A 72089-nucleotide genomic window follows, 5' to 3' on the forward strand; every position below is an offset into this window, starting at 1 on the left:
TATTTTGAAAATTAAATTTGAAAATTTTGAAAGATGATTAATTGTCATCTTTCACATGTGCATACCTTGATTAAAGGGTTGAACTTTGAAAATATTAAAGATGATTGATTGTCATCTTTCACATGTGCATGTTTTATTTGAATATTTTCAAAAGTAATTGATGTTGTTTTAAACTTATACAAAAGGTATATGATTTTGTTTGAAAATTTTGAAAAATAAAGTGTACTCCTTTTGTTATATACAAAAAGTAAAAGATTAGGTTTAAATTTTTTGAAAAGGAAAGTGTGCTCCTTTTGTCATATACAAAAAGTAAAAGATTAGGTTTGAATTTTTTGAAAAGGAAAGTGTGCTCCTTTTGTCATATGCCAAAAGTAAAAGATTAGGTTTGATTTTTTTTGAAAAAGTGAATGATGTTGTCTTTGACATGTGAATTTTTTTAAATTTGAATATGAAGTCTCATATGCCTATAAATAGATCATTTGATAGCTTAACATTTACAACATCAAGAGCATACAACAGAGCTTCACATTTACAACATTAAGAGCATACAATATTCATTCAAAACTTTCATTCTTTCTTCTCTAAGTATTGAGCCTTAATTCTTGTTCATTTTGAGAGATATAGTTTGTGCTTTATTGTTCATATTTCACTCATTGAGGAGTGCTTTCTGACTACCCACTATCAGCTCTTGTATCAGAAAAAGAGTGTGCATAACCCTTGTGCGTGTAGAAAGTATTCTACACGTGGAATAGTTGAATCATCACGTGTAAGGTGATTGCAAGTGTAGAGGGTGTTCTACACGTTTCCTTTGTAGCGGTGTTGTTCAAATGTGTAATAAGTTTCTATCTCCACCTGAAGGAGGTTGAATAGTGAATTTGGGAATCATCAAGGGGTAGCTTGAGGTAAGGACGTAGGTAGTGGGGCCGAACCTCGTTAATATACTGAGTTTACTTCTCTTTTACCCTTACTCTTTATATTTATTTTTATTTCATATTTTGTTTATATTTTATATTATATATTTGATTTATAATTATTATTTTTTTAATACAACTCAATTAATTCCTCCTCTTGTGTTAGTCATCTGGGCAACAAAGATCAATATCTAAAATCACATTCGACCTCATACTTAATCTTAATTTAAAAAAAAAAAAAAAGTAGTAATAGTCAATTTAACAATTATAATCTATTAAAAAAGTCTCAACTACTACTTCTCTCATCATTTAAATAACATGGAATCCCATTCCCCTATATTTATCATAAGAACAATATTTTATAAGAAAGATATATATATATATATATGTAATATTTTATATATGACGTGGAAATTAAAAGAATTAAAATCACGGCTTGCACTCCGTCCCAGCCAAAGATATATATCACCGCTCGAATAATTAACCTGAATCAAAGAAGGAAAAATGTACTAATTACGTACGTACAACTGTACAAGGATGGGCCGCAGTTTTTCTTAACATTTCATGCCGACACCAGCGTTCTGTATATATGTATGATCAATGTTCTTGTATCTCTCAATACTAGGAATTAAGGGCACCTGTGCCCAATGAAACCGCGGCATAGGCGCGCACCTGGATGCAAGGTTTCGTCCCATGCGCGCATCAATCCCTCGCAGTCGCAGCAAGCTAGTGAAAAATCATACAACTAACACTACAAGAAATTTAGTTTTTTACCATGAAATTTTTTTTCCAAACTCTACATTTGTGGCAAATACTTAGCTTATTACACGAAAACTCTCCGTGGGAAAAAAAAATGCCAGTTTTCACAAGATTACGTTCGACGAGCAAGAACTTATGGTAAAAGTGACTTGTTGTGGTGAAGAAACGACTTTTTGCGGAGACTTCATGTCGCCACAAATAGTTTTAAATACTAAAACCCATTTTTTTCCCCTCATTTCTTTCTCCCCCAACCCGACACTCGCTTTGCATTACGCCGAACCCCCCAGCCAAAACTTCACAGCTTACCTCCCAACCAGGCCACGCCGCCGATGTCGACAGCTCCACCTCCACCGCCGCATCACATAGGTGACCCTCCCATTCCGATCATCCCTCTCTCTATTGTGCTCTGTTTTCTCTCCACCGAAGCTCACTCCCCTAGTTGGACCTCTCCCTTCTCCCTCGGTTTCTCTCCTCACGGCACAACGCCACCAGCGGTGCCATATGCTGCCGGTAAGCTTCTCTCCCTCCGACGGCCTTCTTCCAGCCCTTTTTTTTTCTTAATTAAAGGAGATGAAATTTGTGGTATTTTTTCTTGAGTAATTAAAGTCGATTATTTTCTATGTTATGATTGCTATTATATGTGTGTATAGATGAATATAGAAATTGTGTTGAGTGCTGATTGTAAGAAAGAATAGATGTGCGTATGATTGTTGATGATGAATGCAATGAATTAACAAAATGCACAGCAAGTGTTTGTAAAAATGAAGCAGAGACTTAACTTCATATGGAGTAGGTAAAGACAAAGTAGTGATGTCCCCTACAATGGGAGATGAGATAAATTTTCAGTTCAATGGATAGAAATAGAAGATCTTGTGCATATTGTGGTGGGTTTGATTCAATAAGTATATTCTCCATACATCAAAGCAGAAATCTACTACTTGTACTCCTGTCTATTTGGCTTGCAAGTTTGGCTCTTTTGTGACATTTTTGACGATTTGGTACTTATAAAAAAAAAAAAAGTATATGCATGTATTTATTTGTTGTAAACTTTATACCATGAAAAAATGTTAGACTTCATTTAATTATCTTGTGTGTAGTAAATGGGAAATCGGGCCAACTTGGACTCACTTTAGCTATTGAAAATCTTGGCGCATCTCAAGTAAAATAGACAACCATGTACACACTTTATTTTGCATTCTTCAAAAGAAGTCTATCTTTCATCCCATAAAAAAGAAGAATTTTATACACTTCATTTTCATCGTACTTTCATCTCACTAGTGAGATAATAAATATATCACACCTTATATAGTGAGAAGATTAGTAGATCTCATATGGCTATCCCACTGGATGATTTTTTAATCCACAATTGAGAGTGACGTTCAAGAATCAAGCTGAAAGTTAAGAAATTTAGAACAATCTTTTTCTTGGACTTTGTCAAGATGTTGAGAGGAAAAGAGTATCTTTTATAATATAAAGAAAATCGTAAGATTATTATTTTTTACAATATTTTCTTTGGACTTTGTCAAGTCCGATCCAGAGGTTGAGATGAAAAGTACTGTAAGTATAAACGTTTTGTCCTTTTTCAAATGGAAAGTTTGTATTTAGCTTGTGAGTTAAGTATTTGATAACATGAACTACAAGAAGTTGGAGCGTCGGTTTGAATTTTCGGAAGCAAGAGATCCACAACCTCATGTGATAGCTTTGAAGATATTGCAATTGGGCTTACTCCTAGCCCAAGTCCAAGCTCATTGGGCGTATTGCCATATCATGTACCAAAGTCACTTAGAAGCCTAAAGCCCAATCTAAAGTGTGATGTGTACTCTTTTGGGGTTATGTTTCTTGAGCTACTTATTGGGAAGGTTATAGTTTTAGATGACATGGGCCAAGGGACTGGGCTTATAGTTGAGTATAAGAGTCGGGCTTTGCAGATGGCTGACGCGGCGATTCAAGCTGATTTGGAAGAAAAACTAGAAGTTTTGTTAGCTTGCTTCAAGTTAGGATATAATTGTATATCTCTAATCCTGCACAAGAGACCCTCAATGAACTTAATATGATACAACATATTGACTTTATAATTTATTTATAAATTTATTTTTATAAAATCCTTTTACTTGGGAGGCCCCGAAGTATTAGAAGTCATACATTCTCAAAGCAACAAACTTGGTATATTCAACATCACTCTGAGTAAGTTTCTGAAGTTGATGATTATTTAATATATATATATATATATATGACCGTATATGCTTTCTCTTTCAGGTTCTTTTATGTATTTTGGACACCTAGTATCTTTCGTCGTTGCAATTGTAGCACTTACGATCTACAAAGTTTTACTTCATATTTCATTGGAAGTAGTCTATGGAGTTGCATCTTGTACATGCAGAAATGCAACGACATATACCTAAATACCTATATCTGTATATTCCGCATAATCAACACAAAGATTATATATTATGACTATCATTGAGTGAAAGCAATCTAACTTATTTATAGAGAAGGAAATATTGCAGATCAAGAAAAGAGCATTTCCCCAAAGTTTCAAGATGATTTAAAAGCATTCAAAGACAGCACACCGGTCGGCCGACCCCATAATTGGAGAGGTATATATTGTGTCTAGAGTTTTTAATTTTTTGATTAATGTGTAAACTTGAGAGATTTAATATGTATTATTCATCTGATTATGCAGATTCAAGAAACTGGATTGATTTTTGGAAAGAAGTTTGCAAACAGCAAGACGCCTAATGATCCATTCCCTCCTAATGGGGCAAGTTCCATCTTAATTTTGTTTCTTCAAGGTTACTGTATGAATATATTTATTTATTGGGGAAAAATTGGTTGTTAGATTACCTATAATTTCTTTCTTAAACTATATCAGAACATCTTGTAGACCTAGGTTTTTTCTTCTTAATCTTTTCTATATCTGAATCTTATATTCCTTGCTCCATGTGCTCTATACATATTTGCAGTTATAGACATGTATAACTTGTTTTCCATATGAAAAGCATATTGAAATTTGTGCCTAAGAAATAGTTTGTTGCTCATAATGGCAAAAAAACTTCTTACTTCATGTAAAGCAACATCAATTCTCCTAGTGACTTATGAGACAGATGGTATTAAATAAAAAATCTATGTTATAACTTGTGAAAATCTATATTTAGTTTTATTTCTCTGCATCTTTTCCTAATCTGGTTCTTCAAATTTAGCTAACTAAGTAAGCAACTAGAAAGATCTTGTCCATGGCATGTGGTGTAGGTAGTACCCATAACAAGCAGAGAGAGTTGCTAGGTACTGTTATATGGGCAGCAAGCATGTTGATATGGCTTACAATACAAGATTTTAAGTTACATATATGGGAGTGTGAAGTGGAATGATGTGAAGTGGTACTAAATATTGAAGTGATATGTTCGAACTTGGGATTATTGTTGGTGTGTATGAAGCTTGAAAGAACATTTGTAGATTGATATTAACAGCTGGACAGACTTTGTTGAAAGTGGTTTTATTGCATTTCATTGTTGTGTTGGTTGTTGTGTATTGAATTTTAATGGATGGTGGTTTATTGCTTTTCATGGATGCATTGGTTTGTATATAATTTTTTAGCTTATATTGGACAATTATTTATGATCATTTTTGGCCCAGTCCCATCTGTTTTTGCTTTTACAATTTTTTTTTTCTAAATTCTTTTAGTATTTTCCACGAAGACAACTCGCGGCAAATACCTTCTTTTTTGCTAGTAAAAGTTTTTCTCTACAAATGTTTCTCAATTTGATTTTTTCTACCTCATGAGTCGCCAATTTCCCGCGTGTGATAATCCGTTTTTCGTATGTTTTTATTGAATAAGTATTTTAATTTTATTAAAATATTAGTTTTTTTTATTTAAAATTATCGTATTTTAATTGAGTTTATTTAGTTGTGAAATTTATTTTGTATAATTTTCTAAATATTAATTTTTATTTTGAGTTTAAATTGTTGTTTAATTTATTTTAGTTTGTTTTTGGATTTAAATTATGTTGTTAGTATTTACTAGTTATGTATTATATTTTAACTAGATGTCGTGTTTAAATTATTTTATTCGATTTATAGCTTTTAAAGTTATTTTCGTCGGATCAGTTTCTGGACTCCAGAGGTGAGGACTGAATCTCATTTCTTTCCTCCATCTTTTTTTTTTCTTTTTTTCTTTTTCTCCTTACTCTTTCTTTTCTCTTTTTCTTTCTTTTTTCTTCTCTTTTTCCTTCGGCTTTCTCCCTCCCGTGCGGACGAAGCTTCTCCTTTCCCATTTTTGCCGTTTTCCTTCAGCCTGCCGCCTCCGTGTACAACACCACCCACCCAGATTTCTTCCCCTCCAACCGGTGGTCATCCCCATCAAATTTCACCTCCATCCGAGCCACCGTTAGCCACTACGAGCTTCTCCAAGCTGCGGCGTCTTTTCCCTCCAGCGCCGCCATCGTTCCACTTTCAGCTACCATCTCTTCACAACTTCATCACCGACCTCTTACCGTCCTAAACCACTCATTTTCGGCTTCGATCCATCGCCAGAGCAGCCCCCATGATCATACTTTCCGTTTTGGGCTTGTTGGCCTTTCACCACCGTTTTCGCCGCTACCCACGACCAACTTTCACTTCCACTAGATTCATAAATACCTCTAAGTCATTCCCTATTAATCTCAAGTCTTGGTTCGTCCCCATTCAAAAGTAGGTATTTTACAACCCACGCCCACAGTGTTTTTACACTTTTACGTTGCTTTTCTTCACTCTTTTTCAACTCGTTGATCCTTCAGAAATTGTTATATAGCGATGTAAGTATTTTTCATACTTCATTTTAGATTTAAATATATATATATATATTTTTTAACAATAAATTGTGATTGGTTGGTTGCCCGATTGAGTCCGAGGAGTCGTGGGTCAGATAGATTTGAGGATGGAGTTAATTATTGGTTGATATTGAGATTTATTGGATATTTTGTGTCTTGATATTTGCATTACATAGTACATGCATGTTTATGTTTAAAAAAGAAAAACTGGGTTTTCGTGTAATTGCATGCATGTACATGTGTTGGAACTTAAAAACTGGGCTTTCAAGTGAGAAATGATTTTTGATATATGTGAACGAATGGATTGACTGATTTGAGTTAGAGGCACATGTAGGGATAGTGGTGAACAGGAATGATGGTAGAGTCTCACCTGCGATTCCCGCTTACGGTGCATGTGGCGTATGGATGGTGGTAAGCAGGGATGGTGGTAGAGTCCCGCCTGTGATTCGCACCTACAGTGCACGCATAGAGATGGTGGTGAGCAGGGATGGTGGTAGAGTCCCGCTTGCGATTCCCGCCTATAGTGCTCTTGCTTGGTTAATAGGCCATTTTCTGGAAAAATGGCAAGATTGATTTTTGGGCCATTATCTGGGATGATAGTGAAGATATGTTTAAAGAAAATGTTTTGGGCCAAAATGAAATTTTTGGCGTGCATGGAAAAATGTGAATTTTTGGGACATATGCATATGGCATCACGTTCATACATATTGTTGTGGCATGGATATATTTTTATCTTGAGGTTTGTTTGGTTTGTTACTTACCTGTGACACTATTTTTGGTACTTTAGATTTTGATGCAGAGTTTGAGGAAGATGAGGCTAAGCCTGAGGAGGCGGCTTTGCCAGAGTTTTGACTTGGAGTTGTTTTACATTTGAAAATTATTTTACTTGCTTTTATGTTATATAAATTTGGATTTGAAACGATGTTAAACTTGTAATATTTTTTTTGGTACGCTTATGTTTTAAGCAAATTTTTTTTTAAAATAAAATTCTAGTACTTAGTTGAAAAACTTTATTACTTGCTGTGTTAATTTTATTGTACACTTATTGCTTATATATACACTTGGCGCTAGGCGCTGGGATGTGCGACCCATGTTATCATCATTCCGACGTGTCGATTTTCACGTGTCTATACGTGGGAGTTGGGGGCGCCTGTTAGGGACCCCGGTCAAGTCCCTAGACAATAAGTCCTCCACGCCAATAGTGGTCTTGTGATGACCGGATCCTTGTTCCTCTCTTGCTTGGTTCTTAAACAATGGTGGTCAAGATGACCGCTTGGGTATGGTGTGGTTAAGTGTTTGCTCAAAGATGGGTGTATGGAGTGATGAAAATGGGCAAACACTTTAGTGGTTGGCACTAAGTGCTTGGATGGATCAAATGAGGCAAACGAATAATCACACTAAGAACAACAATGAACACTCAAGAACAATATGAAGAACTTTGAAGAACAACTAAGAACACTCAAGAACAATATGAAGAACACGACGAACACTCAAGAACAGTATGAAGAACACTGAAGAACAATATGAAGAACTCTGAAGGAAACGAAGAACGCTCAAGAACAATGCACACAAAATAACAATATCAATAGAAAGTAGATGGAAGAAACAAGATTGAATGACAAAAACAATATGATTGATAGATTGAATCACACTTATTCACGAATTGCAAAGTGTGATTCTCTCCTTAGGGATTCACGAATTGCACCCCAAAGAGCCCAAGTGCTAAGCACCGAAATAGATGATCTCCAAACCAAAGCTCTCCTAAGCCAATTGTCCAAAGATATCAAATGGAGGAGCTAAGGGTCCTATATATAGGAGTTACAACTTGGAAACCCCCAAAAGGCCCCTTGGAAATAAATACAATAAAAATAACATAAATGAAAGGAAATAACATAGTGGCGGCCCAAGTTGGCCCAGGCATGCATGAGCCCATGGTGGGCTAGGATGGTGCATGGTGGTCTTCGGTCTGGTCCATGGCTAGGTGGCACAACATGGCTTGCGGATGAGCATGGCATGGTGCCATGTAAGGCCTGCTGGTGGTGAGCCATGTGTGCGTGCGGCATGGCCTAGGCTGGTGGCCTAGGCGCTGAGTCTGCAAGGCATGGCTGAAGCCATGCGCCGGATGGCATGTCTGTTGCTGGTGGCCTAGACCCTGAGTCTGCAAGGCATGGCTGGGGCCATGCGTGAGATGGCATGCCTGGTGGGCATGCCATTGACCTGCTTTGCAAGGCACGGGCAGGAGCCGTGCGCTGGATGGCATGCCTGGTGGGCATGCCACTGACCTGCTCTGCAAGGCGCGGGCTAGAGCCGTGCGCTGGATGGCATGCCTGGTGGGCATGCCACTAGCCCTGCTGAAGTGTGGCCGGGTGGGCTGGAAGTGCCGCGCGAGGCCTTGCGATGCATGGGTGCGTGCAAGGGCCACGCGGCCCACCATGGTGTGCATGGGCGTGCGGCGCCAGGTTGTGCACGTAAGCAAGCTCTTACTAGCCCCTCTACCCCGCATGCTGGGAGACCTGTGTGTGCCACCGCGGGGGCCAAGGCGCGCATGCATGCTAGGCGCCCCGTGTGTGTCGCCCCACGAGTCAAGGCATGCTTGTGGGCTAGCCAAGGTGCTCTCCTTGCCTCCCAAGGGCAGTGTCAAGGCTTGTCCCAAGGTGACTTTTATAGGGGTCATAATAGCGCCACACTGCACGTCAAGAAATTGAATCGATCCAGCTTTACAACGTCTTCAATTTGCATTAAATAATAATAATAACAATTTTTACACGGATAACATGAGTCGTTATCATATATTTTTTTAATACTTTTAAATATTTTAAAAAAATTTACAATATTATTTTTTTTAAAAAAATAATTAAATAAATAAATAAGTCCCACTAATAACTCTTGGCAGGAGCCACCAGTGAAAAGAGTAGCATTTTCCAAAATTGAAATCTCAGAGTTTTGTCTTTCATTTGTTGATCATCTCTTCCAACGACTTCTTTTTTCTCTCGATCCCAACTTCATTTTTAACATGGTATCAAATTTTCTACCCTTAAAACCAGTTTCTGAATCTTTGATTTTTTGTGATCAGAGTTATGTCATCACTCTTCACCATAGATTTTATAGTTTTCAGTCAGATCTGTTAATTATGTAATATATTTAATTAAAGCAGTTTTTATATATCAATCACATAATTAAAAAAATAAAAATATTTAAGAAGAAGAATAATATTTTTTAATTTTTATTTCTATCATAAGAAAATAGAGCAAGGATTATCTAAACTTTGGTGCTGCTTGTTTACCTTGATCGGATTCTGCACAAATCACCTTGATCTCCTATTTCATTTAATTAGGACAACAAAATCTTATAAGCTAGGCTGCTTCGTGGATGTTACTAAAAGGGAGTAAGACGTGTAACATGTTACTTGAAGATGGATTTATTTATCTTGTTGGGCTTTCTTCATCAAATTAATTAATCTCTTTCCATTCCCTGTTTTTTTTGCTATTCCATGTAAAGAAACTAGTTCCTATATCATGGCCATTTTAGATAATAAATTATGATTTAACATAGTATATGAGCAGAAGTTGCATGGATTAATACATAGTATACTTAGATCTTTTTCTAAAAGATTGCCTTAATATTTCACTTATCAACAGAAGGTGATGAACGATTATATATATATATATATCATTTTGATCGTACCGTAACGTATAACCAGAACGTTATTATAAGATTTTTATTCCAATTTACTTAATTCAGTAGTACCCCAATTATGCATAGTCAGTACTTGAATCTTTTTACACACACTGTTGGAAGGATGGGCGTCCACGTGGACAGACCCTTCCCCTTCCTATGTGTTACATGCTTGTAATGTATAAACGCATGGCTTTAAAGCCCTGCGTTACCTGCAGTCATACTGCAGAGTAAAGGCTAGCCGTGCAAGGTAGGCAGTTGGTTCTTGGCAGCATTTTAAAATAGTGAAATCTCTCTCTCTCTTATTTTCTCTTAAAATAGTATTTAAGCTGTGAATATATTTAGTGTTATTCTAATCTATACTATGTAGTACACTTTACTACTAAGAGGAGAAGCTTGAGATTTGTTAAACTGGATAAACTTATGGAGCAATTCAATAAATTGGGTTTGAGGTATTTCTGCTGTGTTTTCTAACACTTACACACACAAAGCATGATCAGGACAACAAGATCTGCATTAAAGGATTATGCATAGAGATATCATGCTACTAACATACATGTAATTATCACACCCCTGTGGCATGCATGCATATCATCAATAATATTGAGACTTTGTATATTGCAAATATCTGAGATTTCTCAGGCTAAATTAGAGGTGACACATATATTTTTTTTCTTGTTCTTTTTCCTTTTTTGTTTTTTCTCTTAGATATTATACTATGGACCATCCAGATTCCCCGATATGCATTTTTCGCACTCCATAAATCTATCAATATAACTATCTTCTTATTTAAAAATAAATTTAGACACTCCCAAACATGCGTGAAACTGTTGTTTTTTGGCAGACAATGGTGATTCGTGTTCTGCACCTAAGTATTTCCCATATTCTGGAAATCCTGAGGGCTGCTAGAATTGTCGAAGTAAAATTGCCTTTGGAGAGAGAGTTTGGTATTGCACCAGACAGGATAGACCTGGAGTACAATAAACTATGAGAAAAGATGAGCTGAGTTTGCTGAATTATCAAATTCCTTTCGGAAGGGCACTAATTCTGTTGGAGAAATTCCATGTTTGGGTCAAGATTGGGTCCGACAGTAGGTTTTACATTATCATTAAGGAAAACACTTTAGTCACAAAAAAATTACACAAAAATAAACTTACAAATTGGTGTTGTGCATCGTATTGTAAAATTATTTTTATAATAAAATATATCTAACGGATTCCATGAAATCACATCAGTTTGTGCATGGGTTTATTTTGTGTAATCCTTTTATATTTGTAGCAGTTCTCGTTTATGATTTAACCACTGTGGCCGAGCTGAAATATTTGATCTTTATGAAATCTTTGGCCCTCCAATTTTCTAAAGATGATCTTGATAACGATTGTTTCCTGAGCGATTATGGAATTGACGATGAATCTGAAATATTGCTGTGCCTAGACCTGCCCAGAAAATAAACACAAAATAGATAGAGATAACATTTAAGTGGTTCGGCAATTTGCCTACATCCACTGGAGCGGAAACACTATATTCAAAACAACTCTCCATCTCAAATGGTACCACACACACTTCTGACTTCACTCTCTTCTTCAGGATGATTTAAGTTTCAGACATTCTCTCCTATTTATAGGAGAGGATGAGCTCATCTCCCTCCACATATGCACTAGATCCATTTGAAATGCAATGCTCAATTCACATGGAAGCACATGTGAGGAACATGAACACATGGGCAACACATGGGCAACACATGGGCACATGAACACATGGGCAACATATGGGCAACACATGGGGGGACCTTCAACAAATATATCTTCTTCCAATCAAGGAAGATTTTCAGCACTTCATCTTTATTCTTCATCGTATATACCCACACACGACGAGAATAATCATCTACAAAAGTTACAAACCAATGTTTACCTCCCAAAGATGCATTTTGGGCAGGTCCCTAAACATCGGAGTGTACATAGTCAAGTATTCCCTGTGTATTGTATACAGCGGTTCCAAACTTGATCCGTCTCTGCTTCCCCAATACACAGTGCTCACAGAAAGACAGTTTACCAGTTTTAGCACCTTTGAGTAAGCCTTGCTTCACTAGTGTTTGCAAAACGTTTTCTCCTGCGTGTCCCATACGCATATGTCAAAGACTGGAGGTGTCGGCATCAGTCTCATCTAACTTCTTACAGCATGTGGAAGCTCTTCCATCAACAGTACTTCCTTGCAAGAAGTACAAGTTTTCTCGCCTCAAACCTTTCATAACCACCTGAACTTCCATTAGTACTTTGAGAGTTCTGTCTTCAATGGTGATTCTGAATCTTTTTTAATCCAAAGATCCGAGTGAGATGAGATTCTTCCGCAAGTCCGGAACGTACCGAACTTCTGTCAGAGTCTTGACGCTGCCATCATGCAGCTTTAACTGAATGCTACCCATTCCTTAGGTTTTACAGGCACTGTCATTGCCCATAAGTACTGCTCTACCCTCAATCTTTGTGAAGTCAGTAAACCAGTCTCGATTGGGACACATGTGATAGGTACATCCGGAATCCATAATCCATTCATCAGAATGACAAATAGATGATGAACTTGCCAAGGCAAAATCTGAATCATCATTTAAGTCTACGACATTGGCTGTGGTGGATTGATTCTGCTGTTGTCCCTTCAGTTTGGGACAATCCTTCTTCCAGTGTCCTTTGTTGTGACAAAAGGAACACTCGTCTCTGGCGAGCTTTCTTCCGACTGATGAACCACGTGATGTGGCTGGAGTTTTCGAATGAAAACATTTCTTCTTTTTGGGATACCTTGACTGTGGTCTTCCTCTTGCTGTTAGCGCTTCACTTAATGTATTTAGCTGTACCTGCTTATCTTTTCTACGGTACTCATTGCTAATTAAAGAACTAGATACATCGTCAAAACTAATCTTTTCCTTCCCATACAGTAGAGTAGTAATTAAATGCTAATATGTATCAGACAAGGAATTTAACAAAAGTAAAGCTTTATCTTCATCTTGGATTTCAACATCCAAGTTTAACAAATCAACAAGAATTTGATTATAACTATTCAGATGTTCAGACATAGAATTACCTTCATGAAATTGGAATCTGAAGAGTTTTTTCTTTAAGTGCAAATGACTCTCAATGCTCTTCTTCATGAACTTATCCTCCAATTTCTGTCAAAGTTCCTTTGCATTTGTCTCTCTCATGACAAAATACTTCTGTTCTTTGGTAAGGCATAACCGGATTGTACTACAAGCTTGAGTATTAAGCTTCTTCCAATCCTGTTCAGTTATATCATCTGATTTATTGTCCAACGCAATATCCAACTCTTGTTGGATCAAAACATCTATAACTTCACATTGTCACATGTCAAAGTTGCTAGTTCCATCGAACTTTTCAACTTCAAACTTACCATTTGAAACTGTGGACCTACACCCGGAACTACTGGCATTTCCAGAATTCCTATCTCTTCCACCTTCCATATGAATTTAGAAAAATTTTAACAAAAAAATTTCAAAATTCTAACCATACGGATGAGTCCGGAATAATCCAAATAGTTAGAAAGCACTATTTGATTGTTGAAATCGGACTTCAAATAGCTTAGATCAAGCCCAAAAAGGTTCTAAAAAAACAGACGGTGCAGATCACTGGCACGTGGGATACACGCGCTGAGCAGGGCGTCTGGTCGGCGCGTGGAGTAAACAGGCAACAGCTCCTTTGTGCGCATGGGGGTGCGTGAGGAGAGTGCAGAACACATGCATAAACTCTATAGGGTGCATGGTGGCGTGTTGGCGCGTGTAACTCACGTGTCTTCAACCTCTGATGCGTGTGATGGCGCGTGGGAGCGTGTGTCTCAGTCGTCTTCTTCCTTTGGCCACGACTGAGGCGCGTGAATCACACTCTCCAACTTCTAGAGGCGCGTGCGGGCTCCTCCGGTGTTCGTTTTCGATGCCGTTTGCGGCAACAGATCCGTCTTGACGAGAGGAACGTTGTGGTGTGATCAAAAATTGATTTCGATCAACTGCAATTTTCTGAATAGCACGAACCAAAACTCTGATATCAATTGTTGTGCCTAGAGCTACCTAGAAAATAAACACAAAATAGATAGATCGAAACAACATTTAAGTGGTTCGGCAATTTGTCTACGTCCATTGGAGCGGAAACACTATATTTAAAACAACTCTCTATCTCAAATGACACTACACACACTTCTCACTTCACTCTCTTCTTCAGGATGATTTAAACTTCAGACATCCTCTCCTATTTATAGGAGAGGATGAGCTCCTCTCCCTCCACATATGCGCTGGATCCATCTGAAATGCAATGCTCAATTCACATGAAAGCACATGTGAGGAACATGAACACATGGGCACATGAACACATGGGCAACACATGGGGGACCTTCAACAAATATATCTTCGATCATTGAGCTGCATGCGTTAATATTGCTTGAGCAGTATGTATGGTGATTTTTTCAGCATTCTTTCCTCCTAATTATTAAGTAATGCTAATGTGGCAGCAGCATGTTATTACTGTCATGTTAACTAAAAATTTTAAAAACTCCCAAATCAGAGACGAATGTTTGGTCAGAGAAACTATTGATCACTTATTACTGGGACTGTCTGAGACCTTTTTATTTCACAATCAAAACACAACCCTGCAAAATAAGCAACAACCCACATCAAGAGATCCAAAAAGATTCAAGTTTTTAGCAAAAGTTTGACAACTCCATTCCAAATTTCCCAGATCCTTCGAGGGAATGTGTTTAAAGCAGATTGAAATCTTATTTGAACCAAAGCTTGTACATAGGAATTCAGTTACTCAAAGAGTGAACAACCACAAATATTAGAAAAGACCCCTATTTTCTACAAATCCTAACCGGGGCATATGGTCTCGAAGAGAGTAAAACAGAGCCGCAATTTTTCTAACCATTAAAAAGAAAATGGGTTTCGCAAGAAATGGGAAATACGCTTGTTGAAATGCTTTATTTAGAGAAGAGAAATGACCCAGATGGTAAAAATGCTAAAAACTCATGGGACTTTATATCCAACTCTGCTAAAGGCTGAGCATATATTTCAAGAGCAAGACTTTAGCATTCCACAAAAGTAAATAAAAAAATAAACACTTATAAGATACCTACGTTTGTAAAATTATGCTATTTTTATAAAATGTATATAATGTATCATAAGAAGTTATATCAATTTATATATTTATTTATATAAAATTAACATGAGTTGCACTTCTCATATTTCAATATTCAAAATATATCACTCGCCAAACATGTACGTCTAAAGAAAGTTTTGTTTATACTAATACGAAGGTTCAGTGCTGAATTACCTTAATAATATTATTCCACTAGCCTCGATCGGATGAAACTTCGTCGTGCATGAACAGATAGATCGAGAATCTTCCTTCATTGGAATCTTGGATAAGCAATGTCCAATTTCTATATAATTTATAATTTTATACACCAACCCTTGGGGCCCATGACAACTACTTTTGTCCACTCAAATTTGATTAATATTTATTACATAGATCATGGATTTAATATAGAAATTACCATTTATATTATGATAAAACCAAATTTTTGTATTTAAAAATTATATGTGTAGTCACTTTTATATATTCTTTGTATAGTACTCTATTGAGATGATTGGTTGCGTTACTTTCTTTTTTAGTATAAAATAACTATCCATATCATGATGTGTGTAAATAGTACACAAAAATGATTGTATATAACATTTATTATTAGTATTAGCACATCATTTAAAATCTAACCATTGAGATTGATTAAAAAAAAAATCTAACCAATTTTGATAGTTTTCTACGAGCATTGGAAAAATGATCTATGGTGATTAAATGATATAATTATAGCTCAAAAAAATTAGTGGGTGTTCAAAAAACTAAATTCGTATAATTATTTTCTAAGGAAAATTAAATATTACAATCTTGAATTAGAATCTTTTGTAATATGTATCTTAAGCTATTAAAACTATCAATCAAATATGTATCTATATATATCGAAATTTAAGTCATTTTTATTTTTCATTGAAATATGACCATTAAGATTGTCCCACATTACATATTTTTCGTCAATTAATATAATAATCTTGAGCATGGTCATCAAAATTCTTAATTAATTTTATATGAACATTTTGGACTCACGTTTTCGGTTAGGGGCATAGTGATCGATTGCTCAAGATCAGAGGCGTATCATGTGGAAGGAACTCCAAAAGGTGCATGCTTGCATATTTTTTCACTGCTTGGCCGGCGCGCGCGCGCGCGTTCTTCTTTTTTTTTTTTTTTTTTTTGAAAGAAATCACCATTTCATTAAACCAAGGAAGATGGAGTTACATGATTACAGGGAGGTCCAAAGACCACAACAACCGAATCCTCCTCTAGCCTAAGGGCATCCTTGGCCAGATTGTGTGCCATTTGATTGCCACACCTCCTGACAAAAACCACAGACCATTGGCCTAACCTGGAGAGTACCAAACCAGTGTCATACATGACCATTCCCACCCTATCCCATCTCTCAAGCTGATGATTAATGCCATTCACTATCTGCACAGCGTCCCCTTCCAGGATGACAGGGCTGAACTCCATGTCCCTAGCCAGAGAAGCTGCCTGGAAAGCTCCTAAACCTTCAGCCAATAGAGGGTCAGGAATGCTTGAGATAATGAGCTGCTTTGTAACTAAGATCCTGCCCTCATGGTCTCGGGCCACCAGACCAATGCCAACCTTAGCTTGAGGCACATCCACAGCAGCATCCCAGTTGATCTTAATAGAGCCTGAGGGAGGAGGATACCACCCAGTCATTCGAGTACTAGAAGCTTGAGGAGTACTTTTCCTACTTCCTTGGGCCTCCTTATAAGCTGCAAGTGATAAAGATGCTTGACTCACCACCAGGTTGGGATGCATGAAGGAACCCTCAAAAACCAGTTTATTCCTTCTAAGCCATATGTTCCTGGATATGACTGAAAACAGTTCCATTAGAGGTTGAGTACCCTGCTCTCTGAGGCACTCGAATAGATCCTTAAAACTGTCCACCCTGAAAGAGCTTTTTTGGAAAAATATGTGGCTTTGACTCCATACATCCATGGCAGAAATGCAGTTCCAGAGAGCATGAGTGGTGGTTTCCTCTTCCAAGCAACAGATAGGGCATATAGGAGAGTCCACAATCCTTTTCCTGCAGAGGTTGAGCTTTGTAGGGAGAGCTTCTAAGCATGCACGCCATAAGAAAGATTTGTTAGCATTGGGGATCTGCATCTTCCACAAGTCAGTCCAGTCCCTCTGCCTCGGTAACCCCCTAGAAGATTGTCCCTTGAGCTGTGCATAGAGTTCCTTTTGTAGGTGATAGGCACTCTTAACTGTGAAAGAGCCATCTTTGGATCCCAACCAGATTAGTTTATCCATAAGACCAGATGAGCTTAAGGGAATTCTCTGGATCTCTGCTGCTACCTCAGGGCCAAAAACTTCTGTTATCAAGCCTCTATCCCACTGCTTAGTTTCTTGGTTTATGAGTCTAGCCACTTTCTCATCCTCCAGCAGAATGTTTACAGGTGATTGGATTCTGTAGCTTGTAGGTTGTGGCAGCCACCTATCTTTCCATATTTTGGTGCTTTGACCATCACCAATACGCCATATGGAGCCTTTTTCTATCAGACCCTTTGCAGCACAGAAATTTCTCCATATAAATGAAGGTCTATAACCCACTTTGGCTTGAAAGAAATCAACACTTGGAAAATATTTCAATTTTAGAACCTGTGCAGCAAGGGAATTGGGCTGTTGGATGATTCTCCATCCTTGTTTAGCCAAAAGAGCTAAATTGAAACTCTCAAGGTCCCTAAAACCCAAACCACCTGCGGATTTTGATCTTCCCATTTGACCCCAAGATACCCAGTGCACCCTTTTTTCATTTTGTAGATGGCCCCACCAGTAATGGTGCATAATTTTGTTGATTTCATTCAAAAGGGATTTAGGAAGTTTGAAAACTCCCATGCAATAAGTGGGAAGGGCTTGAATCACAGCCTTGAGAAGTATTTCCTTCCCTGCCTGAGAGAGAAACTTGTTTTTCCAGTTGCTGATTCTTCCTCTGATTCTGTCAGTGATACCCTTAAAAGCAGCATTCTTAGATCTACCAATGAGAGCTGGTAATCCAAGGTACTTCTCATAGCTTGAGGAGGCCCTTGTTCCAGCCAGTTTCAAAATATATTCCCTTGCAGCTGGCTTTGTACTGGAACTGAAGAAAATAGAGGTTTTGGTCTTGTTAAGTTTCTGACCCGAGGCTTCTTCATAAAGGTTCAGCAGAGCCTGGGTAGATGACCACTCTCCTGCATTGGCTCTACAGAAAATCAAGCTATCATCAGCAAAAAAGAGGTGATTGATGCTAAGCTTCCCCCTGGAAATGGGAAAACCATGAATCATCTTGATACTTTCAGCATGGTTCATTAAGCTACTAAGCACCTCAGCCACCAATATGAAAAGATAGGGGGAGAGAGGATCTCCCTGTCTGATTCCTCTAGTTGGGATAAAACTGCATTGAGAGCTACCATTTATAAGGAGAGAATAGGATACTGTAGTTACACACTGCATGACCAAGTTAATCCATCTATTGCTGAAGCCCATCTTACCCATGACCCTTCTCAAGAAGACCCATTCCACTCTATCGTAGGCCTTGCTCATGTCTAGCTTTATGGCCATATATCCTTGCTTCCCTTTGCCTTTGGTTGACATTGCATGAAGAGTTTCAAAGGCCACTATGACGTTGTCCATAATCATTTTGCCAGGGATAAAAGCACTTTGGGACTGTGCAATAATATAAGGGAGAATCAGTTTGAGTCTATTCGAGAGAACTTTGGACACCACCTTATAAACGACATTGCAAAGAGAGATAGGCCTAAAATCCAGGACAGTTTGGGGACATCTGATTTTTGGAATTAGTACTATGAAAGTATCATTAATAGCTGCAATATTACCATTCCCATTTAATATTTCCAGGACAGCATCAGTGAGATCAGCTCCCACAATATCCCAGTGTGATTGGTAGAACAAAGCAGGGTATCCATCTGGTCCTGGTGATCCCATTGGATTCATATGGAATATAGCACACTTTACCTCTTCAGCTGAAAACTGTTTGGTTAAGTTGGCATTCATCTCTCTGTCTACCCGAGGATGGACCTGGTTCAGACATGCCTCAATTCCCCTTGGATTTGATGATGTAAATAGATCTTGGTAGTACTGAGAAAACAAACTAGAAATCTCTCTCAAATCTGTTGTAAAGCTTTCATCAGTCCTCATAAGCTTGAGAATTCCATTGTTCTTCCTCCTCTGGTTGGCACATTTATGGAAGAATTTAGAGTTTCTGTCCCCATCTCTTAACCACAGTTGTTTTGCTCTCTGTTGCCATCTTAGGTTCTCTTCCTCAAGAGATTTATCAATTTCCTTCTGAAGCGCTTTTATGGCTGCTGTGTTAGAGCCCATATTTGAGTCCTGCATCCTCAAAAGAAGCTTTAGTTGTCCTTGTATGTCCCTCTGTTTTTTCCCAAGGCTCGAGCTCCAATGCTTTAAGGACTCCTTGCAACTTTTTAGTTTCCTCATGAATAAATTCATTTTAGGGCCCTGAGCTGAACCCTGTGCAGACCAAGTAGATTTAACAATGTTGTTGCATGCTTCATGTACATTCCAGCTTGCTTCAAATCTGAAGATCTTCTTCCTTCTTGACTCAAAACTTGAATGCCTCATACCTCTCTTTGTAGCAATAACCAGTAATGGGCTGTGATCAGAAGTTTGGGCAGCAAGAGCACTGATGTTGCAATCACAGAACAGGTCAGACCACATCAAATTACCCATAGCACGATCCAGTCTTTCTTTAGTAAACTGATCACCCTCTCTATTGTTGCACCACGTGAATTTTGAGCCTTCAAACCCAAGGTCACTCAGGCCACACCAGTCCATAGACATTCTGAATGCCTCCATCTGTGAATATGGTCTGCTAGCTGCTCCCATCTTTTCATGGTGATGCAATATCTCATTGAAATCCCCCAAACAAAGCCACGGTTTGTCCTCCCTTGGTTTGATCAATCTCAACAGGCTCCAGCTTTCCCCTCTCCTTGATGTTTCAGGGAAACCATAAAAACCAGTAACCAAAATCTGTTGGGGGCTACCCTCTTCAGTGAGTACCATAGAAATATGATTTTGTGAGAAGTTTACTAAAGAGAAGTCCACATTGCTATTCCACAATGTCGCGCGCGTTCTTCTTAATTGGTTTAAGTTGCCTATTTTGACTATATATCATATATATGCATGCAGTATTTTTGTTCTGTAATACGCGAGCACCAGATCAATATTTTCATGAGAGAGTGATTTCGTAGAAGATCATAAAAATTTAATAGATATATATATATCTAAAAGCTGACAGATTCCAATATAAAACGTTTATATATGTGATGATGAGTATTCCAACTTGGCTAGCTTGCACTCTTGAGTATTTTGTTTATATAATTCTAATGTGAAAAGCACATGGGTTCACACATGGATTAGGTTAAAAAAAAAAAAAGTAGTTGATCTATACTTTTAGGGTGAATGAAGTATTGTTATAGCTACAAAAAGATTGTATATATAAAGTAATTTCATAAATTAGTCCCTTACATTTATTTTACAATAAAAATAATTTTATAATCTGACAAATCATATCAAATTACATGAGTTTGTATAATCATTTTTGTAGTTAGAGTATTTTTTTCGAGAATTTTTTTCTTTAATGATCATTTCATTTTTCTTTAAAAGATTGCATGAGATTTGGACAGCCTACGTACAGTTACGCATACACTACAACAGATTTGCCTTTTCCCGGCGTTGTAAAATCGCCGGCAAATAGACATAAATCCCCGCTATAGTTATATTCCAGCGATTACCTAATCGCCGCTAATTCGCCGGTATTATTCTTCCACTTTACCTATATCACGGCGAATAAAGAAAATCGCCGTGAAAAAATGAATATTTAGCAGCGAGTTTTGTATCGCTGGCATATACTGTGAATAGCGTCAAATTCTATTCCAGCGATTACTAAATCGCTGCAAAATTAATTAGCAGCGCTTCCATAGTCGCTGCCATATACTGTCCATGGTTACAAAACATATGGCAGCGATACATACATCGCTGGCAACTGATTTTGCAGCGCTTTTGTAATCGCTGCCAAACACGTAACCATTTCCAAATTCAAACCAAATGCAAATTGAAACACACAATTATTTCCAAGAAAGAGACAGGGCCTAAGCAACCAATTATTAAAACAATATTAGTAGTAAAACATATTATACTGCAGGTGTTTCGCAGTTGTTAAAAGTTAAGAAGTGTTATGACAGGTGATCCCTAATTTCACTAAAAACTGCTGTGGGAAGTTTTACATTAAGTTCATTGCCTGCTTAATATTCTCAAAGAATTAAAAACAGATGATTATATAAGTACAAAAGAAATCAGGACAGAATTTATGGTCACCACACCCCCCCCAAAAAAAAAAAAAAAAAAAAAAAAAAAAAAAAAAAAGGAAACCATAAAAATAACATGCTTGTACTCACTGTTTGTAAATTAGCAATCTTTTGGACAAATCTTTTTTTTTTTTTTTTTTTTTTTGATAAGAGGAAACATAGTAAGGATCTGAAAGAATCTTTTTGTGACCTTCAAAGACATATCATCCTTCCTATGGCAACAGAACTAGTTTTTTTGACTAGTTTGCAGGCAATGGTTGCTCGTGGAGACCTTGGAGCGGAACTGCCAATCGAGGAAGTTCCTTTATTACAGGTGAATTGATGTTAGCGATATGCATCACATCTTTTTTCTCTAAACTTATTCATAAAGTTGGTCAATTTAAATAGCTTTGATGTATGATCTATTCTTTTGGTGTGGGTATAAAATGTTTGGGAATAATAGATTTAACAATCATATGCATGTTCAATTAAACAAGTTAAAGGAAGAACCCCCATACATCTTGATCCAAAAATGGAGTTGTCAGTTTTGCACTTTTACTTTAGTTTATAATAAGTATATAAGAGAATAAAAATTAATCATTTTTAATACTTTATTTAATACATATTTTAATACATGTGCACTAAAATTTAGCAAAGAGATTTACTTTAGCCCGGTAGTTTTTTACTCAAAACTCGTGAAATGTGGATACTGTAACTATTTACAGTATTACAAACGCTTGATAGAGTACTTAAAGCAAGCGATATCTGCAAGTAATAAATGTGTAACCTACTCTTAACAAAAAAACACAAAAAATGCTATGCCATATTCGCCTATTTGAAAAAAACTAAACTGTGGCTTCTAAATGCATGATGCAAAAGTGAGTACTCTTTTGCTGATCTAAGTTCTTATAAATGATTCAAAGACTCTTCTACATTATATTAGTGATCATGAACATAGAGCACTCAAAAGGGTAATTTGTCATCCGTTTTCCAAAACTCATATGGCATCCAAAAATGTCTAGCTGGAAAAAACTCTGTTGAACATTTTCCAGCTAACTAACACATAGGTTTTTTATGTTTTTTGATAGATATTATGGATTTTATTCATAGTAAATAGGCATAGCCCTCTTACATGAGTTTTAGTACATAGCCCTCTCCTTTCTTTGTATCAAAAACTCATAATTCAATATTTCCCCCGCATTACATCCATATCGTTTCGAGTTAATTATTGTGTGTTTTTTCCCTCAATTATCTTAAATTCGCTTTTGAGATTCATGATATATAGATAATATTGGGGATTATCTTGCAACATATATAGTGTATATATATGATATTTAAATAATCGAAATGCATGAAATAGTCACTATTGAATAGGTTATATTTTCACCTGTATAAAATATTGCATATAACGTCTCATGAGTACTACTTGTGTGATACACATGTACATTAATGAAAAATTGACCAAATAAATCTCTAAATGATAAGGAGATCATCCAAATTAGTAGTAATCATGAAAAACAAATATTTGGTTCATGAATTAATATATATATATATATATATGGATCGATATGTATTCAATTTAGATATGATTTAATAGACAGAATTTTGGTTCTTGACATCATGATCATGGACGAGTTGAAAAGACTGTCATCATGGGCTGGTATTGTCCCATTTTCGCTAACATATATAGAGACAAAAGCCACTAGATTCCTTCCACGTAACAGCCGTCAAAAACACTAGGCATCCGAACCACTATATACTTGGGACCCACGTACAAGGGTTACATTTTCCAGCTAACTAACACATAGGTTTTATATGTTTTTTGATAGATATTATGGATTTTATTCATAGTAAATAGGCATAGCCCAAGTACACGGGTAGTATATAAGAGAATAAACCTAAGTACAATCTAAAGCAGAAACAGAACTAAAGAAAAACATTACAAATGTTGATATCCCTTAAAAGATAACTCGCCCAAAAGTTTAAAGTGTTGAGGGAAGAGATAACCCTGATTTGTATGGAATAGTCCCATCAGAAATCATGTAGAGGAGTTCTCTTATACTATCTCTTTTATACTTGTCAAAATTAAAATCACATACCTATTTAAGTGAAAAATAGAATACTTAACACAATACAAATTAAAAACTGTCTGAAGGCTAGGGAAAATGATCACCACAAACCACCAACATCAAACCAGCCCCACAGGGTACTTTAACAGAAACAAACCAATAAAACACAAATCATCCATGCAACAAATAAAGTATAAACCATACAAAGGAACAGATGAGAACTCAGAAATGTCAGGGACTCTTATATACAGAAACTGGAGAAGCACAGATTTCAAATAAAAACCCTAAGCAACTCGCTGCATAGGCCAAAAACTAAGAAACAGTTCAATAATTAATTTTCCATAGCGATTAAAAAATCAGATAAACTAAATACCAGAGAACAGCCCAGCAGCATTTAATTTAAAATCACTAAAGCCAGTTATATCTATCTTGGCAGGTCGGCTACCATTTGCATCATTATTGAACTGCAATTGGGGGTTTCAGAATGGAATATAGAGCTAACCATTTTACATTCAAGTCCAAATTTTAAAACTATAGTTCAATTAGGAAGCAAAAAATCAGTTGTCTAATACCGAACGAAAAGGATCCTTCTCCAAAAATTATAACTTGAAGTGAACGTGGGTGTGTGGTGAGAAGCAGGGAAGGAGAAGGTGCTTACCAGTGGTCGGAAACTCAGAACTCCAAGCACTTCACAAGCCGTGCAGCACCAACTTTCCCATTCAATCTTCGGTGGAGATAGAGAAGGGGAAACAACTGAATGCCCTAGGATTACAAAATCAGAGGGTTTTCACGAGTGAGAGAGAGAGAGATAGTGTGTGTGAGAGAGAGAGAGAGAGAGAGAGAGAGAGAGAGAGAGAGAGAGAGAGAGAGAGAGAGAGAGAGAGAGAGAGAGAGACGAAGAATGGAACCTGAAGCTTTCAGCCGTATGGACTCTGGTTCAACCTCCGTGGGAAGAAAATGGCGTGGGGGTGGTGTGGCTAAATCGCTGGAGATTTCCTTCGGCTGAAATAGGTAAGCATATGGCGTCGGTGGTCTTTTGGAGAAGGACAGTATGTTTTACTCGGCTGTGGAGAACGAAGGAGCAGGCCGTAGGGAATCGGGGGGTGGGTTTTGGTGGTTGCAGGGGGGGGACGCGGGACGAGGATGAAAAATAATACTTCACGCCCAAAGATAGAGGTAAAGTGACTTAGTTTAGGCGATGGGAAAAGTATATTGTAATATAGCAGCGATTTTATAATCGTTGCAATAGTTATTATAAGCCCCAGCTAGTAAATGGTATTATTAGATCATGAATTTCGCGGGGATTTTTAACTCGCCGGCAAAACATACTTTTGCCAACGAAATATTTTGCGGCGATTATTAAATCGCCGGAATATCCCCGATTTCTTGTAGTGATATGTCCACGAGGAAATTTCCTTCTGACTAAGCAAATGCAGCTACCTCTCCATGTAAGATAGAGAATATGCTTGCTTGCAGCTGACATCGTTCAACTACCATTCTTTGCTCTTCCTATTATTAATATCTTGAAGCATCTTCGTTTCTCCATGCAAACTCAGTTGCCCATTGCGATCCATCCATCCATTGATTTCCCAGAAATTTGTGCCGCATGGCTGACTCTGAACACTCGTCTTCAGACGAGCTTAGGTTCCAAACCCCTTCAAATGACACTTTCACCGATACTGGAGGTGTTATTCTTTGGAGATAAATATATAGCTTCTAAGCTCTTTGATTTGCATTAAGTACTGCGTTTTTAAGCTTAATGTTCTGCTCATAGACAGTAGTTATTCTTTCTGTTCTTTTTTGCATTATTTGCCACATTCTTAGATAGTTTTTCTTCCCGGCCCCATTTATTCAAAAACATATATGAAGGCCATATTTTGTTCTCTCTCATGTTTTAGCTCTTTGTTTGTCACAAATCATGGAGTCCTTAAAAAAGTAGCCGTCTAAGTCTGTTTATCTGATCTTAAGTTCTTACTTCAGGGGAAACAAGTGAAGAATCCAAGCCAGATTTCTCTGAAGATGAGGAAATGCTTATCATAAGGATGTTCAATCTGGTTGGAAAAAGGTTGGTTAGCTCTCACTTCTAAATTTCTTCGGCTTATTTCTCTTCTGAGTTTTCCATGCTTAAAAAAAAAAAAAGTAAAAAAGGTTCCTCAAAGCTGAATTTTAATTACAATGATCAGGTGGCCTCTGATTGCTGGAAGGATCCCAGGAAGAACAGCCGAGGAAATTGAGAAGTACTGGACTTCTAGATACTCAACAAATGAAAGAAATTTGTTGCTGCCCTCTAAGCATATGTGGTTTGGATATCTGAGGAGAAACCTCTGTGGATTCGACCAGAATTCGTTTTCAAATCTCCACAACTGCATGCCTTCAAGAAACTAACCATGCCCTAGCCATAGATACCGACGTTTTGGATTTCACGGCCCTCAAACCTTCGGTTAGTGTGCAAAAAATGTGCTATGAAAAGGAGTCCAATGTTTGATTTTTCTGTTTTTCTTTTTAACTTTCTTTCAGCTTTGCATGGGAGAAACTAGAAAGACTATATATGCTGTCAAAAGTTATCACTTCAAGAAGTTTCTTAGCACGAACAGGGAAATTAACATCATTAGCGCGAACCAGATGGGAAACAACTTCAAACAACAGTACCTATATATATACACACAATGATACATATCATCTTCTCAAACCATTCTCAACCTCAACAACTAACTTCTCCCACTTTAATTGAGAACCCAAATCAAACAAAACCAGCTAGCTTCGCAAAACGCGTCCATTCTCTTACGAAGGAAAAAAAGGGTCCCACTCTTCGGAAACCTCCATCTCTCCTCGAAGCTAAGCAGTAAACCCGTCTCTCTTCCCCCAAATTCTCCACGAAATGCAAACCCACACTCTAAAAAATCACTTTCAAATTCTTCAATTGGGCCAAAACGAACCTCGGATTTCATCCCCTGTCCCACTGCCGAATCATTCATTCAGGTCATACTTCTATCGGGTCTTGCCGAACCCGTAAAGCCTTTATTGGGTTCTCTGATTCAGATCAACCCTGGAATGGGCCTGGACACGGCTTGTACAGTGCCTCCCTCGAAATCGAGAGGCAGAGATTTTCAATTTTAAAAAACAAAAAAAACCTATCCCAAATGTGTAAAAAATTATTTGCTCAAAGTATTATGCAAATCTTTAAAAAACAATGAATTTAGCTTTAAAAAAAATTGGAAAATGATAGTATTATTAAAAGAATAATGCTATTTTATCCCTCTATTTTATCTCCTCATTTTGACCACTCATGTATTTTTTTTTATTTTTTATTTTTTCTTTTATTTACTGATTAAGGAAGTAATTATTAATGTATTTATATATTTTTTTTATTTTTTTAAAAAATATTTAAAAGTGTTAAAAAATATGAATAAAAAATGAAAAAAAATTAAAAAGTTGAGTTTTGCCTAAATGGCGCACGCCCATCTGCCATTGCTGGGCAGCAGTCAAGCATCACTCATTATCAAATATGTCCACCAAATATGTCTAATCATATATATATTATTTTTTCTTAATGATTAAGAAAGTAACTATTAGTGATTTTCTATTTTTTTTTCTTAATGATTAAGGATGTTTAAAAAATGATTAAACAAAAAAAAACTCGTGTACTAATGTGCATATTTAGTAGACATATTTAATAGTCACTTTGGAATTGTCCAAGAAAACTACATTTTTTTTAATAATAAACCTTATTATTTTTAAGGAAAAGACTTGCATGTCCACATATAGCATTAGAGTAATGTTACATGCAGTCGTGGAGTGTGCAAACCCCACACAATCGTTTTGAAAAAAAGTGGAGTCCACGATTAAAAAGATAGTTTCTTTTTTCATGTGAGTCAGTATTAATTCATTTTTTTCAAAGAGACTATGCGGTGTTTGCATAACCACGACTGCAAATATCATTTATCATAGTATTAATTATTTTTTCTATGTACAATATATCGCTAAAGTGAGTCTGAGTGACAAACAGAAGTATCATGCTCAATTTTTGCCTAAAATGGGGGATTTGGGAGAATGGATAGATTGTTAGATTTGGATATTTAAAATACAATTGATTTATATTCTTATGTTTAACTGTTAATGCATGTTTGAAATTGTGATAGAAAATATATCTAAACTTTATGGCTTATAGCTTAAATAATAAGTTCTATAATTAAAAATTTATTTAGTGTTCGATAACATTATATTTAAAGCACTTTCAAATATGTTACATTTGTTTGAAAACAAATTAGAAAAACTACTTTCCGAGGTAGAAATGACATAAAAGATCATTTGATTTTTTAAAAATTATGACCATATTCAAAGGTTTGAAAGTTGTAATTATCTTAAAATTATATGTATATCTTCATCTATTGATAGTCATTTTAAAATTGAAATTACATTCCGTATAATCCGAAAAAATATATTTAAAAAAATTATCAAACATAATTTTTAATTTATTTGACATTAAAATATATTTTAATATATAATCCTCAGATAACCTAATTTTTCAAAAGCTTTTAAAATTATTCACACACTTCTTAAAAATTCGAAACGCAGCCCCAAACTTTACAGAAAAAGTTGCAATTTTCAAGCCGCATTTGATAGCTTGAATTATACGTGTGAAAGGTTTCTTTTTTTGCAGAGTACTGTTAGGCCGATGGACATTAATAAGCAAGGATAATATAAGAGTAATGTTAGATACAGTCTTCTACAAATTTAATACATTTTATTTTAAAAAAATGGGTCCATCACTTTAAAAAAATGATTTTTCAAGTGAGATTAAGATTTACCCACTTTTTAAAGAAGTTGCACGAAACTTATATACCTTAGGATGCAACTATCATTTCTTTATAATAATATAATGATTTTACTATTTGAGAAATTTTATATGGAAGCCTAACACCACACACTTACACCTAATTAATATGTAATTTATCATTTTTGTCTTTCTACTTAAATATGTGTGTTTAAATAAAGGAGAAAAAAATAATAGGTCGTATATTGATTAAATGGAAATGTGTGGTGTAAGACTTGTTGCTTAGGGCATATATTTGCTAGCTTGGCACAACATGTTTGCAGATCTCTTTCGAAAAGTTGGATTCGAAGGCCTACAAATAAGAATTGGCCGCAGGGTATAGACAGATGGGGTTAATGGCAGGCAACCATCGACACCCTCACCCATGCCCTTTTCAAGGATGATCGTGGCAGCTTTCCTTGGTGAAAAGGCCAGGAACGAATATATTCCATACTCGAAGCTTTCGGCAAAAACTAGTAGTCTATAATAAAACAACAGCATTTCGTCACACTTTCAATCTCGATTTGGCACACGTACAATATTTTTATCAGTCTTTTACAACTTTAGAAGACGGTTAATGATAAAGTTGAAGTAATCACAGAAGATAGTGGAGGCCAAAAAAGGTTCATTTGGACGGCTGGAAAGGGTTCTAAAGATGAAGTGAGGTTGCCTCAACCTACTTCTGGTTGATGCTTCTAAGCTTTTTTCTGTTTCAAAGCCTGTGCTACTTTGCGTATGAACACAGCGATGTCGATTCCCCATCTTGACATCACCAATTACCCAAGTACCCTCTTTCATTGTAGGTTTTGCTTTTTCTGTTTTTCTTTTGTTTAATGATCAGTGATTGATTTTAAACTCAATAAGATCTGTGCAAACAACTATCTACTAGAGTTCAGCAGATTTCCCAACATGTCAAACGCGTAGCTCCATCCTACACCAGATCGAGCACCAAATACTAACACGAACTAAGCTCTTGCAGTTTGATAATTTAGAAAGAGAACATAGATTCGAGACACCATTTTGTTGTGTGGGCACCTTTTATATAGGCCAAAACGAGAGAGGCAGAGGGTAGAGTAGTCAATCCAGTGCTGATCAAGGAGTCAAACCCAGCAACATCTTTCCCTTTTTTGTGCCTTAGCCCACATGTTAAGTACCTTATTCCATTTTCACCACCCTTTATATTTTCATGCTATGGGATTAGATTGGGAGTGAATAAGATTAAATAGAGAGAAAGAGAGGAAGAGGAAGAGGGAGAGGGAGAGGATGGAAGAACATGTGGAGATGGTTGGTAGGGCATTCGTGGATCATTATTATCACCTCTTTGACAAAGATAGAGCTGCTCTGTCTTCTCTATACCAGCAAACTTCCATGCTGACCTTTGAAGGACAGAAGATTGTAGGGGTTGAGGAGATATCTTCTAAGCTTAATCAGTTGCCATTTGATCAATGCCAACATGAGGTCAGTACCATCGATTCACAGCCCTCGTCATGCACCGGCGGCATCATGGTCTTCGTCAGTGGCAGCCTCCAGTTGCCTGGGGAGGAGCACCATCTCAGATTTAGCCAGGTTCCTCTTTTTTCCCCCAATCAATATCAGAAACACACACACACACACGCTTTGGAGGATAAAAACTTGAACAAACTCACTTCAATTTTTAGACAGGTAAAAATCGTGGTAATTTTGCTGAGAACCGGTGTTGTTTTTTGAGAGCTCAACTTCATTTTATTAATCAGATAACAACTATTTAGTGTGCTTTTCCAATGGCATCTGTGCTTTGCTAACTTACAGTTAATCACAGAACGAGTATTTAGTGTGGCAAATTCTCTAATAGTATTAAATGTTCAATAAATTGTGTAAAATCTATTTTCTATGTCAATTTCTTTTGTATTTGAGACTCCAAACTCGGTTAAGACATTCAAGAATGTTAATCCATGCCTGCTGGCATTAATTAGAAACTGACACAAACTTTGAAATCCTATGATGCTGCAGATGTTTCACTTGATTCCCACCCCACAGGGAAGCTTCTATGTGCAGAATGACATATTCCGCCTCAATTATGGCTAATCTGTTGTCATTCAACCATTGATTTATGTGGCAAATCTGCCTCATCACTGTTAATTGTATTGAGGGAACAAAACAGTTCATCATTCTGTTTTTTGTTTAATCTTCAGAGGTCTCTGAATCAGTATTTTCTGGACTGTTCCTTAAACCTCATAAATTTATTAACAAGTTCTCTCGCACAAGTGTTATCAAGCATGCATGAGTAATATTATATACAGTTATACAATGAATAAGTGTCGTGCAGTCATTTTGAAAAAGAGTGAGATTTACTATTAAAAAATTAATTTTTTTTAATACGGGTTCCGTAATTATTCAGTTTTTTCGAAATGACTGTGCGATGCTTGTACATTCATGACTGCAATTATCATTTCTCGAGTTTAAAACAACACCTGTGGACAGTTACCTAACATCGATATTTCTATAGAAAAGTTATATTTATAAGTCCGAAAGAAAGTCAAATCTTCTACACTGCTGACCAATATCTTTATATATATAAAGTGGCTATTAAACCGAAATTGTTGTTTTAACGGTTTTTGCTGTTTTTTTGTTAAAGTTAACGCTGTTTGTTTGAATCCATCCGTGAACTGTGAATTCTTCTAAATCCATTCGTATTCTGAATGTAACGGCCCTCTATTAATTTATTGCCCTATATTAATTTACTATCCTTTAAATTTGAAAACAATAATTTATTATTCTATTTATAACTCATGAAACGGTTAAATTTGTACTCGTTGAAATTATCAGTTCACGATCACAGCACCATAATCTTCCCTTCTAGAGCTCAAGGTTGTATATATATATATGTATATATGTATTATGTAAGTAAGAGTTCTCTAAGAATAGAGTTGCCACCGCTTAAATTTTCAATGAGTCACCTCAACAAGCTGCATACCAAGAAACACCCATCCCAAATGCACCAAGCACCACTGTTGGCTTCAGCCATCATGTTGGAACCTTCACCCACTACCTTAAATCACCGTCCATACCTCTGTAACCATCGAAAAAGAAAAGAGAAAATCTATTTCAAGAAACCCAAAACTGAGCACAACAGTAAGTCAAGATGCAATTACTCCTCCGCTTGACCACCACATAGCAAGCCTCTTAGCCCCTGTTTTTGGCTCCCCAAAACAGAGCAACCTCCATCCACAGGTTCTCAACCACTCTCTGTCTCTCTACGTCCTCACTCTCTCTGCCGTGTTCGGCAGTTCGTTCTCCCTCTTTCTCTCCCTGTACTCTGCCACCCCTCCCAACAGGGACGCAGTTGATAGTTACCCAGTGTCATTTCTAAAACTCTGTCGCCAGTTTTCTTTTCTCTCAGTGAGTTTATTCCGGTTGCATAGTTTAGCTTCAGAAAATGGGTTTGTAAAGTTCAACCTCAGCCCTTGCATGTTATGGTTTTTACTAAAACACCCTTAAGGTGAGTTTCGTTGCCTGCCTAAATTTTTTGAGATTGATCGCCATAAAAATATATATTATTTTTTAAAAAACATAATCATTTCACTCAACTAAACAAGCGTGCTTTGCACGTTGATTCTTCCTAGTGTCTATTAAAAACATTTAAAATTTAAACCGATAAATTTTTCTTGTACTTAAATATAGCAAATTAGTAGTGTGGAAAGTATATCTTCCATATCAACTACCAAAAGAAGTCATTACTCATAAATAAAGTAAAAGAAAAGAAAAAAGGAAGTTAGTCTCTCTCGGGTCGTCCGGTTCCCAACTCCACAATGAGTTTTCCCCATCTCCCTGGTGAGTTAAATCCTTCCTGAATTGATTTTTTTTGCATTACTTAATTACACTAAAGCTCTTTTACCTTTCTCCTTTCCATTATCCCCTGCATTAACTACACTTATCCCCTGCTTTAACTAGCCGTCACCTTTTTTATTAACCACCCCATCCATCCCTTTCAGTTTCATTCCGCTTTCATTATCTCGTTCTCATTTCACTCTTGCAAGATGAAACTTTCACTTCCACCAAAGAAGTGAGGAATAGAATCAGCAGATACAGAAAAACCCACACCAGTGAGCTAGAATGATTTAAATCTAGAGCCTGAAACTGATGTGGCCTCGCAACTTTCAGCACATGTTCTTGTTGGTAGGATTATCTCCTCTCGGGCTCTCAATAAGTATGCACTCCATGCAACCATCAAATTAGCATGGAGCTTTTCTCCTAGACTCAATATAGAGGACTTAGATGTCAACATGTTCTTGTTTACTTTCTCATCCGAACAAGAAAAGCAGAGGGTCTTAGATTAAAGGCGATGGAATATAAAAGGGTTCCATATGATTGTCTACAACTGGCCACCAGGTTTGAGCCTTCTTGAAATTGATACTAAGATGTCAGTCTTTTGGGTGCAAATACATGGTCTTCCTTTGGAATATATGACTAATGAAAATGTAGCAAAAATTGGTGCAAAATCAGACCAAATCAAAATAGAAGTATCAAATTATAGGCTATTGTTGTGTTGTCTAGGGCATCTTCAACAAGTCTGTCCTTCCCTTCAAACCAAATCAGAAGTCTCAGATTATGGGCCATGGATGAGAGCTGAAAGCTAAACCATCATAAGACCATCTTTTTTTTGACTCACAGCCATACAACTTTGACCACAAACAATCCAAATCCCAACAACAGCAAGAACCCTCTTAAACCAAGAATTTATTTCCTCTAATGCCAAGTAAAGGAAAAATGGTAGAAGACCAATTATAAAATTAGTACCCATTTGGGTCTTCATTATTGCAGCTCATTGTAGATGAACAAACCAGCAACTCAGAGAACGTCTATGAAAGATTAGCATGCATGGGTCTCAGTGAGATGAAAATTGGGACATGTGGTAAAGGATTAACTAAGGAGAAAAGGCTACAGGAATTTATCAGGGATAGTAGTACTTCCACTAATTACATGTCGTCACTAGGTGACTCAATTAAATCTGCAGTAGAAGAAATTCAGTCTACAAAACCAGCATCATCTGATCTAGCAGCAATCAGTACGCCTCCTTTATTCATAAGCAGCCAAGAATCTTCAATGCACATTAACTCCAGCAATAGTGAAGCCTCGGCAGAAAATCAACAAGGCCAAGGAATAGAAAAAAACATATTTCAGCAATTACTGAATCGAGTGGAGAGCTTACAAGGCCCAACTTCGAATCGCACAATATCTCTTCTAGTTAGCCCATCAAGAAAATCAGTAATCTCAATCCGACCCAACTCCAATGCAATCCAGTAGAAAAACCCAATGACTCCTAATACATCAACCCAACAAAAGACTTTCTTCAATGTCATCACAAAAAGCCCAAGCCACCATTACGGTAACCCACCAGAAAATACTCGTTCTTTTAATCTTGTTGACCCAGCCCATTATCCCATCATCTTTGAGCAAAACAAATTAGCCCCAACTCAAGGAGCTCTAATCTCAGGCGATCCTTTCCCTCAGCATTTCAAAGAAGCTCATAATCTATCAAGGATCTTCATTCCTTATCACAATCTTCCTTTCATTGAAAACATACAAGCTGTAAACCCTTCTCCTCAAGCCCTTATTAACCCAAAAATGAATCACCTCGGGATGGTTTTTTCTTCTTTGAAAAATGGAGGAAATGAAGCGATCGAAGAACAGTAACTAATCCCACCAGAGAATAGCGAGACTTTTACAGGAAAAAGGAGGAATCAACTCGTCTGTAGGAGATCAAAAAGGCGGAGGTCAGCACCTTACATGAGGAATGAATCTGAACCGGGTAAATAATTTTGAACTCAGTTCTTCAAATCTCTATCTATTGAAGAAGAGGCTGTCGTGGCAGGGCCGAATCTGCCACCAGGGATGAAATAAAAGTCCTATCTTGAAACTGCAGTGGATTAGCCCGTCCCCATGCAACTAGGAGTTTAAGAGCCATAATCAGGGATCATAAACCTGACTTAGTCTTCTTAATGGAGACAATTTTGTGTAAAATGGATGTAACTAATATTGTACTTAGATTAGGTTTTTAATATTGCAAACTCTATCTATGTCCCTTCAAATGATAAATTGGGGGGGAGGGGGGGGGGGGCTTTTGGTATTATGGGTGGATGGTCTTGATGTAGAGCCAATGATGGTTCATTGTAATATAATCTCCATGATCGTGTATTCGGACCCTGTTTATACTCCTTGGCTGATTAATTTGATATATTGCCCTACACACATCAATAAAAAAGAAAATTTTTGGAACAGATTAAGGATAAGTGGAACAAATTTTAAAGGACCTAGACTTGACATAGGAGACTTTAATGCTATCCTTAGCCAAAATGAAAAAATTTGGAGGCTGCTTCTTTGCAAATGCCTTCAGTCATTATGGTCTCCATAAATACATGAATCAGAGTGGAATGATAGACCTAGGTTACCATGGACCAAAATACACTTGGACTAATAATAGACAAGGTCTAGGTCATGTCAGAGAATTATTAAATAGGGGTATTGTAAACCAAACTTGGTTGGATTTATTTCCAAACTCCATTCTTAGGCATCTCCCCTGAAGTGCTTCTGATCATTCCCCATCATTCTTGAAAAGAAATGTAAGAATTTCCATAAGACTAGTTTCAAATTTGAAGAATTTTGGATAAGAGACCACACTAATCATATGGTTGTTCAAAATGCTTGGAATAGCAATGTCATGGGTAACCCGAGCTTCATTTTGCTCAAAAAAACTCAAACTAGTTCAAAGAGCATTAAAAGTTTGGAACAAAACTCATTTTGGTCATATCCAAACATCAATTAGAGAGACATACACTTCTCTTTTAACTATTCAAGAAAAAAAAAATCCAAACCCTATTTCTTTGGCAATTGAGGAGGATCTAAAAGCAAAGTTGAATGAGTTACTAAAGAGAGAAAAGATCCTTTGGAGACAAAAATCTAGAGATCAATGGTTAACCACCACGGATTTAAACATAAAATTCTTCCACCTTTCAACTACGGTTAGGAGACGTCAAAATTCTATTGAGAGTCTTAAGCTAAGTCAAAGCAATTAGACTGAGGACCAAAATGTTATTCAGAGTTCTTTCTTGGATCATTTTAAAACAATCTGCACAAATTCAAACCCAAACATAAGTTGGGCACTTGAATCTCTATTCCCTGAAAAAATCTCAGCTTAAGATAAGAACTTCCTTTGTAAAATCCCTTCCGAAGATGAAATTCTCCATACGCCTCGCCAAACTCTCTCCAAAAAAGCCCTGGTCCTGATAGGTTTACCGGCCTTTTTTATAAGCATTATTGGAAAATTGTTAAGGATGATTTTAATAAGGATGTTTGCAATTTTTTTCTGAGTGGAAAACTTATTAATGAAGTCAATCATACTCGTTTTGCCCTTATTCCAAAGACTAACAACCCCAATACTGTCCAACATTATAGGCCTATTAGTCCTTCAAATGTTTGCTATAAAGTTATTGCAAAAATTTTGACAAACAGGCTCAAAAAGATTTTTACAAAAATCATTTTCCCATACTAAACTGCTTTTGTGCCAGGTAGAATCATTCAAGAAAACACAATTTTGGCCTAGGAACTTTTTCATTTCAAAGATTGATATGGAAAAAAACTTTTGATTTCATGAAATGGGTTTTATTCTTAGGATTTTAGAGTGTCTGGGATTTAAACAAGTATGGGTCAATTGGATTAAAGAGTGTATCACAACGGTCTCTTTCTCCGTTATCATAAATGGCACTCCAAAGGGTTTTGTTTAGCTAAGAAGGCGATCCCCTCTCACCCTTCCTTTTTATCCTAGGCACGGAAGTTCTTACTAGACTTATTGCTAGAGAAGAAAACTTAGGAAACATACAAGGAATCTCGATCAGCAGAAATAACCTCCTTATCTTGCATCTTCTTTTTGTTGATGATTTAATACTCTTTAGAAAGGTCGATCAAGCCACCTCAAATAGCTTCAAGAATTGTTTGGATAAGTACTCCTCTTGGCCAGGACAAAGAATCCATACTAGTAAGTCTTCCATAAAATTTAGTGACAACACATTAATATGTCAAAGACAAAGTGTTAAGGTTGTTTTTTATCTAAAGAATGCTTCTTCCCGAATTAAATACCTCGGTTTGCCTCTTCTTTCAATGGATCAAAGAAAGCCTACTTCCAAGAAGTTCAACAAAGGATTTCCCAAAAATTGGTTGGTTGAAAATTAAAACTTCTATCTCAAGCAAGTCGCACCACCCTCGTAAGAACGGTTGCCAGCACTATGCCTTCCTATCTCATGTCCACCATTACAATCCCAAAAGGCGTAGCGAGCAACTTGAATCGTACTTTTATAAAATTCTGGTGGGGTTTCTCTCTTGAAAATTCTCATAACCTTGCACTCAAATTATGGAATTCTATTTGTAAGCCAAAGTCTATGGGTGGATGCTGCTCATTAGCTAGCAAATCTGCTATGGTTTGGGAATAAGACTGGTTTCAGATTTTAACAAAGCTTTCCTTTCAAAATTTGGATGGTATATGATTGCAGGTGTGAATGTCATTTGGAGAAAAGTGCTAGCTGAGAAATATCTAAAAAAGATGAATTTTTTATATACCAATCCAAAGTCTATTGACTCTTGGATTTGGAAGGACATCACCAAGCAAAAAGATTTTTGAAGGAAAGGGCTTTGTCTTTAGATTAACAATGAAATTGATACTAAAGTTTGGTCAAATCCTTGGATTCCTAGAAACCAAAATTACACACCGGTCCCAAAGGACGTAAATGTTCCTATTGATCCGAATCTTAGAGTCTCTGAGCTTATGATAGAGGAACCAAGGAAATGAAACACTATTCTCCTCAAGCTCTCTTTCAACAACACACAGTCAGTGAGATTGAAAAATCCCTCTTGCCCAGCATAACTTTCAAAACCTCTCTGATCAACCGGTCTAGACTCATCATCACTCTGGTAGATATAGTGTAAAGTCTGCCTATGCTACCCTTAGCGTACCTCATGATCAAGATAGTCTAGAGAACAATAACAACATCACAGCTGTTATGTGGAAAAAGCTATGGAAGTTAAAGGTTCAGGATAGGCTCAAGTTGCTCTGTTGGAAATTCTTATCAAATATCATTCCAACAAAATTTCGCATAAAAAATTTTGTCAATACCAATAAGGAAGATACTGACTGTCTTGTTTGCAACACTGGTGAAGAAACTCAATCTCACCTTTCTGAATTGTAGTTTCACTAAAATCTTGTGAAGAAATTCCCCATGGCCTCTAAATATTTCTTACTTTGCTTAGAATGACACCAGCAAGTGGATAAAATGTATTCTAGACCCGATTAGTGATTTAGGTATTCCCAAAAAGGAGAAACATCAATTCCAAATTTTTGCTATGGATGGTATTTGGTTTCTTAGAAATAAGGTCCTTCATGAAGATTTTAAACCTGATTTAAATGCTTTCATCTTGTCCACTAAAAAAATTTTCAAAGATCATTGTGATGTTGGGACAATATTCACATTAATCATAACAGTTCTCTGGGACCTCCCCTATGTATCATTATGTTCTCACCTTTGATGTTGCATTCAGACAAAAAGATAGCACAACAGTAGCCATTTGTAAATCACCAGCTGGTTCAGTCTTCTTTGTGACTACAAAGTAGATATGCAACACAAATCCAAATCAAGGAGAAGCAGAAGCAATGTTGACGGGGCTTAAGAAAGTAAGAAGAATCCAAATTGAAAAACTGGTGGTAGCAGGAGACTCTCTCAACACACTTAAAGGTGTTCAAGATTCCAACTACATCCCTGATTGGGCTATACAACCTACTATTTAGGATGTAAGGATTGCTCTTAAATATTTCGATAGATGGATACTCAAAAAAATATATCAAAATGAAAATCAATGCGCGCATTCCATTGCGCAATGGGCTGCCTCCAAATTCTCTATTTGGAAATATTCCACTAATTGTAATTCCCCCCTCCCTATTAAACTTCCACAGTGGGAAAGACCCACATTTGTAAATATACTGCTTAATATCTGTTTGTTTATGTTAGCTGTTTGTTTAAAAAAAAAAAACTACCAAAAGAAGTCTTAAAATTAAACATACACATGAAATATTTTCTAAGTGCATATTTATGACAAGATCTTCGAGTTGCTAAATAAAAACATTCTTTATATAGTAATACGGGAAAATCTAATATAGAATTGATTATAAACATAATCGATTAATTTAAAAGGTTAAATTCAATTCACAAGTACACAGAAAATGGAAGAGAAAAAGACATTCATGAGTAAATAGACACTAATCACACGAATTATCATAGCATGAAAGCCCATGAGTGGACAGGCAAACATGGCAACAGTCCAAGGTTAAGCTGACCCAAACCATTCCACAAACCTAACTGTGACATAATAGCAAGCTCTGATCTTTAGCCCATAAGGGGCAGTTTCGTTCATAATTGGTTTGGGCCGTCCTTTGAAGGAGAATTCGAGAAGCCTAGTCAATCGGGTTCTGTGCATGGAGTAAGGAATAAGGATTTGCACCAAAGGGATTGCATACTTGGGGAAGAAAAATATACGGCTTTTTATTTTTATTTTTTTTCGTGGAAGGAAAATATACTTAGCAGTTAGCTTCATGGATTTACCTTTTCCAAATTACTGTTTAGGTATTTTAATTATTTTTAATAATTAAGAAAATAAGAATGAGTGAAATTATATATATTTTTTTCATCACAGTTAAGGATGTTTAAAAAATATTTATAAAATTTTTGAAAAAAATACAATTTACGATAATGGTAACTTCGAGGGGGACAAATTCAAGGGAATGAGTAACAGTACCCTTTGAGGAATATATTAGTAGGGCAATGCTAGATAGTCTTAAGATATATAATTTATGTGCCTTTTTTCAAAAGTGAGACCTACTATTAAAATTTAAATTTATTTTATATGAACTTTAAATTTATACTTTTTTTAAAAAGAGTGCACGAAACTTAACACTATATCTGTTAATAAACTTTTTTAAATTTTAAAATAATAATAATATTAAAAAATAATATTTTAACAATATTTTAATTAATTTTAGAATTTCGTTTCAACTTACTTTGCAAACAACACGTTCAAGAAAACTACTTTACAACAAGCTACAGCAAATAATTGAAAATGACATATAGTTTTTCTTTTGAAGATATTCTTAAGAGTTTCATCATTTTTTTTTTAAATTTTTTTTATGCCCTTTTTCCAAATATGCTAGCTGTCTCATGATGATCTTGATCTTATTCCTGCAATATCTGCCAACAAATTATTCCCCAATTGTACCATTGAATCCAGTCTTCTCTACTTAGGGCATATCCCAAGACATGCATTTCAAGCTCATCCTCGTTAATGTGCCCTGCACATTTCCATGTTAAGTAACCAAGAAACTTGGGTGCTGTTTCTCAAACTGAAACCAAACGTGCCCACAACCATCCATGAACTTAACTAGTTTGTGGGGTTTTTCAAAAAGAAGTATGAGTAATGCTATTTGAATACTTTTATACTACACATAATTTAATATATAAGATTTAAATTTTAAATTAAATTATGACAAGTAAATAGAAAGTCTTTAAATAGATTTATTAAATGGGTTATTTAGTACTTTTCAATAATTAGATGGATAAGCGATGTGTTTAGTAAGCCAATAAATAGACTTACCAACATATTTATTCCTAATAGATAATTTTCATAATAATTAATATGTTTTACATTTATTAATATTATTTATCTATAAATATCATAGATCTCACTATTAAATTTAAAAGAGACACTGGACAAGACAATTCAGCCCTCAAACTTGATACATAATTTACAGACAAACTCTAAATTAGAGAAGAAGTAAATATCTGGAGCCCGCAGCTCTAACCTGTTCCAACAATAAAAAACCATCCTAAATATTGGTTTTTTTTTTTGGTTAAATATCTTGTTCTTTCCGAAAAGAATATAAAATTATAATATTATGTGGGTGGAGATCAGTAACCACCGAATTTATTATGCCCCACTCTGTTCCTTGTCCAACCTTTCTCTTTCCCTTGGTTTCGGAGGCTTTCATGGTTATCCATATTCTCTACTCTTCCTTTTAGGCCCTTCTATTCGTGTCAGTTCTCGTGATCTATTAGCATCCTTTCTTGTTCGACTTTTCTTCTTCTTCTTCTTCTTCTTTTTGTCTGTTTCGGTCTTCAACGTCTGGCTCTTATGGGCCTATGAATGCACCAACCCTTCTTGTACCCAGGGGGGAGTTTTTATACGTGCTGTTCATTCATCCACAGTAGTTGTAGAAGATGAACACCGGAACCATGTAACTGTGGTTGCACGAAGTGGAGAACTTTCTTGGGTTTTTGAACCTGTCACTCTTACGTTCGTGTCAGCGGAATCGTCTTATTGAGGTACCATACATATTTTCTTACTTCTTCTTCTTCTTCTTCTTCTTCTTTTCCTGGTTTGGTTAAATTTGTAAGTCATCTTATAATGACAGATGGGTTAGAGTTTCAAAATCATTGCTTTGCGATCAATGTATCGTAGCTGTTATAATCTATGATTGATACCAATCTAACTAAGTCTGCTTCTGGCAGGCAGAAGAACCATATCTACACATTTATTGGTGTTTGCTTCCCCGTACGCCATTCCTTAAAGCGTCCGGCTGTTACATTTTTCTTGCTTCCAACATGTCGCCCAAGATGAAAGGAATCTACAAAAGTTTCAGATTCATTTCCCAAATATTTGGTAATGCCTCTTTTTCACACATGCATATGTAATGTGTATGCATGCATGTGTTTTTCTCTGTTTTTACCTGTGAATATTTTGGTGGGTTTTTATTGCTCTTGGTTAAGAACTGCAAATGGTCTCAAAGTAGTTGTGAAGGAGCTTGAGATGGAAATTGGGTATGTGTGTACGAATGTTTATGTATGTTTCTCTGTTTTTACCTGTGAATATTTTGATGGGTAGTGAGTGTTTTGGGCTAAAAATTGGAAATGGTCTCGATGTAGTTGTGAAGGAGCGTGAGATTGAAATTGGGTACCCGACAGATGTTAAGCATGTGGCACACATAGGATTGGATGGCCAATCTGGCAGTGCACCTAGTTGGGTACGTTGTCCACATCTTTTATTCATTATTTTTGTCTTCCAGTTATAGCTTTATCGCTTAAATGGTAATGCCCAAAAGTGCGTTTGTATGCTTTCTCCGCTAATTTGTTTTGCTCGGTGGGACTACGCAGATGAATGAATATGAAACATCATCCGAGTTTTCAACGAAATCGCTTGGAAGCCTTGGTGAATTTAGAGATTCCAACTCTATGCCTCTTTCCACAAGGTCTTCTCATGGTGTGTTTGAGCTCTTATCTTGCCTTACACTTCTATATATATCTCATTTATGTTTATGTAAGTATTTATAATATAGCACATGCTGTACAGAGAGTGAAGAGATTGGCAGATTGCTGGGAACTTTTATGTCATTTTGAGTATTGCTTAGTGTATTTTAAGGTTTTCAGATGTTTAATTGCCTCATATCATGTGCACTTGTACTTAATAGACATGTCCAAGCAGGGTCTTTTCACGGGTTAACTAATTGCAAGATGTGCAAAAAGTTTGTTGAGATTCTTACCCCAAGGAAGACATTTGGCTGTACTGTCAAGAGCGATTCAGCAAACACTTCATTATGAAGCAGAATCTAATACCTCAAGGGCCAAAATAATACCATTTTTTGGTGGTCTACCCCAGAGACTAAGTTTCTCATAAATTGATAGAGCTGATTAGAATTTTCTTTATGTGCTGCTGTTATCTGCTTAGATGGTGGTGAGCTTTTTCAGAGGGTGTGCAAAGGATGTGATTGAGATAGTTTGAAGAATTTACCGACTCTATTAAATGAGATGTTTGGAATAATTATCAATTGGATTAAAAGATGTAGTTTTGTAGTAGCATATTTCAGTTTAATCAGAGGAGAGTTCTGTGAAAAAGAAGCTTTTTGGCGTGAAAGGCATTTCAAGGAAAAGGCTTACAGGTGTGAAATACTTAATGGTGTAGTTCATCTCTTTCTGTAAAATGGCTAAACAGTTCGGAATGAGGATTGATCAAAGTGTTGGATGCTTATATTAAAGTGTTGGTTCAAACTTATAATGTGCTGGGTTTTATTCAATGTAGAACAAACACTTGTGCACGGATACTTCTCCATACATGAAATCTAGTGCAACGAAAATACATTTTTGGATGCTTCTAGGTGAGTGTCAATTATCAGGATGTCCCCTGTTAAGTATAAAATGTAAATTAGAAATATACTGTCAAGCTAAAACCGAGGAAGGGTTCACGACAAAAAGTTTTAAACATGGTAGAAAATCAGGGACGTTAAGGTGATGAAATAAATCCATGTCTATACCATGTGTTGCCCATTCATTCTAGTTTATGTGGTAATTTAAATTATGTTTTGACCTCGTATAACAGATTTTGAGCATTCCATGAGACACCAACCGGCATGTGACACGTTCAAAGATGTTCCACCTACTGAACTTCATAACGTTCACAAGAAGCAGAAGCGGAAAAAGTCCAGATCAACTTCTTCTCCCAAGTCTTCTTTCTCTAGATCCTCACGATCAGCAAAGTCGAAGTCTGATATGGATGCAGCATTAAACCTACAAGTCTAGAAATGGTGTAATATTATGAAATTGATGCAGGGAACTTGAAAACAAAAATGTCAATGTCCTCAGCAGACTTTGTGGAATCCCCTTCTCTTCTTGCTCGGGTTTTTGACAAGGTCATCAAGAAGAACAGCATAGGAGGTTGAAAAATCTCTTGTAAATTGGAAAAAAAAAAAAAAAAAAGTCATGTTTTTCCGAAATGTGGAAATTAAATAGGTGGTGGCAAGAAAGAAGGATGATCAATGTTCAAAGGGTTGCACTTGAAGATGAAAGCTTTTGGCCTTGTAAGGAATAAGCACATAGAGAGTTGAATTTCTTCAGTTCTGCTGCTGCAAGTTTGGCTAATTTAGATATAGATCTTTAAACAGAATTCAAGAAAATGCAAAGAATTCTAGGGGATGCTGTCTTTCTAGTTCTGGAACAGACCTTGATTTAGAATGCTTGGTGTTAACTAGGAAATTCTTTTGTAACTGATTCTTTCGGAAGCTAGAAATCAGTTACTGGACTTCGCTGTGTTGGATTGGTGGCAGCCTCAAGGTCCAAAGCCCGGTACACGTGCCATGTTTACAAAGTAAGTGGCTTAGAGCCTTACCGCTCGTTTGGATTAAGTATATTTTATCTTATTTTATTATTATAATTTTTTTAAATTTTTACATAAAATATAATAAATAATTCAAATTTTTCAAATCTTAAAATAATAATAATATTAAAAAATAATATCTTAATAATATTTTATCCCATTTTTAACTTTCATCTAAACCATTTTATCTCATCTCTAAATCTAGACGAGCTATGTGTCCTTACCTTTTAAGAATTTTTGTTATGTAAGTCTGTTAACACAACATTCATTATGGGATCCACTATAATTTTAAAGAATTAAAATATGAATACTTTTTAGCATAATTGATATGGATGACTTTCATATCAGCGATGTATTTGGTGTGTAAAAAAAGAAGGCTAGAACTTTTTTTTGTTTAATATAAGCATTGATTTTCTATTTTTATTCTAAATTTACCTTCGTGAACCATCGTTAGAAGTGGCATTATTTTGGGTTTTTTGGAGCAAAACTTAAACCCTAGATGGTCCAATGCCTAGTGTAAACGGGCCACCTAGATTCGGATGGGGTAAATCATGTGTGAGCTTACTGTAGTGATATCTTATATATATATATATATATATATATATATATATATATCCAGTGATCCTTCAACAATCATTGTGATATCGAAGGGCCAATGCATCAAGTCGGCAGCTATGTGGCATTTATCTAATTGCTGCACGTGATGGATGATCACATGCTTGCTTAAAGCAGGCGATGGAATAGCCATCCAGACACAAAGGTGACAAGGCCAAACTGATGCCACTTTCCCCAATATATCTGCGAAAACAAGGATGACAACATGAATGACCAACCATCTTCCCTGCAAAATTATATATTAATCTTTACGTACTCTCCCTTGCTTTCACCTCCAATGCACACGAAAAACGACAACAAACGTCAGATCTTGATCCTCGTTTACCATATTGATAACCGGCCGGCCACACCTTCTCAAAACAAAAAAATTAACGCCTCGTAACAACAACCTTGCATTTAAGGCTATAAATGAATCAGTCTATTTAATAGCCTGTTCGGTATTCGTTCGGTTAAACTTAAATCGAACTTAACTTGTAAAAAAAAAAAAAAAACTCATTCGTTAAAGCAGATACTCACTCTATTTGTAAATGATACATACTCGACAAAATTCGACTCGACTCGACTTGACTAAGGCTCGTTTAAACTCGCTCGTTTATGCTCGAGTCAACTCATTAGCTCGACTTGATTAAAACTCATTCATATATTGATAAATATATACATACACTTATGCATGTATATATGTATTAGCTAATAATATAAGTATATCACTTTTATAATTCAATATATAATATGTATTCTAATTACTTATGTCTATATAGTAAATATATTTCATAGGTATATTTTATAATTTATATAATAATTAGTTGATAAAATTTTAAAATTTCATATACTAGTATGTGAAAACCATATATAAAATAGATATATTCTATTATATTAAGTGTATGTATTAATAATATATATAGGCATATAATATATTGTTATTTTGGATAAATATCAACTAGTTAGATATTAATTATTTATAAACTTTTTCAAATTTTATAATTTAATAGAAGTTTTACTTGTTAGCTGTATAAATTTAATATTAGTTCTTATTTATTTTATTAATTATTAAATTTTATTAAAAAAAAACAATTCTAGCTCGAGCTCGAGCTCGAGCTGCTTGGCTCGACTCGAACTTGTTTGTGGGACGAACTCGAATTCAAACTTAAGTTGAGATTTTAATTTATCGAGTCGAGTTTGAGCTCAAATTTCTATTATTTTGAGATGTTTTTTTTCCTATGATAATCTAATCGAATGCCTGCCCATAATTTTGCCCAACCTTTGATCAGTCGTCAGCCTGCTGATCCGTCTTAATTATTCTATATTCTTAAACCTCTCTCTCTCTCTCTCTCTCTCTCTCTCTCTCTCTCTCTCTATATATATATATATATATATTTTCTACAATTGGCTCTCTCTATATATATATTTTCTACAACCCAATTGAAGAAGAAATCATGGGGAGTGGAAGAAATTCTCACAGAACCCTGAAAATTAAATTCACTGTCTTAGTGGTGGCAGTTGTCCTGTTCTTTACCGTTTTAAAGCCTAAAGACCCCAAAATAATAGCTCAGCCTATTAGCCTGGAAAAACTTAAACTACAAGTACTGCCAGTTTTCGGGCTAAACTTAACATTAGGGATTTTGGTCACGGTTGATAATCGTAACTATGGAAGCTTCAAGCACGATGCAAGCACTGCCCATGTGAGTTATCGTGGGAATGTCGTCGCTGAAACTCCAATAGAAGCTGACACAATTCCTGCTCGTCGGAAGCAAAATATAAGCACATCCGTGGAAATCACCGCAGATAAGTTATTAACAAATCTTGATTTTTGGGTTGACTTTGCTATTGGGATCCTGAATTTTACTTCGGGAACTACCCTGCATGGGAAGGCCAGCCTATTCAAGTTGTTCAAGACGAAAGTTAGCAGTTATACCACCTGTCACATCTCTATCTTGATTCAAACCAAGAGAGTTGATTCTGTTTGCAAATCGAGGGTCAAGCTATATACTTTCGTATATTGGACCCCTGTTTGAGTAGTATTATAATAAAAATATGAAATCTGTAATCCGATTTTTCATTTATTGAATTTTGAACGTTATTTGTTTAATTACTACAAATGCTTAAACAATGAAAAAGTATATGGCAAAATGGTTTGGTATCACACACAAACTAGAGTTAAGAATATATTCACCACATTAATATAGGTATAAGCTGTGTACATGAATAAGGAAATATACAAGTAAGGTAAGAATATAAATTACAAATTTACACTAATGACAACAATATATTCTAGGAATCAATTACAGTCAACTATCCATCTAGGGTCTTGATAAATGTTGGCATTCTTCCCTTCTTGGTCATGCTGAGATTGAGTTAACTTGCCATGTGTGGAACGTTGAGATTGGATAGAATCAGTGAGGTTAACATCCCCCCGCAAGCTAATGGGTGGAGGACACACCTTTAGCTTGTCCCTCAAAAGAAGAAACCGAGAGAAGGTTAAACCTTTAGTGAAGATATATGCAATTTGCTGAGCAGTTAAAAGATATTGAATGAGAATGTCTTTCTGTACAACTTTGTCGCGAATAAAATGATAGTCAACTTCCACATGCTTAGTACGAGCATGGAAAACAGGATTTGAAGCAAGAGAAGTAGCTCCAATATTGTCACACCACAAAGTAGGTGTGTGATGAAGTGGAATATGAAGATCTTGTAAGAGCATTCGGAGCCAAAAATGTTCAGCTTCAATGCTAGATTTGGACACAATAGGTTGCTTTTTGGCAGTCCAGCTAATAAGACATAGACCAAGTAAGATAGTATAACCTGTAGTGGACTGTCGATCATCTGGATTGCCAGCCCAGTTTGAGTCGATGTAGGCATTAGGATGGAGGGAACCTGGATTGAAGAACATGCCTTGATTAACAATACCTTTAAGGTATCTGAGGACTCTTTTGGCTGCAACCCAATGCGTGGTGGTAGGATTGTGCATAAATTGACACAATTGGTTAACAGAGAATGCAATGTCAGGCCTAGTTAAGACACAATATTCCAAAGCTCCAACCAAGTGTCTATATTCAGTGGCATTGTCCAAAGGATCTACATCATGTTGAGACAACTTGATTCCTGCTGGAAGTGGAGTTTTGGCTGGTTTAGCTCCAACCATTCGAGCTTTATCAAGGATCTCAGTGACATACTTGGATTGTGAAAGATGGAGGCCTGTTGCTGTACAATGTACTTGAATGCCCAAAAAGAAGTGCAAATCACCAAGGTCTTTCATAGCAAAACTCTGTTGCAGACTTGAGATAAGAAGTGTAATAGTAGATGGACTATTCCCAATAACAATAATATCATCTACATAGATGAGTAGAAATAAGTGAATATCTGACTTGTGAAAAATGAAAAAGGAATAGTCAACCTTAGATTCAACAAACCCGAGACCAAGAAGAGTGCTTGTTAGCTTGTTAAACCAAGCTCAAGGGGCTTGCTTGAGGCCATAGATGGACCTTTGCAGCTTGCAAACATGAGTAGGCTAGGTTGAATCAATGAAGCCTTGGGGCTATTCCATGTAGACCTCTTCCTCAAGTGACCCATGGAGGAAAGCATTGGACACATCCAATTGCTTGATGGGCCAATTGTAGTGAACAACAACTCTAATGGTTGATGCTTTAACTACTGGACTGAATGCCTCTGTAAAATCAATACCATCTTGTTGTTCATAACCCCTTGCTACCAATCTAGCCTTTAATCTTTCAAGAGTACCATCTACTTTTTGTTTAACTTTATAGACCCACTTATTAGTAATAACATTTTTATCAAGGGGCCGAGGACAAAGGATCCAAGTTTGATTGGATCTAAGTGCCTGGAATTCTGCTTGCATAGCTTCACACCATTCAGGAACTTTGCTGGCTTGTGCAAAGGTTTTAGGTTTAACAAATGGACTAAGAGAAGAGTAGACCTGCAAGTAATATTTAGTAGAATAATACATTTGATAATTTGAAAAAGACTTGATTTTTCTAGAACCATCTTGTGATTGAGTTACCATGGGATGAGAGGGCTGAACAGGTTGTAAGGATGAGGATGGAAAGTCACTACCTGTAAAGGAGAATCTGCTGGTGAACCAGAGGCTATTGCAGAGAGCTTAGCAGAAGATGGAATCCAATTTTGAGCTGGAAATGAGCTTTCATCAAAAACAACATGTCTACTAAGGATAATTTTTCTGGTGACAGGATCAAGGCATCTATACCCTCAGTAGTTGGAACAATAGCCTAAGAAGATACACTTTTTGAATCTAAACATGAGTTTATGATGATTGTAGGGACGAATAAGGGGAACACAAGCACAACCAAAAACCTTGAGAAGAGTATAGTCAGGCTGTTTGTGAAGGAGCTTGAAGTAGGGGGATTGATGTTTCAATACTGCAGTGGTTAATTGATTGATAAGGTATACTGCAATGTTAAAATGCAGTGTTAAAAGCATCAACCCAGTAGTCTAGAGGTAACTTTGATTGAGAAATTAAGGCTAGTCCAATCTCTACTATGTGTCTATGCTTTCTTTCGGCTAAACCATTCTGTTGAGCAATATAGGGACATGAGAGCCTACAGATGATACCATTTGATTCAAGAAAATGATTGAATATTTTAGACAAAAACTCACCACCTCCATCTAAATGAAATGCTTTGATTTTCTTAGATAAAAGATTCTCAACCATGCATTTGAATTTTATGAAACATTCTACAGTGTCAGACTTGGATTGCAAAGGATAAATCCACATGAATCTATAGAAATTGTCAATAAAAGTTACATAGTATTTGTAACCACTGGTTGAGATAATAGGAGAACACCAAAGGTCTGAATGTATTATTTCGAGAGGTTCAAGAGTTATATTATGAGACTCTATAAAATGTAAAGTTTTGGACTTTGCTAACTGACATGGTTCACACAAGGAGCCATGCTCAGTAGACTAAATAACAGGAAGTGAAGCCAACAATTTTATTTTGTTAAAGACAGTAGAAGTTGGATGACCAAGTCGTTGGTGCCAGATGATAAGATCTGCAGTGACTCCAAGGAAGGCAGTAATCTTTTTAGGTTTATTCATTGCATTGGAAAAGAAAATTGGATAAATTCCATCTCTACTTGGCCCTTGCAAAAGCATCTAGCCCTTGCATTTGTCCTTCACAAAAGCATTTGGCCCTGGTATGTTGATAGTGCTGCAAATAGTCATGTGACAGCTGTTCTGGAAAACTTATCCATTCAAGAACCCTACAAAGGGGAGGACGAGATTGCTGTGGGAAATGGCACAGGTTTGAATATTGCACATCAAGGCTCTGCAGTTCTTTTCAATTCTAGTACCCCATTCAAATTCAATAGGATTCTTCACTGTCCTTCAGCTGCTGCCAATTTACGCTTTGATATCATATAGAAACACTCATTTCTTTCCTTAAAAGGCCTAATAGGAAGAGTAAAGTAACTCTTTATAAAGTCCAGGATGAGTTTGTTCCTAAACCATGTGGGACTCCTCAATACGCCCCCTCACGTGTGGGTCGGTATTTCCAATACCTTTATCGTGAGTAGTCGCAGGAACCCATCATCGATCATAAGTTAACCTGGCTCTGATACCATGACAAAGTATATGGCAAAATGGTTTGGTATCACACACAAACCAGAGTTGTATTCACCACATTAATATAGTTGTAAGCTTTGTACATGAATAAGGAAATATACAAGTAAGGTAAGAATATAAATTACAGATTTACACAGATGACAACAATATATTCTAGGAATCAATTACAGTCAACTATCCATCTAGAGTCTTGATAGATGCTGGCATTCTTCCCTTCTTGGTCATGCTGAGATTGAGTTAACTTGTCATGTGTGGAACGTTGAGATTGGAAAGAATCAATGAGGTTAACAAAAAATAAGATTCATTAATCTGCAGAAAAGTTACAACCCTAGCTGTAGATAAATATGTATTTGGCCTATTAATATATATTCAATCATATTCATAATTTAGAAAAAGATTCAATCATGTTTATCTATCTTGCATGCCTTTTTCTCTTAATGCTGCCACGCATGAATATTTGCACATGAATTTTTCTAGTGCATATTGTTTTATCGTGCATCTGCGATGACAAAACTCCGAGACTCCTTTCTTATCTTCTAACATATTTAAGATACCCACAAAATTGAGACACAAATTAGGGAAAGCTGGCACGGCCTCAACCGATGCCCTTGAAACTAGCCCCATAGCAGCAATTAAATCCTATGTGAAAACACGTACAGGCCACAGGGATTCTAAATTTCTAGCTTGGGAAACAAAGGATGCATGCACATATATATATATATACATATATATATGTATATATATAGATCTACTGTATGTGTAAACGTTATGTAAAAACCACCGTACTCTTCTGGGTGGTTGTCCTTTGTATTTATAATGGTGTTTACATATATACGTTGCTAAGTCCAAATCAAATACAAATTAATCTAATGTCATATCTACATTTGTTGCCTATAATTAAGGGATTCTATCTTGATCTTGGAGTAAGTCTTTATCTTGAGCTTGATCTTTATCTTGATCTGTAATCATAGTACCCTCCCCCCCCCCCCCCGCCACACAAGCCTAGCGTTTGAAAGTCCCGAAAGCCAAGCTTAGAAGGAAAGAATATAAATGTAGGACGACCAAGGCTCTTGGTAAATATGTCGGCAAGCTGGAGATTGGTAGGAACATATTGAAGCCAAAGTTATCTGGAAGCCACCAATTCGCACACAAAATGATAATCAAGCTCGATATGCCTCGAGCGACTGTGAGAGATTAGATTTGCGGCAAGAAATATGGAGTTTTGATTATCACAAAGTAGAATCGGAGAAGAGGAAGATATCACCTTGAGATCACGAAGAAGATGACCAAGCCACATGACTTCGGCAGAAGTGTTGGCGAGCGCTCGATATTCTGATTCATAGCTTGAACAAGACATCGTCGGTTTTTTCTTGGAATGCCAAGAGACAAGGTTATTACCAAGGTAAATAACATAGCGAGAGGTAGACCGTCATGTATCAGGACAATCAGCCCAATCAGCATCCGAGTAAGCGAGAATATAACAGGAAGAAGATGGAGTGAAAGAGAGGCCATACCGCAAGATTCCCTTGATGTAGCGTAGGATTCGTTTAACAACCTGGAAGTGGCAAAGGGAAGGCTTGTACATATATTGACTCACAACAGAGACAGCATGAGCAAGGTTCGGCCGATTGATAGTGAGATATTAAAGAGCACCAACAAGGGACCGGTAGAGTGAGGAATTATCCAAGTCAGGACCATCAGTGGATAGGTAATGTGCAACAACCATGGGAGTGCTCACGAGCTTACCATCAACTAGTTTGGCACGTTGCAAAATTTCACAAGCATATTTAGCATGACTGAGAAAAAGACCAGAGGAAGTTCGATGCGCTTCAAGGCCCAAAAAAGAACTTAATGAACCCATATCCTTGGTGGCAAACTCCTTGGATAATTTGCCAATAAAAGCATCAAGAAAAATTGAATTGTTGCTGGTCACTACAATATCATCAACATATAATAGTAGATAGATTAAATCAGCAACCTTGGAAAGCACAAACAAGGACGAGTCAACCCGACTGCCAGAAAACCCAGTAGCAAGAAGAAAAGCACTGAACCAATGAAACCAAGCCTATGGAACTTGTTTGAGCCCATATAAAGCTCAACGTAACCTGCAGACATGGGAGGGATATCTTGAATCAACATAACCTAGAAGCTGCTCCATATAAACTTCCTCCTGAAGAATACCATTCAAAAAAGTATTTTTCACATCAAGTTGACGTAGTGGCCAATGATTAGAGACCGCCAAGGAAAGAACAACTTGAATGGTGGAGGTTTTGACAACTGGGCTGAAAGTATCATTGAAATTGCCTGGTTGCTGGGTGTAGCTTTTAGCAACAAGACGGGCCTTGAGACGATCAACGGAACCATTTGCGAGATACTTGATGCGAAAAACCCATTTGTAGCCCACAATATTTGTATTTGGAGGTCGGGGCACTAAATCCCAAGTATGATTGTGATGCAAAGCTTGAAGCTCCTTATCCATGGCAAAAATCCATCCAAGATGCTTGGCAGCGGTCTTGAATACTTTGGGCTTACGCATGGTGAGTAAAGATTGAATGAGATTTGAATTTGGAGCAGTGCATGTATGAAGGGCCCGAATAGAAGGCCTAAAAATCCCAGATTTGGCCGGTGTTTGCATCGGGTGAGTGCCAAGGACTGGTGCTGGAGCTGGAGCTGGCGAAACGGGTGCCAAAGGGGATCCTAGCCCATCAATAGCGGGTTCCTGCAAAATTAAAGGTGGCATAGAACTAAAAGATAGATCAGTTAAACATGGGCCACACAAATCCGAGAGAGGACTTGGCTGGGATGGTAAAGAGGCCCCTGGTGTGACTTTGTTTGGGGAGGAGGGTGCAGTGGGCTCTAGAAAAGTAGAAATTAAGGTAGGAGGTAAAGGCCCAGAGCAATTGTTACTTTTTTATAGGTAGCCATGGCCATCAAAGACAGCATGTTGGGAAATAAATACTGGATTAGTGAGATGATCAAGACAACGAAAATCATGATGAGACATACTATAGCTAAGAAAAACACAAGAACGACTACGGGAAGCTAATTTGTGAGGGGTGTAATCATGTAAATAGTGAAAAACAAGATAGCCAAATAGATGAAAATTAGAGTAAGAAGAAGGCTTATCGAACAGAACCTCAAATGGAGAGCGACTATCAAGAAGAGGCGTTGGCAAGTGGTTAATAATGAAAGTGGTAGTGCTAAACATGTCAACCTAGAATTTGAGAGGGACATGAGAGTCAAAAGGCATAGCAAGAACTGTTTCGGTTATATGTCTGTGTTTACGCTCGGCACAACCATTTTAAGACGAAGTGTATGGACATGACATTTGATGACAGATACCTGAGGAGATTAAGTGATTTTGAATTTGATGATTAGTGAATTAAGTTCCTCTATCACTTTGGAAAATCTTGATTTTAGTGGAAAATTGATCTTCAACAAATTTCTGAAATTGTAGAAAAATATGAAAGAAGTCAGATTTATGTTTCAGAGGATATAGCCAAGTAAACTAGAAATAATCGTCAATAAATATAACATAATATCGAAATCCAAGATTTGAAGGGATAGGTGACGATCCCCACAAATCACAATGAACAAGATCCAAAACATGCAAAGCACGGTTTGTATTCAGAGAAAAAGGAAGTCTTTTACTTTTAGCAAGTTGACAACTAGAGCACACAGTAGGATTTGGGAGTAAAGAAGTAACACATAGTTGAAAATTTTATTTAAAAGAGAAATAATGTTATGAGAAGCATGGCCCAAACCGGCATGCCATTCATCAAAGGATGCCCGTGGACAATTATTAGGAAAAACGGAAAGGAAAGATTGATGCCCACATTCAAGCACATAGAGTCCATTTTCACGTCGACCGGTTGCCACCACCCTTCTTGTGTCGCGAGTCTGCATAGTGAAGTGATCATTAGTAAAGGTAATAGAGAAGGGAAAATCAGAGGTGAGTTTACTGGATATAAGATTTTTAGTGAGGCCAGGCACAACTAAAACGTCTTTTAAACGAAGAGAGGATGTCGGAGAGAAGGTACCAATGTGAGAAATTGGAAGAGGCACCATTACCAACTACAATACAGTCCTTACTAGAATACGAATTGGCCTTGTCCAATTGAGTAGCATCACGAGTCATATGAGCGATAGCACTAGTGTCCATATACCAATCAGAATCTTGGCCATCATTAAGAGAACAGGAGGTGCAGGCCTCAACCAAGTTAGCAGCATGAGAAGGCCAAGTATAACGCACTCGGCACGATGAGGCATAATGACCTTCATCATAGCAGATCTGACAGCAGATTGGGTGGTTGCGGTCTCGACTATGGCGGCCTCCACGACCACGTCCTCCATGAGAGGAACGACCCTCTCCACAATCACTCGCATGTGAACCGATTTTAAGACTACGAGATGCAGTGAAGGCAGTGGTAGTGGAGCCCCAAGAGGGAGTCAACTCTAATGATCGAACAAAAATTTCATAACTTTCGACTTTGGGCACAACGTCATCAAAGGTGGGGAGGGGGGATAGAGACAATTGAGTGGTGCAAAAAATAGAGAATGAGGAACCGAGACCACGTAAGTATCAATGAAGTTTGTCAAGATCATCAACCGAACGTCTCATTGCCGCGAATTGATCACAGAGTTCCTTAAAATCCCAGGAGAACTCAGGAACACTTTTATCATTCTTTTTCATGGTCTGAAGGTCATCTTTGAGTCGAAGCTCTCGAGACTTCGATCGATGGCTGAAGGTATTTTCCAGCCAAGACCAAACTACCCGAGACGTAGGTAAGCCAACAACAGCGAACATGGCTTCCTCTGTTAAGGTGGAGAGTAGCAAACTAAGCACAAGCTGATATGTTCGGTGCCATTCTGCCAACTTGGGATTCGGTGAAATAGAGTCACCGAAAACGATGGTAGCAGAGGGCTCAGCAAGTGAACCATCAACATAGCCAAGAAGATTCTGGCATTGCAGCAGCAACAAGACTTGGCTGCGCCAAAGAAGATAGTTTAAAGATGATAATTTGATGGTGAGAAGGTGAACCATGGTGGTGAAAGACATAGGGGGGTTGACAGAGGCCATGGGATCGAGGATGTTAATTTGAAAAACCGCTCTGTGATGCCATGTAAACATGCTGTAAAACCACAGTACTCTTCTAGGTGGTTGTCCTTTGTATTTATAATGGTGTTTACATATACACATTGCTAAGTCCAAATCAATACAAATTACTCTAATATCATAGCTACATCCATTGCCTATAAATAAGGGATTCTATCTTGATCTTGGAGTAAGTTTTTATCTTGAGCTTGGTCTTTATCTTTATCTTGATCTTGATCTTGATCTGTAATCGTGATATACTGCATATAAATTCAAATGTGGAAGCTACAGTATTTTCATCTAATATTTTTATTTTCAATTTTGCCCCTTTACTTTTACTATTTTACGTTTTCATCCCTCCGTTTTCCTTTGATTTATGGACACTTTCAATTTTTTAGCCCTTTTATATTTTGGTATTTTACCATCTTCTGATAAATATTTTTTTAGACAAATATATTCTCTCATTTCTCTCATCTCCTCCCTCTTCCTCCCTCTTCCTCTCTGCTCCTGATTCCCCTCTCCCACCCTAGTTTCTCCTTCCGTCGAAGACCACCGCCGCAGCCCAACCGTCGCCATCCATCGGCTCCCCATCTCACTGAAGACTTTTCCTTCCTCACAGACCTCCCTCTCTTCCCGCAGTAGCCCAGCCCGCGCCTCCTCTCCCAGAATTCCTCATGCCCCACCATGCGCCACCTCGAGTCCGCAACCCAGCCCATCTCTAGTCGAGTGCACCCTGTCATGGCCTTACCTCACCTCTACTCCACCACGAGCCTCCCCCCTTCTCTCTCTCTCTCTCTCTCTCTCTCTCTCTCTCTCTCTCTCTCTCTCTCTCTCTCTCTCTCTCTCTCTCTCTCTCTCTCTCTCTCCGTAACAGCCTAGCACTGAAGCCCTATCCTTTCTCCCTTTGATTTCAGCCCTTGACTCCTTTGATTTTTTTTATTTTTTTGTTCTTTTGTTGTTCATCTAAGTCGTACACTGCAGATCTGGGTTGTATTTTGTTTGCCATTGTTTGTTTTGTTTGGCCGATATTTAGGCTACTAAAGGCGCAAGGATTGCTGGGGCTTCAAGGATCATTGGTGTTGGACAATTTGGTAAGAATCTGTGATTTTTATTGTTGTTGGAGCTGTTAACGAAGATCTAAGTGGAAGAAGAAGATTCTAATCTCTTCAATCCTCTCTGTTTCGGTTTTGTTTCCTCATGTAGACCACGGTTGTGTGTGTGTGTGTGTGGGGGGGGGGGGGGGGTTTCATTTCTATTTGTTCGATTTGTGTTTGTTGAAATCAAGCTTTTTTTTGTCTGTTGATGGCATCTGTGAATGTGAAGATCACCTTCACATTTAATTTTATCATTTCGTCTGTGTATTGAGGCACTCTGTTTGGGTGTAACTTTTTTGTCATGCATATGCGCATCTTCTATTTTATTTGATCATAGTGTAGTAATTCAAACACCGAGAAACCCTGATCCTCCAGAAAATTTCACATAAATGGTTTGAGGGAAATCATTTTTTTTTTTTCCTGTCATGTACATCCGCAAGGTATTTGGTAGATAAAATGATCCTAAAGTTTTCTTTTTGATAAGTAGTACTTTGTTCCCCTGGTTTTTGAGTTGGTATTTATGTACTGCTGATGGCTTATATTATCTATCTCTTTGATAGCTAAGAAATTTGGTGTCACTGAATTTGTGATTCCAAAAGATCATGACAAGCCTGTTCAACAGGTTACTTTGAACACCATGACCTTTTTTATTTTGTGACCACCAGTAAGCTCTGATTCCAGACAGATCGTCATTGTTTTAACATTGGAATTTTGATTAATAGGTGCTTGCTGAGATGACTGACGGAGAGGTGGATCGGGCCATTGAATGTACTGGAAGCATCCAGGCCATGATCTTAGCTTTTGAATGCGTTCATGATGTAATGACTAAATAAATCTTTTATCCCGTTCAATTATTAGAGATAAGAGAAATAGTTCTTCAAGTATCTAATCATGTTGAAACTAAAATTTGCCTCTTTGTCAGGGTTGGGATGTTGCAGTGCTTGTTGGAGTCCCAAATAAAGATGACTTATTCAAGACTCATCATATAAACGTGCTAAATGAGATGACTCTTAAGGGCACCTTCTTTGGCAACTACAAGCCCTGCATCGATATTCCGGATGTCGTGGAAAAGTACATGAACAAGGTATGCTTTTCTTTTTGTTGAAGAACTTTAGCAGTGTTCATTAGATTCAACTGTGTTCTATACTCTTGTCACTTGTGAATGACACCATCTTCTGTTGTTGTTGTAGGAGCTAGAACTTGATAAATTTATCCTCAGCTTAGGAGTATAAAGCCAATTGAGATGAAATAAAGAAAGAAAACAGTCAACCTTGTGATTGACTAGGTTAGTAAAGCCAAGACAAAATCCCAAACATAACATGTAATTGACTTTTAAATTTTTTTTATTAATGAACTAAATAAAAGCTAATGATTTACTTTTGAATGGAGTGCCCAAATCTCATTAATTCTTTTAAAAAATTTTCAAATATTTTATTTTCTTAAATTTCAGAGTACTTGAAAAAATTTAAAATACAAAATAGAAGATCTGAAAAAATGATTAATTAAACTGACCGAGCTCTATTGTTTATAAATAATTATTGACATAGTACAGGACAACTACCTGCAATGATATTTGGTGCAATTGCAAAAAAACACTAGGTTATTTAGGAAATGAATTTATGAATCATACTATCGAGGTAACATAATATTACATTTTTTAACTCTATCAATTCAAATAATAGAATTATAAATCAAAACATGAATTTTTATAATAACTAGATATTCCTATATAAAATCTTTTGGACCTTACATTTTATATATTTTACTTCTTTTTTCCTAGAACCATCTACCATTTTTGGAAAAGATGGTCAAAGAAACCTTACAAAAAAAGTGGATAATCCAGCTTTGCGCAAATATAAACGAACTAAAATAACAACGCCATAATAAATTTAATATCCTGTCAATTGATTTTGCAAACTAATATGAACCATGTTTATCAACAAGTAATATTGTATAATTTAAGTTTACTTCATTTTTAAAACTTCTATCAAACTACATTTATAAATTTGTATCAAATTTCTTTAGATTAGATGGATATATAATGCATGTTGGGTTTTTTTATTAAATCATTTTTTTTTCTTTCATCTTCTTCTAAAGTTTTTTTGTTCTTCTAATAATCTATTGTTTCTATTTTTATTTTGTTTCTTATAATCTATTGTCATTTTTTTTCCTTATATTTTATCATTAATATATGTTTTTTTCAAATTACCGTATAATTAAATATATATTTTTTACGCTGGGGTGTTCCCCAATTCTAGTATGTATGCATGTATATAAATAAAAATGATAATAATATGCCAACAATTCATTCATAATTTATAAATAATTTTAAATATAATAATTTTTTTTATTATATTTAAACACATTAAATCATAAAAAAATAAAAATAATATTTAAAATAACATTATTTTATTATACAGTTGTACACAAGTTGTTAAGTAAGTTTATCATTTTTCATATATAAAAGATGGATCGCTAGCTGTGTGTTAAAGTTGCGTGTCCTCTTTTCTTACTTTTGATAATTTTCTTGGTATAAATTTATAATATAACAGTACTCAGTCTCTTGTAAAAAATTAAGGAATATAACAGTACTTAGTTTATCCTTCGCATTATATAATGTTATGCCCCATTTTGATAAAGTTAACTGGTGTATAGAAATCTATATTGACAAGGGTAGGGGCATGATTTGGCCTAAGTTATATGACCTATATTTTAAAAAAATTAATAAATAAAAAGAAATAATTTTTCATTTTCAAGCAATGCGAATGAAATTTTATACATCACATATTTTTATTAAAATGAAATATTATAATCTGATCTTTCTTATACTTCTAAAGTCTTTGTTGGACCAGTCAGTCTTACGTGAACCGATTTTAAAAAATAAGTTAGACTCACAAATTTTTTCAGATAGCACAACAAGCCAGTCAGTTGTACGTATGTAGAATCGCTGAAGTTTCACATTTAAGGTTGGAATAAACTCTAAATGTCATTTGTAACATTTCAATAAAAGGCTTAAATTACATGGTATATATATTTAAAAAAGACTAATCAATAATACGTTTAAAATTTCATTAAGACATTGTAAAGAATAAAAATTTATTATTTTTAAATAATATGGCATCTCTTAGACCACTTAAAAGCACTCTCATTGGATTATCCATATGTAAATGACATTTTTTATGAATGAAAGATGAATTTAGATATTAACTATTTCGTATACTTAAATCTCCACGTTGAAATAGTTATTTTTTATTATATAATAGTAAAATAATATAAGATAAATTTGACTTTAACTATTTATATCAAATTTTTATATTAGATTATCTATTTATTTATTATATAGTAATAAATAATTAATAAATTAAAAAATATGAAATTTTTTTAAATATTATTTTATTTTATTTTATCATATTTTAATTATTAATTATTAGTTTATTTTATTTTATCACATTTTGTTATTTAATTTAAAGAAACTTGTGAAAGTTTGTGGATATAGATAAAAAAAAAAAAAAGAGGGAGAGTATTATAAAAAAATAATAAAATAAGATTTACTATATATACAATATAGATCAAATTTGAATTTTTCTTTAATAATATTATAACTAAAAGCTATGAATTTTGTTTATAAATAATATTGCAGCTGTGTTTTATAGTTAATAGTCAAAAAATATAATAAATTTTAAAAATGATTAATCCGGTGAGAATACTCTTGGTACCGTTCGATTAAGTGAATCTCACTACTACAGGCCTAGATATTAAAGTATTGTAGTTTTTATTTTTTGGGCCTTTTTAATCAGGAGCCACTTTCAGCTAGATCTAGTTCCTCCCACCAAGGATGTGGTAATAATGGCGATCTCAGTCTCACCGAGTGTTACAGTCCATTCATATCCTCAATCCCCTGCCATGGCTTTCACGACCCTAAATTTAGCCTTAATAGCTATTTATTGGCCGTCCTTTTCGTTGACTTCAAAAATATCATGTCCTATATCTTCTTGGTAGGGGTGTAGAATCGAATTTAGATCCGGAAATTTGACCATAATTATTAATCGGATTCGAATTTTAAAAATCGAGCGGTGATTTGTTTAAAAAAGATTTGGATGATAATCGAGAGTAAATTCAGATATCTGAATTCTAAGGAGATATCTGGATTTATTTTTTCTATTTTTAAAGATTTTCTAAAATTTTTAAAAATAATTTATAAAATTTATTTTTAAATTCAGATATCTAGATTTTTTTAAAATATATTTTAAACATTTTTTAAGTTTTTTTTTTTTAAATCTTTTAACAATTCAAAAGATTTCTTTTTTGATTTTTTTTTACATAATAAATAATAATACATCAATACACACAATGCATGCATACTATATATTACGTTATTGTTTACATCATAATACAAAATAATAATATATAAAAAATAAAATAAATAATAATATATCACAATAATATCAAGATGTAACATTCAATACTGTCTGACTCCAATATAAACTTATCCAAACTGATTGTTTTAGTTTAATTAGTCGGTAATAACATGTATATCAAGAATTAGAAATTAAGATTAACTCTAGCGTGGAATGCTAGTCCAAGCATTAATTTATTACAAAACTAGTTAAAAATATGACGGAAATTTTCAATAGTCTTGCACTAGACAATTAGGGGTGGGCAATGGGGCCCCGGACCCCGCTGTTCCGCCCCGTTCGCCCCGCCCCCACATATGTGGGGCGAGTCATCCGCACCCCGTCCCTTGCCCATATGGAAAACCCCCAGCGGAGGCGAGGGATGGAGGGGTCGTGACCCCGCTTCGATTTTCCCCCGTCCCGCCTCGTTATATATATTATTTATTATATATTTATATATAATAAATACATTTTATAAATGAAACAGTGGTTTCATTAAGTCACTTAATGAAATGACACCATTACAAAACGGCGTCGTTTCATTAAGTTTTAACCCTAAGGGGTTAACCCCCCCTCCCGGCTTCGCCCTCTTCCCCTCGGCAGCTTCTCTCTCTCTCTCTCTCTCTCTCTCTCTCTCTCTCTCTCTCTCTCTCTCTCTCTCTCGCACAGAGCACTCCCCAGTCCCCATTCCCAAGCAGCCTACCCCGTTCTCTCCTCTCTCTCGTAGTCTTGTAGTCGCTCTCGTTCTCTCATCTTTCTCGCATAATGCCGAACGCACACCGCACAATACGCGGTAAGACAACACTTTATTCTTTTTCTCCTTTTTTTATTTTTTTCTAATTTTTTTAAGTTTTGATCGGAGATTGGAGGAAGGATGAGTTGAATCGGAGATGGAGGAAGGAAATTTGTAACTTGTGTACTGTGGATTCGTGATCATTGTGCATGTGTATTCAGTGTTCACTGTTTTCTTGCTATGATTGTTTCGATCCTTAGGATTCCGTTTTATTTGATTGTTTTTTTGTAAATTTAATTGTTTCAGAAAGCCTACATCAATTTAGGCCTTAGGGTTTCAGATCAGAACCGTAAATTAAATTAAGGTTCCAATTCGAAACTCTAAAATAATTGAGGGGTTTCATTGATTGAAACCCCTAAATTGATTTAGGGGTTTCAGATTGGAACCCTAAATTAAATTAGGATTCCAATCGAAACCCTAATTTCTTTTAGGATTGAAACCCCAAAATCAAAAACATGATAACTTAGGAACAAACATGGTAACTTAGGAACAAATTAAGGAGGACTTCGTTGAGATAAATGAGAAAAAATTTTCATATTGGGCACTAAATTGTATGATCAGTTTTTAAGAGTACTTTTTAAGAGTATTTTTAAGAAAAAAATACATAAAAGAAATGTTTTACATATACATGATGATGCATTTGACAATTGGCATATATATCAAAATGCATGTATGTTAATTGGCAGCTTGTAACATATATATCAAAATGCATGCATGTTAATTGATTGAGGGGTTTCAATTCAGGGGTTTCAATCAATGAAACCCCTTTTAAGATGTGTGGGTCTACTATTTATATGCAGTTTTTGATAATTGCGTTGGATTGCACTTTGAAATTTTTTTTTTTTGTGTTGGAGAATCGGGAATGTCATCGGATTTCAGTGATAGCTCGCCTGCCCCAGCCAATACCCCTATCCAGAACCTAACCTTACTCCTACCCCTACAGGGAGTACACCTTGCCTTGCCCCGAAACCCACACAGGGCAAGAAACATGTATCCATAATTTGGTAACATTTTACCAAACTAGAGGGTGGTGACCCCAGCAACCCACAAGTTAAATATAATCACTGTGGAAAAATCTATAAATGTCACTATAGGAAACATGGTACATCCAAGCTGAAGGTCCATTTAGAGGAATAATGTAAGAAAAGTCTAATTTTAAAATCCTTAGTAGAGAATGGTCAATTTAGACTAGATATTAAAATGGCGGATAGGAGTAGTGGAGCCGGGGGTCTAACATTGAAGGGGTATACGAAGTATAATCTCGATGAGTGTTGTAACAGCCCGCTAGAAATTCAATTGTGGAATTTCTATTGACTTTAGAAACCTCGTGAAGACTCTATAAGCTTTCACGAATCCACTAATCGCATAGGTTTTAGCCTATCAACATAGTTAGTGTTATCACTCACTATGGTGCCAGAAATGCGATTTTAATTATTTGAGATAGTTAGAAGTGTCAGAATATATTATAGTCTACACCACTAGGTTTAATTGAATATTTAAGATTTTTCAGTACTAAGTTTATTACGTTTATTTTTGGAGTGAATAGTAACATCGGTAAACAACTAAGCGCAGTGTTTTCAAAATCACAGTGTGAAATGTCCAAATTAGGTTAGCGAAATTTTATTTGGACACTTGGCAAGATCTTAATCACACATAATGAATAGTATTAGATACTTGACACAAAGAGAAACCATTAGATGGAATTGTGAAGAAAATCAAGGTGTGAGATCATGACACCTAAGCAAAATACACATTTGAAAAATATCTTAATAATAGAGATTTAAAATACACATGGAAAGATTTTAGCCACCTTACTCTTCCAAGTCTACTCCAGATTTGGAAAATATCTTAAACTGATTTTTGTAGATATTATTGGATAGAATATTTTGAGATAATCTTTTATAGATATTTTGGGTAGGAGAAAACTACACTCAACTCTCAACTCCAGCCTTATCATCTTCCTTATCTCATCCATAAGCATCTCCAGCCATCACCCACGAACTTATCTTCATTTACACGTTCCTTTAAAAGAATATCAAACACTTTCTCTCGGACAGCTTTTAGGAGTTCTTTTACACGCCCATTTCGAAGCTTTTGTAAGTGTTTTATCATAAAGTCTCATTAATATAACTTGTTCCTTTTTTAGTCTAGTTTACATGGATATCTTATTTGTCCCATTTGAAGATTATTTGGTCAGTCAAATATTATGTAAACTATAGAAATGTCATTCTAGGAGATAAACTGGAGAATATGTTATAGTTTGGAGTTTTTGACCAAGCTAATAGATAGATATTGGTCCGAAATTTTTATGGAGTATTGTTAACCTGTATATATGACTATTGGTTGAGGATTTTTGCATGATTAAATGTTTTGATGAAAGATTTTCTTAAATTTAGAAACTTAGAAACTGGAAGAGGAAAAACAGTTTCTGTTTTGAGAAAGTTTAACCCTTTGGTGGTCTAAACCTATTCCAATGACTTTGATAATTTTATTGGAGGATTCTAAGTATCTTATATACATGTTATATTATTATTTTGAATATATTTGATATTAGTTTCAAAGATATGAAATTTTATGTAAAGAGATATTCAAATAAGCCAAAGTGTGGATATTCTTGGCTAAATTTATGTTTTGGTTAATTTTTAACCATGTGATCTTGAATTAGAAGCTTATATATGTTTTAGGACATCTTTTTAAACCATGTGATGGTCTGGTTTGAAGATCACATATTTATAAGTCATAGATCAAAAGGTTGATCAAAACAAGTTGGAAACAAAAATCAATAGAAATAGCATATGAGAATTTCGGCCCTATGGAATTTTAATAGTTGTGATTAGTTTTAAATTTTTCTAATTGATATATGAATTGAGGATAAAATTTACATGAGACATGTAAATTTTGGTGACTTTTGGAGTTAGTATGCAAAATCCTTAAGTTATGGGTAAAACGGTCATTTTCCTACATGCAGAGAGTAAAATAGAAATTTTACTCTTTAAGTTAGTATTTTCCATATTTCAATTTATTAGTGATTTAGTGCTAACTTTTAGAATCACTAATTATAGTTCCTCGTGATCGCGCTTAAGTTTTTATAAGAAACGCGGAGATCGAGATAAGTTAGCTTTTAACTTACTAGCAGTCTATTGTGTATGTGTGCTAAGTAAAGGAACTACAGTGTATGTATGTGTGTTATCATATATGTCATGCTATGCCAAGTTATCACGTAATTGTCTATTATACAGAATTTATTCTGTCATAAATTTTTATCTGTTACATAATATATTCTGTTATGTATTACTGTACATTACAAGTACGTCATGCTAAGTATGCCATCTATTACATGTATATCAAGTCATGTAATATTCACTGTTGCAATTATGTCATGTTAACTATGTTGTCTATTATATGTTATGTCATGTTACGAAATGTTTCTATCTCAAGTTGGTCATGTATTTCAAGTTATGTTCAAGTCACGTTATGTTACATCAGGGCTTTAGTCATTTCGTATTCCAATCATGTTTCATCTTGATTACTTATGTATGGAGTCACAGCAATTGTGACGCATATACTACGTGAGACACAGTAATTGTGACACGTAGAATACATGGGGTCACAACAACTGTGGAGTATATATTTAAGCAGTTAAAGAATAAGTTTCCGTATAATACATGGGACCACAACAACTGTGGAGTATGTATTTACACATAGAATACATGGGGCCACAACAACTGTGGAGTATGTATTTTTCATGTTAAGTCAAGTTTGTGTAGAATACATGGGGCCACAACAACTGTGGAGTATGTATTTTTCATGTTAAGTCAAGTTTGTGTAAAATACATGGGGCTACAACAACTGTGGAGTATGTATTTTTCATGTTAAGTCAAGTTCAGAACAAGTTCATGATAAGTCAAGTTTCAGATCAAGTTCATGTCAAGTCAAGTTCAGTTCATGTTTCAATTTAAGTTATATCAATTATGTTATATTGTATGTCAAGTTATGCTTTAATTACTTATGAATTTAATTATGCATTTATACTTTTACTGTCATCCATACATCATTAGCCTGTGTGGAATTTTTTTGTTAACTTGCTGAGATTTGTAATCAAATCTCACTGTGGTAGTCCCAACTACCATTCCCCCCGAATAGTAGATCTTGTTACAGGATCTGAAGGAGAATCATGAGCTGACCAACTAGACACAGTTGACTGAGCGACGATGCGACGTCAATGTTAATATAGTAGTTAACGTAAATTACTACTTGTACGATGGAGTTGCATCTCCAGTACTTTTTGAATCATAATCATTTTGGACTAGTATTATGATCTTAGTTGTTCAATGAGTCTTTATATATCAAGTATGTTTTAAACATTTGGGATATTTTCAATTTGGTGCATAGTATTGCTAAAGAAATAATTTATCCGCTGCGAATATTGTATAATGTTAGATGCATGTTAGGAACATTGCATCTTATATGTCATGAACGGGGGCAGGTAACCTTGTGTTACATGTCTCGACGCTTAAAATGTCCGTCCAATCCCAAACAGAATTTGGGGGCGTCACAAGTGTAGAAGGAAGTTAGTTCATATAATTATCATGGATGAGCTGACTTTTCAGTTTGTGGAGGGTAGAGGGTTCCAAGAATTTGTCCAATAGTTGGAACTAAGATCTGTACTTCCTTCTCGTCACACTGTGGCAAAGGATATTAAAATGATGTACTTCCATGATAAAGATGTTTTGAGAGGCCAATTGGCAGGTTTGGTAGTTTGCCTCACTACCGATACTTGGACTTCTATCCAAAATATGAATTACATGTCGTTGATTGTGCATTTTGTTGATTCTAATTAGGTTCTTTGTAAAAAGATTATTAAATTTTATCAAATAACTGATCATAAGGGTGACACGATTGGGAAGGTCTTGCAGGCCGCAATAAAGGAGTGGCGGTTGGAAAAGATTTTGACTGTTTCTGTTGATAATGCATCATCTAATGATGTTGCCTTACGATATCTAAAGAATTATCTTAAAGATGCAAATAAGACATTCTTAGGTGGTGAATATTTGCATGTTAGATGTATTGCACATATTTTGAATTTAATTGTGACTGAGAGGTTGAAAGATATTGATGAGTAGGTTGCACGAGTTAGAATGGCTATGAAATTTGTGAGGTCTTCTCCTTTTAGATTGGAGAAATTCAAAATTGCTACAAAGGCTGCGGGCATAACACCGAAGAAGGATCTTTATACTGATGTTCCTACCAGATGGAACTCAACCTTCTTGATGTTGGAGGCCGCCCAAGAATTTAAAACAACCTTTCAATTATTGGGTGATGAAAACATCCAATATGTCAAATACTTTAATGAGCACGGGGGATTACGAAAGCCTAATAATGATGATTGGGTGGTAGTTTCTACTTTTGTTGATTTTTTCAGATTATTTTACGATGTCACATTGAATATATATATATATATATATATATATATATATATATGGTTCTTTGTACCCTACATCCTATAGATTTTGTCAACAAATATGTAGGGTGAAAGAAAAATTAGAAGATATGCGTAGGGGTTCCAATGAAAGGATGAGGGGGATGGCAGTAACCATGATGCTAAACTATGACAAGTATTTGAGAGATTTGACTAGAATTAATATTTTGTTATATGTGGTTGTTATTCTTGATCCCCGTCTGAAAGTTTCAGGCTTGTTATATGGTTTGGGACTTGCTTACGATCAGGTATGGACTGATCTTATTAGTGAATTAGCTTGAGATATCCTGAGTAAATTGTATGATGAGTTTAATGCAATTAAGGGTGGTACTGCATCCAAGACACATACACCTACCCCAACGCCTTCTACAGACACCGCGACCGGGCCTCTTACAAAAAAGCGCAGAATGTCGTGGACTAAGACCCTCGCACAGAATCTCACACTAGTCCATCAATCTACAGAGGTGGTTTCTAAGTTAGACAACTATTTGTCAGTGAATATGGTTCAAGATGATGATGATAATTTTGATATATTAGGATGGTGGAAGAATGTCTCAAAGAAATATCCCATCATTTTTAAGATTGCCCACTGTATTTTGGTCATTCCTATTAGCACCGTTGCCTTAGAGTCAACCTTTAGTATCGGAGGTTGTATGTTAGATCATTTCCGTAATTCATTGTCTCTTACAACTGTAGAGGCATTGATATGCACACAGAGTTGGACGATAGGAAAGAATATTCATGTTCTGGATATTTTAGATTTTAAGGAGACCGATGAGGGTAGTGATCAGTCTGGATTTGGATCACCTAGTAATTATTTTTTATTTTATTATTTTAATTTATTTATATTCATTTCGATTTCATCATTATTAATTTTAATATTAATTCTTGATGTAACACATGAGAAGACGTCTAGCACCTCTGCAACATAAATATGTGCTCAAGCCCTGGCCGCCCCAAGTGTCATAATCAAAGACAAGCCACAGCTGACAGCTTTCTGAGTCTCTCTTTAGAATATTCAAAATTTAAATTATTTATTCATATTTTGTATTCAATGAATTGTAATGTTGATATAATGTCCCTTGGACACTTTTATGTTTATAATTTTGTAATTATTTAGCCTTTCAATTTTGTAATAGCTTAATTATTATTATTAGTTTATTAGGTATTAGACTCTTAGAGTAGTAACTTTTATTAGCCATAAAATCAATTACCATCTAAAACATTTTTTTTTAATCTGGTTTTAATTTTTTTTTTCTTTTTACTTATAATTTTATGAGTTAAACATGGTCCACAAGCTTTTTTGGGCCAAAAATAAATGTTTATGGGCCATTTTTTCTCAGAAATTGCTTCTATGCCCAAGGCCCAGTAAGGGGGTTGACGGATTGCCACCCAATCCGCACCCCTTCATGCGGGACGGGGTACCCCGTATAACAGCCCGCTAGAAATTCAATTGTGGAATTTCTATTGATTTTAAGAATCTCGTGAAGACTCTATAAGTTTTCACGAATCCATTAATCATATAGGTTTTAGTCTAACTACATAGTTAGTGTTATTACTCATTATGGTATCAGAAGTATGTTTTTGATTATTGGAGATAGTTAGAAGTGTCAAAATGTATTATAGTTTGTGCCATTAGACTCAGAGGGTCATTTAAGGTCTTATGGTGCAATAACACTTTTTCATATTTTCAGACGAAACATATGTTCAAAACTGTAGATATTATTGGATAAAAATATCTTGACCTAAATTTTGTGGATATTTTGGATAAAAATATCTTAAACTAATTTTGTCGATATTATTGGATAAAAATATTTTAAACTAATTTCGTGGATATTATTGGGTAAAAATATCTTGAGTTGATTTTTGTAGATATTATTAGGTAAGAGAGTCTTACACTCCACTCTCACTCCGGGTAAGAGAGTCCTACACTTAACTCTCACTTCGGGTAAGAGAGTCGTACACTTATCTCTCACTCCAGTCTCATCTCTTCCATATCTCATCCATAAATATCTTCAGCCACCCCTCCCCACAAAATTATCTTCATTTACACTTTCCATTGAAAGAATACCAAACACTCTCTCTCGGACAGTTTTTAGGTGTTCTTTTGCACGCCCATTTCGAAGCTTTTGTAAGTATTTTATCATAACGTCTCCTTCATATAAGTTATTCCTTTTTTAGTCTAGTTTACGTGGATATCTTATTTGTCCCATTTGAAGATCATTTGGTCAGTAAAATATTGTGTAAACTATAAAAATGTCATTCGAGGAGATAAACTGGAGAATATGTTATAGTTTGGAGTTTTTGACCAAGCTAATGGATAGATATTAGTCCAAAATTTTTATGGAATATTGTTAACATCTGTATATGATTTTTGGTTGAGGATGTTTGCATGATTAAAGGTTTTGACGAAAGATTTTCTTAGATTTAGAAACTTAGAAACTGAAAGAGGAAAAACAGTTTCTGTTTTGAGAAAGTTTAACTCTTTGGTGGTCTAAACCTATTCCAATGACTTTGATAATTTTATTGGAGGATCCTAAGCATCTTATATACATGTTATATTATTATTTTGAAGATATTTGATGTTAGTTTCAAATATATGAAATTTTACGCAAAGAGATATTCAAATAAGCCAAAGTGTGGATATTCTTGGCTAAATTTATGTTTTGGTTAATTTTTAACCATGTGATCTTGAATTAGAAGCTTATATATGTTTTAGGACATCTTTTTAAACCATGTGATGGTTTGGTTTGAAAATCACATATTTATAAGTCATAGATCAAAAGGTTGATCAAAACAAGTTGGAAACAAAAATCAATGGAAATAACATATAAGAATTTCGGCCCTATGGAGTTTTAATAGTTGTGATTAGTTTTAAATTTTTCTAAATTGATATTTGAGTTGAGGATAAAATTTACATGAGGCATGTAAATTTTAGTGACTTTTAGAGTTAGTATGCAAAATCCTTAAGTTATTGGTAAAACGATCATTTTCCTACATGTAGAGAGTAAAATGGAAATTTTACTCTTTAAGTTAGTATTTTCCATATTTCAAGTTATTAGTGATTTAGTGCTAACTTTTAGAATTACTAATTACAGTTTCTCATGATCGCGCTTGAGGTTTTATAAGAAACGCGGAGATCGAGGTAAGTTAGCTTTTAACTTACTAGCAGTCTACTGTATATGTGTGCTAAGTAAATGAACTATAGTGTATGTATGTGTGTTATCATATATGTCATGCCATGCCAAGTTATCACGTAATTGTCTGTTATACAGAATTTATTCCGTCATCAATTTTTATCTGTTATATAATATATTCTGTCATGTATTGTTGTACATTACAAGTACGTCATGCTAAGTATGCCATCTATTACATGTATGTTAAGTCATGTAATATTCACTGTTGCAAGTATGTCATGTTAAATATGTTGTCTATTATATGTTATGCTATGTTACGAAATATTTCTATCTCAAGTTGGTCATGTATTTTAAGTTATGTTCAATTCAAGTTATGTTACGTCAGGGCTTCAGTCCTTTCATATTCCAATCACGTTTCATCTTGAGTACATTCAGTTTCGTTGGGTCCACAATATCTGTGGCACACAAAGTATGGGGTCATAGCAATTATGACGCATACACTACGTGAGACACAGCAATTGTGACATGTAGAATACATGGGGCCACAACAACTGTGGAGTATGTATTTACATGTAGAATAAATGGGGTCACAACAACTGTGGAGTATGTATTTACACGTAGAATACATGGGGTCACAACAACTGTATAGTATGTATTTACACGTAGAATACATGGAGCCACAACAACTGTGGAGTATGTATTTAACTGCATTGTGATTTGTAGAATACATAGGGCCACAACAACTGTAGAGTATGTATTTACACGTAGAATACATGGAGCCACAACAACTGTGGAGTATGTATTTAACTGCATTGTGATTTGTAGAATACATGAAGCCACAACAACTGTGGAGTATGTATTTACACGTAGAATACATGGAGCCACAACAACTGTGGAGTATGTATTTAACTGCATTGTGATTTGTAGAATACATGGGGCCACAACAACTGTAGAGTATGTATTTACACGTAGAATACATGGAGCCACAACAACTGTGGAGTATGTATTTAACTGCATTGTGATTTGTAGAATACATGGGGCCACAACAACTGTAGAGTATGTATTTACACGTAGAATACATGGAGCCACAACAACTGTGGAGTATGTATTTAACTGGATTGTGATGTGTAGAATATATGAAGCCACAATAACTGTGGAGTATGTATTTACACGTAGAATACATGGAGCCACAACAACTGTGGAGTATGTATTTAACTGCATTGTGATTTGTAGAATACATAGGGCCACACCAACTGTAGAGTATGTATTTACACGTAGAATACATGGGGCCACAACAACTGTAGAGTATGTATTTAACTGCATTGTGATGTGTAGAATACATGGGGCCACAACAACTGTGGAGTATGTATTTACACGTAGAATACATGGGGTCACAATAACTGTGGAGTATGTATTTTTCATGTTAAGTCAAGTTTGTGTAGAATACATGGGTCCATAACAACTGTTGAGTATGTATTTACACGTAAAATACATGGGGCTACAACAACTGTGGAGTATGTATTTACACGTAGAATACATGGGGTCACAACAACTGTGGAGTATGTACTTTTCATGTTAAGTCAAGTTTCAGAACAAGTTCATGATAAGTCAAGTTTCATATCACGTTCATGTTAAGTCAAATTTCAGAACAAGTTCATGATAAGTTAAGTTTCATATCATGTTCATGTTAATTCAAGTTTTAGAGCAAGTTCATGCTAAATCAAGTTTCAGATCAAGTTCATTTCAAGTCAAGTTCAGTTCATGTTTCAATTTAAGTTATGTCAATTATGCTATGTTGTACACCAAGTTATGCTTTAATTACTTATGAATTTGATAATGCATTTATGCTTTTACTGTCATCCATGCATCATTAGGTTGTGTGGAAGTTTTTTGTTAACTTACTGAGATTTAAAATCAAATCTCACTTTGGTAGTCCCAACTACCATTCCCCCCGAATGGTAGATCTTGTTACCGGACCTAAAGGAGAATCAAGAGCTGATCAACTAGACACAGTTGACTAAGCGACGGTGCGACGTCAATGTTGATATAGTAGTTAACGTAAATTACTACTTGTACGATGGAGTTGCATCTCTAGTACTTTTTGGATCATAACCATTTTGGACTAGTGTTGTGATCTTAGTTGTTCAATGTGTCTTTATGTATGAAGTATGTTTTAAGCATTTGGG

At 35.8% G+C, this 72089-nt stretch overlaps 6 protein-coding genes and 1 non-coding gene across 10 annotated transcripts; 6 read left to right on the forward strand and 1 right to left on the reverse strand.

The window, feature by feature from the left end:
- Window positions 1-2558: 2558 nt before the first annotated feature.
- On the forward strand, window positions 2559-2657 carry LOC122280246. Its single transcript, XR_006229831.1, has one exon. It is a non-coding gene; the product is annotated as a small nucleolar RNA snoR98 (small nucleolar RNA).
- Window positions 2658-13496: 10839 nt separating this feature from the next.
- Window positions 13497-20319, reverse strand: LOC122278379. The gene is made up of 3 exons (XM_043088574.1): window positions 16489-20319; window positions 14033-14216; window positions 13497-13609 (listed from the first exon to the last, which is right to left on the reverse strand). Exons 1-3 carry the CDS (start codon window positions 20317-20319, stop codon window positions 13497-13499), a joined length of 4128 nt encoding a protein of 1375 aa, XP_042944508.1.
- A 4827-nt stretch (window positions 20320-25146) lies between these two features.
- Window positions 25147-26926, forward strand: LOC122279968 (MYB-like transcription factor ETC3). The gene is made up of 3 exons (XM_043090891.1): window positions 25147-25356; window positions 25652-25736; window positions 25855-26926. The coding sequence occupies exons 1-3, from the start codon at window positions 25278-25280 to the stop codon at window positions 26054-26056; spliced, it is 366 nt and encodes a 121-aa protein (XP_042946825.1). The 5' UTR covers window positions 25147-25277; the 3' UTR covers window positions 26057-26926.
- Window positions 26927-29122: 2196 nt separating this feature from the next.
- Window positions 29123-30724, forward strand: LOC122278198 (nuclear transport factor 2B-like). The gene is made up of 2 exons (XM_043088324.1): window positions 29123-30050; window positions 30474-30724. Exons 1-2 carry the CDS (start codon window positions 29748-29750, stop codon window positions 30546-30548), a joined length of 378 nt encoding a protein of 125 aa, XP_042944258.1. The 5' UTR covers window positions 29123-29747; the 3' UTR covers window positions 30549-30724.
- Window positions 30725-40462: 9738 nt separating this feature from the next.
- LOC122278334 (CRIB domain-containing protein RIC10-like) lies at window positions 40463-43625 on the forward strand. 4 transcript variants are annotated; one of them, XM_043088524.1, is made up of 5 exons: window positions 40463-40879; window positions 41066-41216; window positions 41480-41577; window positions 41708-41813; window positions 42036-42409. In XM_043088524.1, the coding sequence occupies exons 2-5, from the start codon at window positions 41159-41161 to the stop codon at window positions 42149-42151; spliced, it is 378 nt and encodes a 125-aa protein (XP_042944458.1). In that variant the 5' UTR covers window positions 40463-40879; window positions 41066-41158; the 3' UTR covers window positions 42152-42409. The 4 variants fall into 4 exon arrangements, with proteins under 4 accessions (XP_042944458.1, XP_042944459.1, XP_042944456.1 ...); XM_043088525.1 differs by having other exon boundaries at window positions 40464-40879; window positions 42022-42409; XM_043088522.1 differs by lacking the exon at window positions 42036-42409 and adding an exon at window positions 42927-43625 and having other exon boundaries at window positions 40470-40879.
- Window positions 43626-45748: 2123 nt separating this feature from the next.
- Window positions 45749-46327, forward strand: LOC122278380. The gene has a single exon (XM_043088575.1). The coding sequence runs from the start codon at window positions 45749-45751 to the stop codon at window positions 46325-46327; it is 579 nt and encodes a 192-aa protein (XP_042944509.1).
- A 10198-nt stretch (window positions 46328-56525) lies between these two features.
- On the forward strand, window positions 56526-57401 carry LOC122278381 (alcohol dehydrogenase class-P-like). The gene is made up of 5 exons (XM_043088576.1): window positions 56526-56547; window positions 56661-56722; window positions 56823-56918; window positions 57023-57184; window positions 57291-57401. Exons 1-5 carry the CDS (start codon window positions 56526-56528, stop codon window positions 57330-57332), a joined length of 384 nt encoding a protein of 127 aa, XP_042944510.1. The 3' UTR covers window positions 57333-57401.
- Window positions 57402-72089: the final 14688 nt, after the last annotated feature.

This window comes from Carya illinoinensis, chromosome 10 (genome assembly GCF_018687715.1).
Source record: "Carya illinoinensis cultivar Pawnee chromosome 10, C.illinoinensisPawnee_v1, whole genome shotgun sequence".
In the NCBI taxonomy this organism is placed as follows: domain Eukaryota; kingdom Viridiplantae; phylum Streptophyta; class Magnoliopsida; order Fagales; family Juglandaceae; genus Carya; species Carya illinoinensis.

Excerpts from the sequence above, each read along its gene's own strand:
- LOC122278379 (XM_043088574.1), bottom strand. The coding sequence starts at position 20,319 with ATGGTACTCACTGAAGAGGGTAGCCCCCAACAGATTTTGGTTACTGGT. Across the intron at positions 14,217-16,488 it reads TTGGACCTCCCTGTAATCAT|GTAGCTCTAGGCACAACAAT; the intron begins GTAACTCCATCT and ends TTTATTTTCTAG. Across the intron at positions 13,610-14,032 it reads GCCTCTAGAAGTTGGAGAGT|GTGGAAGAGATAGGAATTCT; the intron begins GTGATTCACGCG and ends TTCATATGGAAG.
- LOC122279968 (XM_043090891.1), top strand. The coding sequence starts at position 25,278 with ATGGCTGACTCTGAACACTCGTCTTCAGACGAGCTTAGGTTCCAAACC. Across the intron at positions 25,357-25,651 it reads CACTTTCACCGATACTGGAG|GGGAAACAAGTGAAGAATCC; the intron begins GTGTTATTCTTT and ends TTCTTACTTCAG. Across the intron at positions 25,737-25,854 it reads TTCAATCTGGTTGGAAAAAG|GTGGCCTCTGATTGCTGGAA; the intron begins GTTGGTTAGCTC and ends TACAATGATCAG.
- LOC122278198 (XM_043088324.1), top strand. The coding sequence starts at position 29,748 with ATGGAAGAACATGTGGAGATGGTTGGTAGGGCATTCGTGGATCATTAT. Across the intron at positions 30,051-30,473 it reads ACCATCTCAGATTTAGCCAG|ATGTTTCACTTGATTCCCAC; the intron begins GTTCCTCTTTTT and ends ATGATGCTGCAG.
- LOC122278334 (XM_043088522.1), top strand. The coding sequence starts at position 41,159 with ATGTCGCCCAAGATGAAAGGAATCTACAAAAGTTTCAGATTCATTTCC. Across the intron at positions 41,217-41,479 it reads ATTCATTTCCCAAATATTTG|TTGTGAAGGAGCGTGAGATT; the intron begins GTAATGCCTCTT and ends GTCTCGATGTAG. Across the intron at positions 41,814-42,926 it reads TTCCACAAGGTCTTCTCATG|ATTTTGAGCATTCCATGAGA; the intron begins GTGTGTTTGAGC and ends CTCGTATAACAG.
- LOC122278380 (XM_043088575.1), top strand. The coding sequence starts at position 45,749 with ATGGGGAGTGGAAGAAATTCTCACAGAACCCTGAAAATTAAATTCACT.
- LOC122278381 (XM_043088576.1), top strand. The coding sequence starts at position 56,526 with ATGTACATCCGCAAGGTATTTG. Across the intron at positions 56,548-56,660 it reads GTACATCCGCAAGGTATTTG|CTAAGAAATTTGGTGTCACT; the intron begins GTAGATAAAATG and ends TCTCTTTGATAG. Across the intron at positions 56,723-56,822 it reads ATGACAAGCCTGTTCAACAG|GTGCTTGCTGAGATGACTGA; the intron begins GTTACTTTGAAC and ends TTTGATTAATAG.